Raw genomic sequence first — 72,089 nt, forward strand, 5'->3', positions numbered from 1 at the left:
ACATAGAAAATAACAAGCGTTGGCAAGGATGTGGAGAAACTGGAACCATCATCTATTGCTCTTGGGAATGGAAAACGGCACACCTCCTGTGGAAAGCTTGGCAGTTCCTCAAAAAGTTCACCCCACAGCTACGATATGACCCAGTAATCCCACTCCTGTGCAAATAAACAGAAGAATTAAAGACAGAAAATCTGTACGCCAATATTCCTTGCAGGAGTATTCACAAGAGCTAAAATACGGAAGCAACCTAAATGCCCATCAACACATGAATGGATGAACAGAATAAGAGTCTATCCACGCAACGGAATACTGATTAGCTACAAAGAGAAATAAGTCCTGATAGATGCTACACTACAGATGAACTTTTAAAATGTTATGTTGAGTGAAATTAATTCAGTCAAAAAAGGACAAATACCGTAGGATCTAACATCTAGGAAACAGGCAAATGTAGAGTGAACAAATTTATTAGTCATCAGCAGGGATGGGAAAGAGGGGAAAAGGAGGTTCACTGCAGAGAGGGCACTGAGATTCTACTACTGGTGGTGCAGTAAGGAAGAAAAAGATAGCGGCAAAAGTGGCAAAACAAATGAACTTAAACAACTTTGCTACATTATCGTTGTTCTTAAGTTGTCATCTAGGTGGTCCCAGACAGAGCAGGAGAAAAACGTAGAACAAATCTCAAATTCAAAAAAAGGGGACAGATTTAGTGGTCTAACAGAGACTGGAAGAACTCCCGAGATTATGGACCCCAGACACTCTTCTAACTCAGAACTAAAGCCACTCCCAAAGTCCACCTTTCAACCAACGATTAGACAGGCCTATTAAAAAAAGCAGTAACACACGTGACCAAAGTGCTTCTTAGTTCAATCAAGTATGCGAGACCAAATGGGCAACACCTGCCCAAAAGCAAAGACATGAAGGTAGGAAGGGACAGGACAACTGTATGAACGGATACCGAGAACCCAGGGTGGAAAGCAGAAAGGGCAGAGTGCTGATGCTCTGTGGAGATTGCAACCAATGTCACAAACAATCTGTGCGTAAATTTTTGAATGAGAAACTAATTTCCTCTGTAAACTTGCACCTAAAGAGAAATTTTAAAAAATACTTTTGCAGTGTAGAGTTGGAAAGGAACATGGATAATCAAAAAAGGGCCATAGACAAAACATATACACCCAAACAATATACACACTTAGGTAGTCCACATTTTGATAGTAAAAGCAGATATAAAACTGATACCCATTATTCCATTCCGATTCAACCTCACCCAGAGGGTTATATCTGGTACATGACAACAAAGAAAATTAAAGAAAAAAAGTAAAGAAATAAGAATGTCAAATTGGGAGCTCCCCATATTATTTTAGAGATTAAATAACAGTACATGTAAAACTCCAAAAGACGGTGTAGACGATTATGGGATTAAAGAGATTTTGCACATTCAGATTACAAAATAAATATCAAAGGTGGAAAGGTTTCATTTACAAACACTAGTACCAATAAGTTGAGCAGTGAACTTTTAAAAGACAACATGCATTTTAGTTAAAATAAACAACACCTAAAAGGAGTATAATTAAGTAGATTAAAGTTCCCAATGAAAAAGTGGTAAAACATTATAAATGACATCCAAATAGACAGCAGTAAATAAAACGGTACGATGTACCCTGATCATGATTCTCCCCAGATAAATTGTTATTTCCAATGCACTTCCATAAAATTCCAAGCAATGTCATTATTTTTTAGGACTTCACAAAAAACTGCGTTGAAAAAGTATTTCCAAGGGCAAATGCTCAACATTACCCAATACGTTCTAAGGAAAAAGGCACTGGGGTCTGTCCCAACACGTCATATGTAATGTTAAGACTTCTATTCATTTCCTTTATTGATAAAGTTATATTAGATTTATAAATATTTATGTTGTCTTATATTTATAGTAGATTTCAAATGACAGCTTGAGAAGACAAAGTATTATGACACGTGCAAAGACCTGGAGTTAAAAAACCAAAAGGGAAGAACATGCTCGACATTTCTGAAGCTGAAAGAACTGAAGAAAAAATTCAAGTCTCAAGTTGCAATACTGAAAGATTCTATGGGCAAAAAATTGAACAATGAAGGAATCATCAAAAGAAGATGGAAGAAACACACACGGTCACTGTACCAAAACAAACTGGTCAACATTCAGTCATTTCAGATGGTACCCGATACTCAAGAACCGATGGTAATAAATGGATAAATAAATTATGGTATATTCACACAATGGAATAAAAAAACTACACATCAATAAGGAAAAATGATGAATCCGTGAAACATTTCATAACATGGAGGAATCTGGAAGGTATTATGCTGAGTGAACTGAGCTGCAAAAGGACAAATATTGTATAATACCACTAGTATAAGAACTCAAGAAATAGTTTAAACAGGGAAGAAAATATTCTTTGATAGTTATGAGGTCGGGAGGGAGGAAGAGAGGGAGGGAGAGAGATATTTACTAATTAGTCGATAAGAACTATTTTAGGTGAAGGGAAAGACAACACACTACAGGCGAGGTCAGCACAACTGGACTAAACCAGAAGCGAAGAAGTTTCCTGAATAAACAGAACGCTTCAAAGGCCAGCATAGCAGGGGCAGGGATTTGGGGGGACATCTAAGTCAACTGGCATAATAAAATCTATTCAGAAAACATTCTGCACCCCACTTTGGAGAGTGGCGTCTGGGGTCTTAAATGCTAGCAAGTGGCCATCTAAGATGCATCAATTGGTCTCAACCCACCTGGGGCAAAGGAGAATGAAGAAAACCAAAGACACAAGGAAATTATGAGCCCAAGAGACAGAAAGGGCCACATAAACCAGAGACTACATCAGCTTGAGACCGGAAGAACTAGATGGTGCCCGGCTACAACCGATGACTGCGCCGACAGGGAACACAACAGAGAGCCCCTGAGGGAGCAGGAGACCAGTAGGATGCAGACCCCACATTCTTTTAAAAAGACCAGACTTAATGGTCTGACTGAGACTACAAGTACCCCGGTGGTCATGGTCCCCAGACCTTGCGTTAGCCCAAGGCAGGATCCATTACCAAAGCCAACACTTCAGACACGGATTGGACTGGTCAATGGGACAGAAAATGATACCGGTGAAGAATGAGCTTCTTGGATCAAGTAGACACACAAGACTATGTTGGCATCTCCTGTCTGGAGGGGAGATGAGAGGGCAGAGAGGGTCACAAGCTGGCCGAATGGACACAAAAAGAGAGAATAGAGAGAAGGAGTGTGCTGTCTCACTGGGGGGGCGGGGGGTGGGGGGAATTAGGAGTATATAGCAAAGTATATATAATTTTTTATATGAGAGATTGACTTGATTTGTAAACTTTCACTGAAAGCACAATTAAAAAAAAAACTGATGGTAATGAAGGATGAAGACCAAGCTACACTGAAGACACTGGTGAAAAACAAGGCTCTAGAAATTGACGCAATACCAATTCAGATGTTTCACCAAGCAGATGCAGCACTACAAGTGCTCACTGTCGATGCCAAGAAATTTGGAAGACAGCTATCTGGCCAACTGACTGAAGAGATCCGTATTTATGACTATTCTAAAGAAAGGTGATCAAACAGAATGTGGAAATCATCAAACAATATCATTAACATCACATGCAAGTAAAATTTTGCTAAGGATCACTCAGAACAGTTGTAGCAGTACGTCAACAAGGATCAGCCAGAAATTTAAGCTGGATTCAGAAGAGGACATGGAATGAGGGATATCACAGCTGATGTCTTCAAACAGAGAACACCACAAAGACCTTTTCCTGTGTTTCACTGACTATGCGATACCTGCGTATACACCAAGAAGTAGTCCTTCAGACAGAACAAGGGGATACTGCACAGCTTAAAGTCAGGGAAGGTGTGTGTCTGGGTTGTATCCTTTCACCAAACCTATTCCATCTGTATGCTCGGCAAATCATCAGAGAAGCTACACTATATGAGAAAGAATTCAGCATCTGGATTGGGGAAAGACTTGTTAACAACCTGCATTATGCAGATGACACAACCTAGCTTACTGAAAGGGAAGAGAACTTGAAGAACTTATTCATGACAATCAAAGACTACAACATTCAGTATGGATTATAAGTCACTCAAGAACCCAGAGTAATAACGAAGTTACACTAAGCACAAAAGAGGTAAAGCTAAACAACACAGAGTTTATGGATTAAGACTTGTGTGACAAAGCTATAATATTACCAATAATATTGGTAGTAGTCATAAACTTTTAAATAGAGTTACCAACAATCTCCAGGAAAGAGAAGATGAGAACATCCTCAAGATTTAAGCAAGCTCCAGAGTAACTTTTAAATAAGTGAAATTAAGCATTCCTCTGTGTCTGAGAAGTTTATATTCAGTTGAAAATTTTTCACTAGAAACACAACTAGGAACTTAGAATTTTCATCTAGCGTCATCTGTAAATCCGAGAACATGAATATACAAATCTCATAGGATCAGAGAACCCTTTAATTTTAGATCCTGATTTAAAGCTATGGAGAACATCTACAATTACACAGGTTTCAACACTAGCTCTAGGTGGGAGGACAAGGACCGACACTGGGGAGCCATGCTTTCCACACACCTGAAAGCTCGAGGTAAAAAAAAAATTCCCAAATGGAGGAAAAACAGGTCTGTGGAGCCCACACAGGACACAGCTGGATGCACCGTTCCAAGTTTCATAACTTTGTTGACATCAGGAGGGCACTACCATGATCCAGGACCCGGTAAACAGTCAGGGCCTTCCCCTACAAACTATCCACCCCCTTTTCTAACCCATATCACAGTGTGAACAGGGAGCTGTGGTTTTAGAACACCACAAGAAATGCTCCACTGCCTAGGAGTCAAGAACATTGTTCAGAGAGATGGGACAAGGATGGCTCTGGAGGGCGGGGATCAGTCTGCACGTCCAGAGCTGCTCTGTCTCTAGATTCTGCTCAGGAGACTGTTATTCAACACAGAGCACCAAGGCCCACGGTGGGGATGGTAATGCCCCACGGTGCCAGCTCTGAGAGTCACATAAGGAAGGTGAACCCAGGCATCTAAATCCTGACAAGCCACCTGTGTATAGGGGAAGGGCCCAGTGACAGTGGGGGAGGGCCTCAGGGTGCCTCCTAGGCCTCAGTCCCTTGGCCTCCTCTGCTACCTTTTTTCTTCACTGAGGAACCACATCCCCGCACCACACACTTGCTCCCCCAACAATTCAGATCCAGCCTCACCCACTTTGCTAAGGACAAGCCAGTTCTCCGTAGAACTCACCATTTCCTTTTCCAACTTCTAGAATTCTAAGGGAATGTCGTCTCTCAGCCTAAGAAGTTCCTTCAGGAAGATGGATAAGAGTGGAAGCAGAGCACTGGGCAGTCTGGAGGCAGATGAATAATGCTTGGCCCACACACCAGCCAGAGCAGTTGAAATCCTTCCCTGTGATTAACGCATGTGCAAGATGGTCACCCTAGGTCCTCAGCTGCCTGGACTGGACTAGTTCTCTCTGCACCACACCTGAGACCTGAAATGGAAGACGGATAGGGAGGAAACAGTGTGGAGGAAGCAGGGAGTCACAGGCCTTTGGCCTCCTCCCATGCTCAGGGCAATGCTCCACCCTGAGGGCCTTTACACTGAAGGCAGAACAGGCTCCAGCCCCCACAGCACACACCTGCATTCTTCAGACAGCTCCATGGGCCTCTCCTTTCTGCAACACCACAGATGGAGGAATTTACCTCTCCCGGAGCATGAGGAGCAACCAGGCCTGGCCAGGCTGCAAAACTTGAACCTGATTTCCTCCAGGGAGTTAGGGGTACAATATTGAAGTTGTGGGCTCACCTGTGTAACTCCATCCCTTACAGATCAACACACGCAGTTACCGCGTATCAATGTGAATTGTCAGGAAGAAAACAGTTTTCAGCTTTGGCCAATGAACGTATCAAAGTTCAGTCATCATTAACCATGTGGAGCTAAATCTCTGGAGATTTGCTCTTTTTATAAGGAGTGACATACATATGCATGAACAGCGAGGGGAGGATCTTTAGTTTGGTGGTGCGTGCGCAGTCCGCATAATTTTAGTGAGTGGGCTGTTGTGCACGGCTCGAAAAATACTGCACACAGCCCTAAAAAAATGGCCGTGGCGCTCTATTATCACCCCAGGAAGGTCATATAGCGGGTCAATTTGAAATCTGTGCACCTGCGCCTCAGCCTCCTGCCACGAGAGGAGAAGGAACCTGGGGATTCAACCGAACATGGTGAAGTGCTGTAAAGGTTGTAACAAAAACGCAGCCAGAGTAGACTTTTCTGAAAAACAACTATTATAGGATGGTTAATAACCCTTAATAACCGTTTCAGGACTGCCTGCTTCAGTGTCCTCAAAGAAAAAGGTTTAATAGAACTTCAAAGTTCTCACAATGGTTTTCAGATGGTAAATTGTTCCTATCTTCCCATTGGATGTCGCAGCAAATCCAAATCCATTTGACTCGCCCGTAATAATAATAAACACATTGCCGTTGAGTCGATTAGTGACCCTATAGGACAGAGTAGAACTGCCCCATAGAGTTTCCAAGGAGCGCCTGGTAGATTTGAACTGTCCACCTTTTGGTTAGTAGATGTGGCTCTTAACCACTACGCCATCAGAGTTTCCATAATAATAATCACAGATATTACTTACTGAGCACTTATTCTCCCTCAGGGGTTCTGTTAAACATTTTATACGTATAACTTGCCTCACTGCCCTTTAGGGAAAGTTACCAAGATGAAGAACACGTAATATGTCCCCTTTTCTGTAATCTTGGTCAAAATTATAAAAACAAAACACTCGAGCACACCAAACCCAAGAAGTCATTAATTCCAAATTGGATCGATGGTTCATTTTGCCCAACAGCATTTTCAACAACACATGTGTACAAGACTAAATGGGCACACCAACACGGAGGCCCGGGACCCTGCATGTCTCCCCGCTCCCTGAGCACCACAGGTGTGCGCGGCTCCCACCACCTCACCTGTCCACGCACCGACACACACAGGGAGCGACCCCGGCGCCCGGGAGGCCCGGCACCCTGCATGTCTCCCCGCTCCCTGAGCACCACAGGTCTGCGCGGCTCCCACCAACTCACCTGTCCACGCAGCGACACAAGCAGTTCCCACCTCCGCGGCCTCCACGAAGCAGCTGCGGCCGCGGGGCCGGGGGGGCGCAGGAAACAAGCGGACAAGCGGCGGCGGCTCCCCGGCTCCAGGGAGGCCCGAGGCTCTGGGAGCGCATAGACCAGGAGGCCGCGGGGACGTGGAGCGGCGCCCTAAGACCCGGGACACGACCTGCGCTCTCCGCGCAGCGGAGCGATACACACACCGACCACGGCTACCGACCGTGGACGCACACTTCCGCTTCCGGGGATGCTGGTGCCGCAGAGAAGGGCTTCCATACGGGAACCCACAACGATCCAACTCGGGACGGCTGGGTTTAGTAGTTCCCTGCTGTACCAGGGATCTGTCCCGAGTCGTCCTTATTTCCTCTTTATTTTAGCCCGAAAGAGCAGTTTTAGACATTTTTTTCTCCCAAATTACCCATTAAAATTGATACCTCAGACATACTCTGTATCGGTTTTTGTAATCATTGTTTTTCGAAGGCCTCAATTGATTGTAATATCCAGGAAATTTTAAGCTCCTAAACCCTATTTCTGCTGCACCATTTCATTGCGTCAGGATAATTATGGCCTTATTTACTCTTCAGTTACACCAGTGGCTCCTAAACTTGATTGCACACACACATCACATGTGAATTTTGCAAAAATGCAGATTCTGATTACGCACGTCTGCGGTAGGACCCTAAAACTATCAAGTAGTGTTCGCGATGCTGAGCCACACTTTGAATCAAGAGACATTGGATGGTGATTATATTTATTACCACTATTTCATTTATGGAGGAGATATAACCGAACGAGGGATGTTGTTGCGTTCTATTAGCCAGCTGAAATAAGATGGACGCCACACCACCAGTTACAAGAGAAACAAAATGGAAATTTAATGTCTGCCCAGACAAGGAGCAAAGCAGGATTCCACAAACATGAGGCCATGTGCTCCCTCTCTGACGGGGTTGGGGATGCTTTTAATTCCGATGGCCTCTGGGGGTTGGTTTTGGTGCCCAGAACTCTCCGCCCTTAGCTCTCCCATGTCCACATCTGGAGGTCCAGATGTTGAATCATGTCGTGAAGTCCATGTCCAAGGACAAACTGAGGACACAGGTCTTCAGGTCCTGCGCATGCCCAAAGTACCGGCACCAAGTACAAATTGTGCTTAGAGCCGTGCAGTGTGCTCCAGCCAAAACGAAATGATAAGCCCTGGCTTGGCGGCTGCTAGCCGGGAGGGGAACCGCGACGGAATGGGGGGAAATCCCCACGGAGGCCTCAGAGGCATTTTCCTAACGGCACTGGAATACACGGTGCACAAATGTCTTCTTGGTGTGTGATCTGATGTCCACCCCGACACCAGTTAGTGTGTGAGCCTGTGCGTGTGTGTAAGCGACCAGTGGTACACCAGGCCAAAGGGTCTGGCCCAGATTGGACTGCATATAAAAAGAGAACAGAGGGGCATAGGGGGAGCAGACTACAGGTAACCTCATCAGGCCATTGAGGAACAGAGCCCTCACACCACAACACGACTGCCACGTCCGTGGCTGCCCACCCAGAACGCTCACTTCCACTTCCGGTTTCCGGGATGTTCACTGCTCAGGAGGTGCCTTCCCTACCAGAACCTAAAGCACTCTAAGTCGGGGCCTGTGGTTGAGTGGCTCCCCCTGATGTTTGGGATCTAGCCATGGCTGTCCTTTATTTCCTCTACAGAGAAAAGCCTGGGTTGTCTTAAGTGCGAATGTAACCTGAAATGCGGAATTCAGGAATCAAATGAACTTAGAGAGGTAAGTTATCTACCTTTAAGGACATTTCTTAGACATTACATATGACACTTTTAGTTAGAGGTCATTGAAGAGAACTCAGTCACACGGTCCCATCTGGTAGTAAGGACTACTGGGATATAAAATGGTGGTCCTAGGCGACCAGATTTAGAACGGAAACTCAGGAATTCTATGATGAAAGTCCAAGGTGACAACAAATATTGAGGGAGATGAACATCTGTTACAGAAGTAGACAATACTATGTTTTGGAGGTCCAAGTAGCAGAACTTGAAGACTGATTTCATGGGCAGTGACTGAGGTAAACAGAAGTAACACGCCTGATTTCCACCTTTCTGACATAACCAACAGGGTAAATGGTAATGCCTTTCTAGAAATGGAGAAAAGAAAGGAGGGGAAGTTTGAGTAAAAGACGAAGGAATAATTAGTTACTGTGACCTTGTCCACACAGCCCTGAAAAAGGGAAGCAGTTTTTCCATTTTACTGTGCACACATCCAGAGATGTTTTATGACCTGAGGCATGTATAAAAGAGGCTGAAAGAGTAGGATCTAAAGTTCTTCAAGGTTAATTAAAGAAAAAAAAAATCTCTCGGCCATAGAATACATGTGTTAATCACCCCCCAAAGGGGGTCTGTGGGTGTTGCACAATGCTCTGTCAAACGCGGAAAGAAAAACACACTAACATTAAGAAGGCCAGAATTAAGTACTCATAGGAGCCAGAGGATCCTACAGCACACTTGGATACAGGGCCACACATGTGATTACACCCAGGGACAAAGCAACAACATGTTGGAACTGTATAAGAGGGCATTAAGTATGGCAGGTAAGAGGATCTAAGCGTTGGAGTTGACATGTGCTAGGAATTTATTGATCGGTTTAAAAGTTTCTACTGCTTTAGTGTGGGAAAAGCCCAGAACCAGAGAAAAAGTAGCAAGCTACAAGTTGTTTACAGCTTACCCAGGAAATGTCAGTGAACCTGGACAAAAAGTAGCAAACGTTTGAAGCCCACTGGCAGTCACTGGTGATAGACAGCAGGGCCACAGGAGCCTGTCCTCGGGACGCCAAGAGGAGCCTGTCCTGAGGGAGCTGAGAGGAGGCCTGTCTCCAGGAAACTACCAATAGAGAGACACTTATGTTGGAATAAGCTGGGACATGAGATGGGCCACAGCATCAGGCTTCTCATCAGGGAACTCTCATGCAGTGGATGTACACTGTAAAACGAAGCAGTCACCAAACCCTGCTAGGAATTTTATTGGACTTGGGGAGAGCAGAGTTTCAGCCCCTGGGAATAGGATCCTTGACAAGGGAGCCTCAAACTCCACCTACTGGGATGCTGCTTTGGGTTTCATATCAAAGAACACTAGAAACTAAATATATTAGAAGCAATTTGGAATTTCAGGGCTCACTTTGGGAAAATGAGTTCCCACCTGCAACTTCTTCCACATTGGGAAAATAAGTTCCCATTTGTTTTATCTTTTCTTTCCTCTTTGAGGAATTCGGGTTTTCTCACAGGGTCTGATATCTACCCATCTGATATTAGGACCTGGTTTTCTGGAGAAATGAGTCACTCTTACCAAGGAATTGATGTACACGTTTTAAGGCCCTGGGTTCTTTATTTGCTTTCAATTCTGTTATGTTGTTTAAGAGTATAGGCCTGGCTTTTCACCTGGACTCAACAGACGGGTTAGTTTATGTAGTTTTTGTCCCATTTTGTTCTGAGAGCTTGACTCTGATGGAGTATTTGTAACCATAGTGAACTTTTAGTCCATTCGGTCCCGTGTAGTTAATTCAATTCTTTGCAATTCAGGATCAGCAGCAGATGTAAATCAATCATTTTCTATGCATGAGCTCTGGAAATCTTGATTCAGTCTAGTGGTATCCACATTCAAACTATCACCTTTTTTTATACGTCGGATATAGGGAATTACAAAAGTAATGCAAAGTTAAATAAAACCACTATAAAAAAATTATCACAAAATGCCTCTAACAATGATTAACTTTATTTTCAAAGTGCTTTGGATATAATAGATAGAAATCTTGATGTATAATAATGCACGCCTTCTACATTTATTTGGCAACCACGACCTCCCCCAACAAGGTATTTTTGTAAGCGTGCTATGCCAACTATTTTTGTACAGCAATATTTTAAAAATTTGGGATGGTGGCACTTAAAAAATACCTTGTGAGGGGAGGGCACAGTTGGCAAACCAAAGTATAAGCTGTGTATTATCTGGTTAAAAATATGGTATACCAAGAATATACCAAGATTATCAATTATACTCAATATTCATCAACTCAATGTAGTGTCACTTACTGTTCACCAAAGCCTTCCGTACCTCCATACCCCAAGAACGTTGTTTTTAAACTTCTCTTTATTGCCATAAAGGAGATGTTTTAGACGTTTTTGTCCTCTAATCGCCTATGAAAATGAATACCCCAGATATACTATTATCAGTTTATGTATAATAAACTTTAAGGGGCCAAAATTCATTGTAATATTCAGCTTAATTATGGGCCCCCCAACTCAATTCTTACTTTTACCCTTCACTACTTCAAGGTAATTCTGATCCTATTTACTCTTCCTTCAGTTAGACCAGTGGTTCTCAAACTTTCTCACAAAAACACATCACCTGTGGGTCTTGTTAAAATGCAGATTCTATTTCTGTAGGCCTGAGGTGGGGCCCCAGAAACTTTGTTTCTGAAAAGCTCCCACATGGGGCTAGTGCTGCTGTTCCATGGACCACACGTGGAACAGTGAGGTATTAGTTGGTGGTTAGAATCATTACCATTCAGTTATTTTCTAATGAAGGAGACATTTTAGTGATAGTGCTGGAATACACAGTACACGAATGTTTTCTTGATGGGTAAGCTCATGTCCACCCCGGACACCAGTAAGCAGAAGCAAGGTGAACCCCCTCACCACTCCATTGTCTCTCACACGTATGTTATCACTGTGAAAATGATGACCTTGGACGAGACTCACCCTTCGCAACAGCTGAGGTAAATAAACCTCCATACGTATACATTTCTTTCTTTTATTGTCCTTTGATTAAACTGCTTTCCATAACATATTTATAAGGGTCTCCAGTCTCGGATTAGCAGACGGCAAGGTGTGCATGGGACAGTTTTTAACCTTTCTTCCAGGATATCAGAATGTTCTGCTGTCAGGGAGGGGTATTCGCAATGCAAATAGATGACAGGCATTCATGAATTGGAAGGAGGAGGGGCTTTAAAATCATTGAAGAGACATGACAGTCACGGAGACTGCAAGGTTACCAGCTGGTAATACAAGAAGGATGTTACGAGGCGGGGCCAAGATGGCTGACTAGGTAGAAGCTACCTCGGATCCCTCTTGCAACAAAGATTCAGAAAAACAAGTGAATCGATCACATACATGACAATCTACGAACCCTGACCATCAAACACAGATCTAAAGAGTTGACCTCAGTGACAGAGACTGAGAACGAACAACCACGGGGAAGCAGAGACTGTTTTCGAAACCTGGAACCAGCGTCCCAGTCAGGAAACCTTGGCGCCGGGCTGTGGACTGGGCTCAGGGGAGCTGAACAGGGCATCCTGTGATGGCACAAACACGGGACGCTGCCCTACCCCCCAGAATTGACCTCGGGGGAAGCCCAGCCAGTGCACACAGACAGCACAGCGACGCGGCTGACAGGTGGAGAAGTCACCAGGGGGCAGCAACTGGTTTTGCAGCCAGGAGTGCGGCGTCCCAGACAGGGAACCTTGGCGCTGGGCTTTGGACTGGGAGCTGAGGAAATAACCTCGGCTTCTGAGACAGTGCAAGCACAGGACAGGGGCCTGACCCTCGGGGGCAATCTCTACCCAGCCAGCGCACAGTCGACATGCCCCTCGGGAATCTCAGATAAAACAGTCATCCCAAGCAAGATAAGTAACTTTGTCTATATTCTGGGGTGCTACTCTCTCCTATTTATCTGAACCCTCCCAACCCCTTCCCAGGCAGCTTCATAAACATTGGAATTTCCTGAGCCAGAGAGAGAACTGGGCTGCGGTTTTTTTTTTTCTTTCCTTTCCTTTCTTTTTTTCTTTTGGTCTTTTCCTAACCCATTCTCCTGGCCTGACAGAAGTAGCTACAAAAAACCCAGGGACCAAAAATTCTTCCCTAATTGGACTAAAAACACACATCCAGCTCCAGCCAAGCGTATGTGATCCACAGTCTTGGGTTTTCATCCCTACAGGGAAGAAGGTGGCTATTATAACGAAAAGACATTTCTGATAGAGATCTGACTATAATTGTTTTAGCTGATTACTGGAAAGACAAGTTTCCAAGGTCTAATATCTCTGCGTATTCAACAGAGCCCTCACTGACCCACAACAGGGAACTGAGGGCTGAAGCTCCCTCAGACCTCCTAGCCTCCAGCCTTAGGGGTTGAAGGACAGTGACACTTACCAATCTGTAGAGGTACTTGCATTGGGGGCCTAAGGTACGGCTGCAGAGCCCACCCACCAAAGTGCTTTAGGAATAGAGACACACCTACCTCACTAGCACTTGGGGGAAGCCTGTCAGCATCTTGACCCCCCTGGAGTGTGAACCCCTGCTGTTACTAGAATCTGGTGCACACAACTATCACCACTACTTCTCTAGGTGGATAGGTGACAGTCTGCACCACACACTTGGTGACACAAAATCAGATTCTACTCAAGAATACTGAATGGACTCTTAGGCTTATATATCTGATAACAGCCCAAACCAGCTGGTAAGAGGACATAAGTGATTCAAGGGCTACAACAATCAAGACAGCGCAATCTAGTAGCCCATCTACGTATATTGAAAGAAAACAAGACTCAGTTAGCAAATATAGAATAAACCACTACAATATCTTAGTGATGGCTCGAAGACGGCAGTCGATATCAAACCACATAAAGAAGCAGACCATGATTGCTTCTACAACTCCCCAAACCAAAGAAACAAAATCTTCCCCAATGAAGATACAATCCTGGAATTGCCAGATGCAGAATATAAAAAACTCATTTACAGCATGCTTCAAGACATCAGGGATGACTTCAGAAATGAAATAAGGCAATCCACAGAAAAAGCCAAGGAACACTGATAATGCAGTGGAAGTCAAAAAGATTATTCAAGAACGTAGTGGAAAAATTAATAAGTTGCAATCCATAGAGAGACTGCACTCAGAAATCCAAAAGATTAACAATAAAATTACAGAATAAGACAACGCAAGAGGAAGTCAGAGGAGTAGACTCGAGCAGTTGGAATGCAGAGTGGGAAATCTGGAGGACCAGGGAATTGACACCAATATAGCTGAAAACAAATCAGATGTCTATCCAAGATGCTCATCGAACCCCATTTAAAGATTGATCCAAAAAGAAAATCACCAAGACATATTATCATCAAACTTGCCAAAACCAAAAAGAAAGTATTAAAAGCAGCCAGGGATAAAAGAAAGGTCTCTTACAAAGGAGAATCACTAAGAATAAGTTCAGACTACTCAGCAGAAACCATGCAGTCAAGAAGGCAATGGGATGACATATACAGAGCACTGAAGGAGAAAACCTGCCAGCCAAGGATCTTATATCCAGCAAAACTCTCTGTCAAATATGAAGGTGAATTAAAACATTTACAGATAAACACAAGCTTAGAGAATTTCCAAAAACCAAACCAAGCCTACAAGAAATACTAAAGGAAATGGGTCAGAAAACCAATAATATCACCTACCAGCACAATACAAGGTCACAGAGCAGAACATCCTGATATCAACTCGAATAGGGAAATCACAAAAACAAATTAAGATTAATTTTAAAAAGAAAAAAATGCTCAAAACAGGGAATCACTGAAGTCATTACGTAAAAGATTACAATAATCAAAAAGAGGGACTAAATACAGGTGGCATAGAGCTGCCATATGGAGAGGGATACAAGGCGATATAGGACAATAGAAGTTAGGTTTTTACTTAGAAAAATACTAAGGTAACCACAAAGAGGTATAACAATTCCATAACTCAAAATAAAAACCAAGAAAAACATAACGACTCAGCAAACATAAATTCAACTACTATGAAAATGAGGAACACACAATTTACAAAGAAAAACGTCTCACCACAAAAAAGTCAGTGGAAAAATGAAATTCTCAACAACACACATAAAAAGGCATCAAAATGACAGCACTAAACACATACTTATCTATAATTACGCTGAATGTAAATACGCTAACCCCACCAATAAAAAGACAGAGAGTCTCGGACTGGATAAAGAAACACAATCCGTCTATATGCTGCCTACAAGAGACACAAACAAACTAAAACTCAAAGGATGGAAAAATATATATCAAGCAAACAATAAGCAAAAAAGAGCAGGAATAACAATATTAATTTCTGACAGAATAGACTTTAAAGTTAAATCGACCACAAAGGATAAAGAAGGACACTACATAATGATTAAACGGACAATTGACCAGGAAGATATAACCATATTAAATATTTATGCACCCAATGACAGGGCTGCAAGATACATAAAACAAACTTTAACAGAACGGAAAAGTGAGATACACACCTCTACAATTATAGTAGGAGACTTCCACACTCCCCCTTCAGAGAAGGACAGGACATCCAGTAAGAAGCTCAACAGAGACACGGAAAACCTAATTGCTACAATCAACTACCTTGATCTTATTGACTCATACAGAACACTCTACCCAACAGCTGCAAAGTATACTTTTTTTTCTAGCGCACATGGAACATTCTCTAGAACAGACCACATATTAGGTCATAAAACAAACCTTTGCAGAATCCAAAACATCGAAATATTCCAAAGCATCTTCTCAGACCATAAGGCCATATAAGTGGAAGAACACACCTTGCCCATGGATAGGAAGACTTAACATTATAAAATGTCTATTCTACCAAAAGCGATCTATACGTTTAATGCAATTCCAATAAAAATCCCAACAACATTCTTTAATGAGATGGAGAAACAAACCACCAACTTCATATGCAAGGGAAAGAGGCCCCAGATAAATAAGAATGACTGAAAAAGAAGAACAAAGTGGGAGGCCTTACTTTACCTGATTTTAGAATCTACTCTACCGCCACAGTAGTCAAAACAGCCTGGTACTGGTACAACAACAGATACACAGACCAATGGAACACAATTGAGAATCCAGACATAAATCCATCCACATATGAGCAGTTGATATTTGACAAAGGCCCCAAAACAGTTAAATGGGGGAAAGAGTGTTTTTAACAAATGGTGCTGGCATAACTGGATATCCATCTACAAAAAAAAAAAAGAAACAGGACCCATACCTCACTCCATGCACAAAAACTAACTCAAAATGGATCAAAGACCTAAATATCAAATCTAAAACGATAAAGATCATGGAAGAAAAAATAGGGACAATGTTAGGAGCCCTAATACAAGCCATATACAGTATACAAAACATTATTAAGAATTCAGAAGAAAAACGAGATAACTGGGAGCTCCTAAAAATCACACACCTATGCTCATCCAAAGACTTCACCAAAAGAGTAAAAAGACTACCTACAGACTGGGAAAAAGGTTTTAGCTATGACATTTCTGATCAGCGTCTGATCTCTAAAATCTACATGATACTGCAAAAACTCAACTGCAAAGAGACAAATAACGCTATTAAAAAATGGGCAAGACATATGAATAGACACTTCACTAAAGACATTCAGGTAGCTAACAGATACATGAGGAAATGTTCACCATCATTAGCCATTACAGAAATGCAGATCAAAACTACGATGAGATTTAATCTCACTCCAACAAGGTTGGCATCAATACAAAAAACACAAAATAATAAATGTTGGAGAGGCCGTGGAGAGACTGGAACACTTATACACTGCTGGTGGGAATGTCAAATGGTACAACCACTTTGGAAATCGTTTTGGCGCTTCCTTAATTTTTGCTTTTTAAAAGCTAGAAATAGAACTACCATACGATCCACCAATCCCACTCCTTGGAATATATCCTAGAGAAATAAGAGCCTTTACAAGAACAGAAATATGCACACCCATGTTTACTGCAGCACTGCGTACAATAGCAAAAACATGGAAACAACCGAGGTGTCCATCAACAGATGAATGGATAAATTATGGTATATTCACACAATGGAATGCTAGGCATCGAAAAAGAACAGTGAGGAATCTGTGAAACATTTCATACCATGGAGGAATCTGGAAGGCATTATGCTGAGTGAAATTAGTCAGTTGCAAAAGGACAAATATTGTATAAGACGACTATTATAAGAACTTGAGAAATAGTTTAAACTGAGAAGAAAACATTCTTTTGTGGTTATGAGAGGAGGGAGGGTGGGAGAGGGTTATTCACTAGTTAGTTGGCAGATAAGAACTACTTTAGGTGAAGGGAAAGACAACACACAGTACAGGGGAGGTTAGCATAACGGGGCTAAACCAAAAGCAGTTTCCTGAATAAACTGAATGCTTCGAAGGACAGTGTAGCAAGGGAAGAGGTTTGGGGACCATGATTTCAGGGGACATCTAAGTCAATGGGCATTAATAAAATCGATTAAGGAAACATTCTGCATCCCACTTTGAAGAGTGGCGTCTGGGGTCTTAAATGCTATTAAGCAGCCATCTAAGATGCATGAATTGGTCTCAACCCACCCGCAGCAAAGGAGAATGAAGAACACCAAGGTCTCAAGGTAATTACGAGCCCAAGAGACAAAAAGGGCCACATGAACCAGAGACTACATCATCCTGAGACGACAAGAACTAGATGGTGCCCGGCCACAACCGATGACTGCCCTGAAAGGGAACACAACAGAGAACCCCTGAGGGAGCAGGAGAGCACTGGGATGTAGACCCCAAATTCTCATAAAAACTCCAGACTTAATGGTCTGATTGAGACTGGAAGGACCTCGGTAGTCATGGCCCCCACAGCTTTTGTTAGCCCAGGACAGGAACCATTCCTGAAGCCAAATCTTCAGACATGGCTTGGACTGGACAATGTGTTAGAGAGGGATGCTGGTGAGGAGTGAGCTTCTTGGATCAGGTGGATGCTTGAGACTATGTTGGCATCTCCTCCCTAGAGCGGAGATGAGAGGGTAGAGGGGGTTAGAAGCTGGCGAAATGGACACAAAAAGAGACAGTGGAGGGAGAGAGTGGGCTGTCTCATTAGGGGGAGAGTAATTGGGAGTGTGTAGCAAGATGTATATAAGTTTTTATGTGAGAGACTGACTTGATTAGTAAACTTTCACTTAAAGCATAATAAAAAAAACCCACTCTGGATGAAATAAAATACATGTTTCTAAAATTTAAAACAAGTAAAATATTGAGAACTTGCTGGGCACATTTTAGATGAATATGGAACGACAGACAACAGTCAAGCGTTCCAGATGAACTTAACCAACAGGAGGCTGGCTCAGTTAGAAAACTATGGAAATGAGGTTCAGATGTACGGGCAGAAGTTGGAGTTCAGGATTCCCAAAAGTGGGAGCCATATCCATGTATCACAGGGACTACATGGCCTGGCCTGGCCAAGAGTCATTCAAAAGGAACTACTGAGCTCTGAACGTTCTAAGATTTCTGAGATTGGTAATAGTAACTCCAGCCACTAAAAAAAAAAAATTCCTTCGGAAGAAAAATTATATCTTCAATTGTCTCTTTAATTGAAACATCCAACATATTGACACCTGATGAGACTTTACAACAAATATATAAACAAGTCTTCCTTTTATTTCCTATATTTTAAACGTGGTTCAAAATAAAAAGAAAACCTAAAGAATACAAAGTCTATCACAGAAGAACAAATTATCAGACACACAGGGAATGAACGAGCATAGACAACAGAAACATACAAACAGATATAAAACACCAAACCTAGTCACAAATTCTGTATTTAAACATATAATTGCAAAATTAAAGGGGGTAGATAGGTTTCATATCATTCGATACACACCAGGAGATAGGTTTCATGAACTTAAAGACAGTTGTTGTTACATGCCATCGAGTCGATTCCGACTCATTGCGACCTCATGTACAACAGAACAAAACACTGTCAGGTGCTGCACCATCCTCACAATATCTGCTAAGCTTGAACTGACTACTGCAGCCTCTGTCAATCCATCTCATTGAGGGTCTTCCTCTTTTTCGCTGACCCTCTGCTTTACCAAGCGTGATGCCCTTCTCCAGGGACTGATCGCTCCGGACGACACGTCCAAAGTATGTGAGACACAGTCTCTCCACTCTTCCTTCCAGGGAGCATTCTCGTTGTGCTTCTTCCAAGACAGATTTGTTCGTTCTTTTGGCAGTCCATGGTATGTTCCATACTCTTTCCCAACACCACAATTCAAAGACCTCAATTCTTCTTCTGTCTTTTTTATTCACCGCCCAGCTTTCAAATGCAAATTAGGCAACTGAAAACACACTGGCTTGGGTCAGGTGCCCCTTAGTTCTCAGGGTGACATCTTTGCTTTTTAACACTTTCAAGAGGTCTCTTGCAGGAGATTCACCCAATGCAATGTGTCTTTTGATTTCTTCACTGCTGCTTCCATGGGTGTTGATTGTGGAACCAAATAACATGAACTTAAAGATACATACAAAAATAAACAGAATAAAGCAGAGCTATAAAAGTTGGAAAAGACTGATGGAATGGAAAGAAAAAGAGGATAAAGAACTCAGGGTAAGGAAAACAGAGATGGGTTAAAGAGGGTAAACCTTTTCCCCTATAATTCCCAGTGATCTTGTTTGTGGACACTATTTTTTTGTGAAAAAGTATCTTTTCTCCAGGTTCCTTCTGGATTTTTAAAAATCAATTCAATGCTTTCAATTTTATCTCACACCCTTTGTACCTCTGATTCCAGGAGTGAAGTCAGCATTAGTCTCAATGCCTAGTACTATTTCAGGGTTGATCTTCTTCCACTCTCATGTAAAATCCCTTGTTTCTTTTACTGTCTTTTATCTATACCAGCTTCTCTCCATCTTTACCTGTTGTATGCCCACCTCCCAGTCATTTACTGGACTGACTCATGACTTTCCAATCTGGCTCATCCTATTAGAAATGAAGATCCTCTCCTGCAGGAACTCAAGTCCTGCTTCCCTTGCCCAGTGGGGATGCGGTGTCACCGTGTTGCTTGTTCTTACTGTTTGGAACTGGGCACAGGCCGAAGTCCCCTGTAAGGTCAGGTAAGGAATCGTGCAGGGGTGGGGTCTATGTTCTGTACATCCCTCCCGCACTACCCTATGGAGGGGAGTCACATGTGCAGTGCCTAGGAGGGCAGCCTCCTACCCTCCCCAAGTCAGAGGTGAGAGAAGCATATCAAAAGAGAACCCAACGAAGTAGCAGAGGTTCGTAATAACATAGGGTTACAACGTTGTAATGTGCATCAGAACGTCATTACTGTTGTTACTGTACTATTATGTTAACAATCTTTTATTCTAACCAGAAGTGTTTCTTTAAAACTTTTTAAGCACAGAAAGGTACGTCATATGGTATATTCTAAGGAAAACAGTCGACTAAACGATGTTACATATTTACAATTATACCTAACTGTTCCAACATGAAAATTCAACTTAAACACAGTTAGGAAAGGAACTCCTTCATAATCTGTGGACTGCGTATCCTATTACGAACATTTAAAAATATGATAAAATCGGGGAGAAGGAAAAGCTGTTTCCTTCAGAATTCCAATTAATAGATATAGTATTTTGGGACATTGGAACAAAAAACATCATCTGGCAAACACCACAGTAATAATGATATGTAATTATCTTTGAATACTAAAATTAGTAGGCCAAAATACAACGAAAAACAGAGTATCTGAACAGACCCAAAGTACCACTATATGAGTTATTAATTATAATAGATAAAATAGCTTACTTTACAATAGGAAAAAATGGAAAGAACATTTCAAATATGACAAAACAGTCTGAACCAAATACAAGATGAGCATATTTAAATGCTTGCAAAATAACAGCGACAATAACGTTAAATAATATAAAGCCAATTATTTTCTGCAGACTCATTTGTAATAGCAACGACTTTCAGAAAGGTGAAGTTCAGCTTGGACTAAGAAAGTAACAAACACCGATGAGGACAGTCCCACAATTACAATGAAACTATCATTTCTCCCAAAGGCATAAATTACTCTTAATGATCCGTTCTTTTAAGTTAGTATTGATTTCTTACTTACCAAGAAACTTTCGTCTTTAATTGCTGACTTTCAGAACTTTATCAAAATCATAACAGTAAGGACAAAACATCCCACTTTTGACATAAGAATAATCAACTCTCTGTGAGTTCTTATATGTAAAGTGGGGTCTGAGGAACAACTAAAGGCTTTCCACATTGCTTATGTTTATAGAGCCTTTCTCCATGGTGAATTCTGACATGCTTAGTGAGGTTCGAGTTCTGAAAAAACGCTTTCCCACACTCCTTACACTCATAAGGCCTCTCTCCACTGTGAGTTCTTATATGGGAGGTGAGGCTGGAGGAGTGAATAAAGGCTTTCCCACATTCCGTACATTCATAAGAGTTCTGTCCACTGTGAGTTCTTTTATGTGAAACGAGCTGGGAGGAACGAATAAAGGCTTTCCTACATTCCTTACATTCATAATGTTTGTCTCCACTGTGAGTTCTTTTATGTTTATTAAGGGATGAGTGTCAAGTAAAGGCTTTCCCACATTCCATACATTCATAAGGTTTCTCTCCACTGTGAGTTCTTTTATGTGAATTGAGTTTGGAGGAAAGAAAGACTTTCCCACATTCTGTACATGAATAAGGTTTCTCTCCACTGTGAGTCCTTTTATGTGAAGTGAGGAAGGAGGAATGAATAAAGGCTTTCCCACATTCCGTACATTCATAAGGCCTCACTCCGTTGTGAGTTCTTTTATGCTTATAGAGGGTTGCATAACAAAGCTTTCCCAAAATGCGTACATTTGTAAGGTTTCTGTCCACTGTGAGTTCTCTTATGTGAAGTGAGGTGGGAGGAATGAACAAAGGCTCTCCCACAATGCGTATATTCGTAAGGTTTCTCTCCACTGTGAGTTCTCTTATGTGAAGTGAGATTGGAGCAATGAACAAAGGCTTTCCCACAGTCCTTACATTTGTAACACCTCTCTCCACTGTGAGTTCTTTTCTGTACATTGAGGACTGAGGAATAACGACTTTCCCACATTACGTACATTCATAAGGCCTCATTCCATGGTGACTATTTTTATGCCTCGTGAGGGCTGAGGAAAAACGAAAGGCTTTCCCACATTGCGTACATTCATAAGGTTTCTCTCCACTGTGAGTTCTTTTATGTTTAGTGAGGCCAGAGGAACGAATAAAGGCTTTCCCACATTCCTTACATTCATGAGGCCTCTCTCCACTGTGAGCTCTTGTATGTGAAGCGAGCTGGGAGGAAAAAATAAAGGCTTTCCCGCATTCCTTACATTCATAAGGTTTCTCTCCACTGTGAGTTCTTTTATGTTTATTAAGGAATGAGCGACAAGTAAAGGCTTTCCCACATTCTGTACATTCATAAGGTTTCTCTCCACTGTGAGTTCTTTTATGCGCAGTGAGGTAGGAGGAACAACTAAAGGCTTTCCCACATTGCATACATTCATAAGGTTTCTCTCCACTGTGAGTTCTTTTATGTTTAGTGAGGTCGGAGGGATGAATAAAGGCTTTCCCACATTCCTTACATTCATGAGGCCTCTCTCCACTGTGAGCTCTTGTATGTGAAGCAAGCCGGAAGGAAAAAATAAAGGCTTTCCCACATTCCTTACATTCATAAGGTTTCTCTCCACTGTGAGTTCTTTTATGTTTATTAAGGATTGAGCGACGAGTAAAGGCTTTCCCACATTCCGTACATTCATAAGGTTTCTCTCCACTGTGATTTCTCTTATGTAAAGTGAGGCTGGAGGAACGTAGAAAGGCTTTCCCACATTCCTTACATTCATAAGGTTTCTCTCCACTGTGAGCTCTTTTATGTTTACGAAGGAATGGGCGACAACTAAAGGCTTTCCCACATTCCGTACATTCATAAGGTTTCTCTCCACTGTGAGTTCTTTTATGCGCAGTGAGGTAGGAGGAACAACTAAAGGCTTTCCCACATTCCGTACATTCATAAGGTTTCTCTCCACTGTGAGTTCTTTTATGCGCAGTGAGGTAGGAGGAACAACTAAAGGCTTTCCCACATTGCATACATTCATAAGGTTTCTCTCCACTGTGAGTTCTTTTATGTTTAGTGAGGTCGGAGGGATGAATAAAGGCTTTCCCACATTCCTTACATTCATGAGGCCTCTCTCCACTGTGAGCTCTTGTATGTGAAGCGAGCTGGAAGGAAAAAATAAAGGCTTTCCCACATTCCTTACATTCATAAGGTTTCTCTCCACTGTGAGTTCTTTTATGTTTATTAAGGGATGAGCGACGAGTAAAGGCTTTCCCACATTCCGTACATTCATAAGGTTTCTCTCCACTGTGAGTTATTTTATGTGAAGTGAGGCTGGAGGAACGAAGAAAGGCTTTCCCACATTCCTTACATTCATGAGGTTTCTCTCCACTGTGAGCTCTTTTATGTTCATGAAGCGATAAGCGACAAGTAAAGGCTTTCCCACATTCCGTACATTCATAAGGTTTCTCTCCACTCTGAGTTCTTTTATGTTTACTGAGGTTGGAGGAACTACTAAAGGCTTTCCCACATTCCTTGCATTCATAAGGTTTCTCTCCACTGTGAGTTCTTTTATGTGAAGTGAGGTCGGAGGAACGAATAAAGGCTTTCCCACATTCCTTACATTCATGAGGCCTCTCTCCACTGTGAGCTCTTGTATGTGAAGTGAGATGGGAGCAATGAATAAAGGCTTTCCCACATTCTTCACATTCATAAGGCTTATCTCTGTCAGGACATTTTTTAGGTAAAATGAGGGATGAAGGACTATAGATTTCACAATATTCTTTACATGCATGTTCATGACCACTCACACATGCCCAAAGTGATGACAAACTACAGAAACCTTTCCCACATTTGTTACATTCACAACATTTCTCACCAGTGAGTGTTGGCACAGGACTCTTAAGGGTTGGCATACAAATTAAGTCCTTCCCAAGTACCTTACATTTATCGGGTTTCTTTCCATGAGGAACTCTCAAAGGAGTAGTTAGGTGAGAGGAACAGCTGCAGGATTCTCCACATTCCTTACACTGAGAGGAACTGCATCTGGTGGAAGATCTGAAATGATGGTTATATGGTGAGTGATCCATGAAGATCTTAACACACTCAGAGTATTCAAAAGAGTTTACTTCTGGAGGGTTTCTTTGGAGCACAGTAAGATCTGGAATCCAGCTGAAGATTTTCCAAGACTGAGTGCCCTCATTACTTTCATGGAGGTTCTCTACTGTATGACTGCTGTTAAAAACTAGGGCGCATGGTGTTGGAAATAAATGTGTTCCCATTTCACCGTTACCAAACATAGTGAAGGTGCTTGGTTTTTGCCTGACTTATCTCAGGTTTCCTAGGTTAAATCATCTAGCAGAGACACGACCATTACTGTCACTGAATTTCTAAAATATGAGGCTTTCTGATAATTGTGTCCAAACAAAATATGTTTCAAATACCCTGTATCTCACTCATCTATTTGAATATGCTATATTATGAAAACTCCCAAAATGCATACTTTCCCATTTATGTTCATATACATAGACACCTGTATGTGTACACCTTCTCCTCATTTATCAACATGACTAGGTTCAAAACACCAGGTTGTTATGCAATTTTGGCATTATGTGAAAATGGAAGATGACGTTAGATGAGAAAATAAAGGATGACAACATCATTATGTAATTGCCAAATTACATCATTACCTAGCTAACAGACCAGTGAGAATCGTGGCCCAGTCACTCTGACACATAATCTTAACCATCACAGCCAGCAATACTTATGCCTTGCATCTCAGCATTCATTACTGCCAAATGTCCATCTTCAATGCTCAAAATATTCGGATAGTAGACTTTTTACCATTGTCAAATATGCAAAATGCTGGGTAAAGAGACAGTCAAAACTGAGGAGAATCTGTACATATTAGTACATTTCAAGATTTCAAAATGGTTTGTAACAGTTTAGGAATTGTCTACATAAACAAAGGCAGCATATACTTTGCACAGAAACAAAATCAGTTGCCTGTTCAATTTTCACATGAGTAGGAGAAAAACAGCAGTGCCCCACTCCAAGATGGCAGCCAGGTGTGTCACTCTGAATGTGTATCACGTTCCAATGTCCCGCCAATAATCCACTCTCCCACATGGATCCCAAAAGTCTCAGGGGCCTGATGCAGGAAATTGGATTATTGGCAAGACCGTGGAGAGTGACACATATTCAAAGTAGCGCAAATAGCCTCCATCCTTAAGCAGGGCACTGCTGATTGTTTCCTACTCCAGTCAAAATCTAACAGGGAATACATCTGGTTTCTACGCAATGCATACGCTGCCCCTCGTTTATGCTGGCAAGTACTGAACATTCACAAACCGGCTGAAAGTGCTAATGCACCTGCGTAAACATCTGTCTATACCTTAATGTCAGGACACTTTTGGTCTTTCTCCTGAGGCACTGTTTTCTCTTGTTTGAATGACACTCACCTCAAATGTCTCCCCTGGTTTTCAGAGTGACCTATATTGCCATGCCACATGCAGATTTCTCCTAACATGGACATCCGGGGATTATTCTTAATGTATCGCATCATTGTACATTCACTGGATATGGATAACTTTTCTCCACCGATAAGGTTTTGGGAGACTAACCCAAATATTCAAGTTGAGGTTCACAATATGAAAGAAAAAAGAAAGGAGTCAGTGGGGAAAAAGGCTGCCATGAGCAAAGAAAGACTTAGCCACATTTCACTGTTGGAGCATGTTCGCAATGGTTAAAGAACAATTTACTAGGGAATAATTCCATGAGGATTCAGAGTGATGGTGACATAAATAGGTGCAGTTACGAGAGCTGAAAAGAAAAATATTGGACACAATGCGCAATGTAACATTAAAGAAGAACAGTCTCTCTGTGACCATAGTTCTGACAGGACTGCTAAAGTCAGAAAAGTAAGTTCGGGTATCTGTGAAGTAGTGTCCACAACCCAAAAGAGAATTTTTCTGGCTGACTAATTGAAATGTAATTCCATTCATACAGGGCTGGTCTTTCCAAAAATTCTTGCTTTCCTGGTGCTTCCTGACACACGGGCCCTGGATGGGGCCTATCCTCACTGTACTCAGATCTTTCCTTTTTTCTCTGAGAAATCAAATGGGTATAGCTCACATGGTGCTAATGGAGAAATGCACATCATAAGGGAAGACAGTGAAGAGCAATGAGCATTTCCTCGACACTGAGACAATACTTTCCTCTTCAGGATCTCTGATGATAGACGGGTCTGACTTTATATACAGCAAAATAATCATCTTGAACTTGTAATAAATACTGTAAAACTCTCTACAAGGTCCCAAACCACCTACATCTCAATGTCCCATAGTGACCCTGAAGCCAATGCTTACACTTACACCACTTAGAAAGCCTCAGGGCTTTTAATCACAGGAGAAATGAAAACTCACGTTAGTACATAAAGAGCTTTACAGGGAATTCAGGATATGTCGGGTCCATAGACCAAGGGACCACACTTGATTTAGTTAACAATTTATTCCCATTCCTCAGCCCAAATTCTAGAGTGAAGTCAATGAGTCAAATATTTTTATTTGCTAAAGAAAGAAATAAAAAAAGAAAAGATGCCCTTCTTACCTACTGAGGTCAGGTTTCTGAAGGTTTCCATCATCACATCTCTGTAGAGTTTCCTCTCAGCAACATCCAGCAACGCCCACTCTTCGTGGCTAAAGACCACAGCCACGTCCTCAATGACCACTGAGTCCTAAAACATTCCATACGTCATGGATCAGCAAGGTACCATGTACTCCAATGTGTTCAAGAATGAAGGGTATGGCTCACAGCCATGGGGAACTAAGAATTCCAAGGGATTTGACACAAAGCTCTGCATTGTACCAAGGTTTATCTTTGGGTAGTCATCAGTCTCTTCCCTTCACTAACTACATTCACTTCCTCACTGATTGCATCCTGTCTCATATACTTTCAAGAAACAGAAATAATCTCTCCACAGTTTGACTGCAGCCCACTGCAGTCTCGTTCCTCTTTATGGTCTAAAACAGAAAACATAGCAGAACTTAGAGAAATACTCTCATGCAGACCATCACTTCCTTGTGATAAAACAATTACACTTCCTTCCGTAAGACCCACCAGAACATGCAACAAAACATAAAGCAAAGGGTGAAGGCAGGGTTAAAAGTATTAACAAGTGGGAAACAGCGCAGAATGGCGGTTTTTCATTTTGCCCTTCACACCCATGGGACCACTAAGGCCTGAACAAACAAACTGGCAAACCAAGACCCTGAGCTGCTCATATGTTCTTGAACTCTAGGAGATCAGGTGACAGGTTCACCTATAGAAAAAAGAATGATTTTGGAGAATTATGAATTTTTACATGTCAGTCACCTAGTTTTCAAAAACTCAGGTGTTCTGTCTGTCATCTGTCCTTTTTAGAAACAGGAAAAGGTAATAGAAGAGATCAAATGAGACAGAAAACAGAAGAATTCAGATCGCCACACAATTCTCAAATGTTGACACCTGATGTAACTGTACATCAATTACTAGTGACTGCTCCCCTCAACAAATTCATACATTCCAACATAAATAGAGTCTAATGTTATAAGTTGTTGTCAGGGGCCACTGAGTCATTTCCAACTCCTAGCAACCCTACGTACAAAAGGACAAAACGCTGCCTGGTCCTGTGTCATCCCCACAATCATCGTTATGCTTGATCGCATTGTTACAGCAGCTCTGTCAATCCATCTCGTTCAGGGTCTTCCTCTTTTTTGCTCACCCTCTACTTCACCAAGCAGGATGTTCTTCTTCAGGGACTGATTCTATAATTCAAATTTATGCACCAACCACTAAGGTGAAGAAATTGAAGATTTTTATCGATTTCTGTATTCTCAACTTGATCAAACGTGCAGTCAGGATGCATTGATAATTACTGGTTGACTGGAATGAGAAAGTTGGAAACAAAGAAGAATCCGTAGTTGGAAAATATGGCCTTGGTGACAGAAACAATGCCGGAGGTTGCATGATTGAATTTTGCAAGACACTGTGTCATTAGCAAAAGAAAAGGCAAATAGATAAATGGAACAGAAGAGAGAGCTCAGAAATAGACACAAATAGAGTCTTCTGATCTTTGAATGAGTACCAAAAGCAATTGAAAGGAGGAAGACTAGCCTTTTCAATAAATGTGCTAGAACACTTGTACATCCTCTAGTAAAACAAGGGAATCCACATGGAGATCTTACACCTTTTACAAACATCAACTCAAAATGGATCAAAAACCTAAATGCCAATGTAAAACTATAAAACTCCAAGAAGACAACATAAAACAAAACCTAGGTGATCTCCAGGTTTGGGGACGATTTTTTAGACACAACATAAAGTACTATCCATGATGGAAACACATAAATTGGACTTGGTTAAAATCAAAAAATGTTTTATTACCTACGTATTTACAACAAAATGGTTTTTTGAAAAGGAAAAACTTCTGCTCTACAAAACACAGTGTTAAGAGAATGAAGACACGCCAAAACCTAGCACATAATCTTTCCCAAACACATATATGATAAAGGATTGATATTCAAAAAAGGATCCTGAGTAGGGCAAACAGTTCATGCTCAGTTGCTAATGTAAAAGTTTACAGTTCAAACCTACCCACCGGAACCATGATATAAAGTCATGGTGATCTACTTCTGTAAAAATTACAGGCAAGAAAGTCCTGCCCTGTAATCCACAAAGTGGACATTACTTGGAATTGATTCAATGGCAAAGGGTTTGGTTTTCCTTTTTTTTTTAATTCAAAATATATAAAGAACTCTTAAAACTTAACAAGAACCACCCCCAAAAAGAAAACAAATTAGAAAATGAGCAAAAGATCTGAACAAATAGCTGCCAAACAGGTGTATGAAAAGATGTTCAACATCATGTATCAGTAACAAACTGCAACCTACAACAAAAAAATACCACTACATATTGATTAGAATGGCTAAACTCCCCATCAGTGACAACACGAGGATGGGGGGCAACAGGAACTCTAAGTCACTGCTGGTTCGAATGCAAAACGGTACACCCAGTTTGGCAGTTTCTTACAAAACTGAATATCCCCTTACCACATGATCCAGCAATTTCACTCCTTCATACTTATCCAAAGGAGCTGAAAACTTTGGCCAGAGAAAAATCTGCAACGAATATTTCTAACAGTTTCATTCATACTTGCCAAAAGCTGGAGGCAATCAAGAGGCCCTTCAGTGGGTGAATAAATAGATAAGCAAAGTGTGGTGCAACTACACCCCAGAATATTACTCAGCAAGAAAATGAAGTGAGCTATCAAAACTCATGTAAAGATTTGGTGAGCAGCGTTTAGCATCTTAAAGGCTTTTCGGTGGCAATCTAAAAAATACAACTATCGGTCTCTTCCAGTCAGCAGCAAAGGAGAGGGGAAAAAACAAAAGACCCAAGGGAACAATAAGTCCAAAGGGCTAATGGACCTCATGAACCACAGACCACATGCCTCGGAGACCAGAGAGCTAGATGGTGCCGGGCTACTCCTACGGACAGTTCTGACTGGGATTACAACAGAGTGGGAGAAAAATGTAGAACAAATGGTCAAATTCACAAAAAAGACCTGACTTACTGGTCCGACAGAGACTGGAGGAACCTGAGACTATGGCCCCCAAACACCCTTTTCACTCACACTTGAAGCCATTCTCAAAGTTTACCTTTCAGCCAAAGATCAGGCAGGCTTATAAGATGAACAATAACACACATGAGGAACATGCTTCTTAAATCCATCAAACATATGAGATCAAATAGACAACCCCTGCCCAGAAACAAAGACAAGAAGGTGGGAGGGGACAGAAAAGCTGGAAGAATGGACACGGTGACCCTGGTGTGGAAAAGGAAAGGGAGAGAATGCTGACACAATGTGGGATTGCAGCCAACACCATGAAAAAAATCTGTGTATACATTTTTGAATAAGAAACTAATTTGGTCTGTAAACTTTCAGCTAAATCACAAGAAAAAAAAAATCCTGTGAAAACACAGCAGAACCTTAAACGAATATTGCTCAGTAAAAGAGACTACTCTGAAAAAACTACATACTGTAACATTCCAACTCTGTAAGATTTTAGAAAAGGGAAAAGGATACAGACAGTAAAAAGACAAGCAGCTGCCAGGTTAAAGGGTAGAGGGGAAGAGATGCATAAAAGTGGAGCATAAGGGACTTTTAAGGAAGAGAAAATATTCCACATGATATCAGAACGGTGGATCCATTGATATTACGCATTTGTGAAATCCTATATAGCGTACAATACAAAGAGGGTACCCTAATGTAAACTATGTTTTTTGCTGATTATACGGTACCCATGTTGCTTCAGCAATTGTAACAAATTTCGCATACTAATACTAGACGCTGTAATACGGAAAACTGAAGTGGAGGGACAGGAGGAAGTAGAGGTACATGGGAACTTTGTATTTTCCACTTGATTCTTCTGTTAATCTAAATCGGCTCTAAAAAAGAAAATCTATTTATTAGAAAACAAAAATGAGTAACAGAAAATTAGATAAGCTAAAATTTGTCAGACGTTCTTCTCTGTAATTGGGATATATAACTGGAAAACTCAAGACCTCCCTATTCTAAAGGTTAGAGACTCAGCCATCAACAATAGGACGTTACATCACACGAACATGTAAAGGTGATGAGTCCAGTGGAAAAATGAAAGGTAGAGCAGGATCCAGAGTACCGGCAGCCCTGACAATGCAAGCAGCGGCACTAAGGAGGCGGTTCAGACTGGGCTTCACTGAAAAGAAAACACCTGAGCTAAGACTCAAGGGATAGGAAGCAACGATCCAAGAAATCTGAGAAGACACTGTTCCAGAGAGAAAGAACAGCCAGAGCACAGGCCAGAAGGTGGGAAGGTATCTGTATGTTTTAAGACCGAAACGCCACCAAGTTTGGAGCAGAATGAGAGTAATGTTAGAGGAAACGGGACAACGGACTGAGGTCAAGGGACCTATCACATTCTAGGGAACCTGTTGGCAACTGAAAAGACTAGGGCTTTTTAATCTGATGGAAATGCAGAGTGATTTAACAATCCTGAGTGGAAGAGGAAACCAATAGAACAGCTTATAAAGAACTGGTGTGTAGGGGACTAATATAATAAAAAGATATGCTATAATGTTACGGGCATGAACAGATAAGAAATGATGATGCCTGAGACTGCAGCTGTGGCTGGAAAAATGGCAAGTGCAAGGGATGGCCCTAGACTTCCAACGTAGACGTAAGAGAATTTCCTGACGCACTGAACATTGAAGTGTAGAAGAAATAGAGGACAAAGATGAGTCCAAGATTTTTTCCTTTGAAAACCAGAAGGATGGTGTCATGGACTGAACTGTGTCCCTCCCTGACCCCCAAGAAAAATATACGCATCGCTCAGCCTAACCCTGTACCTATATGGTAAAGCTCAACACTGTCAGTCAGAACAAGGCCAGGAGCCGACTATGGAACACATCAACAACTGCTCATATGCGAGCCAAGATGTAGCTGAAAAATATCAGGACGACTCCACGAGAGCCAAAGTATGACCTTGAGTAAATCCCACCCCAATTTAGAGACCATCTCAAGAATATAGTCAATGCACTGAGCATTAAAGACCACAGACCAGACGAGCTGTGAATGACATGAAGAACATCATACACGAAGAAAGCAAGAGATCATTGAAAAGATAGAAAAGACCAAAACGGATGTCAGAAGAGACTCTGAAACTTACTCTTGAACAAACAATAGTTAAAGCAAATGGAAGAAATGATGAAAGAAAAGAGCGCAACAGAAGATTTCAGTGGGCAGCTCCAGAAGACAAAGTATTACAACGAATGTCCAAAGACCTGGAGTTAGAAAACGAAAAGGGAAGGGCATGCTTGACAGTTCTCAAGCTGAAAGAACTGAAGAAAAAATTCAAGCCGCGAGCTGCAATACTGAAGGACCCTACAGGGAAAATATCGAATCATGCAGGAAGCATCAAAAGAAGACAAAAGGAATACACAGTAAGTGTACCAAAAAGAACTGGTCAACATTCAATCATTTCAGGAGGTAGCATAGGATCAAGAACCAATGGTACCGAAGGAAGAAGTCCAAGCTGCACCGAAAGAACTGGCGAAATACAGCCATCCAGAAATTGATGGAATACCCATTGAGGTGTTTCAACCAACAGATGCAGCGCTGGAAGCACTCACTCGTCTATGCCAAGAAGTTTGGAAGATCGTTACCTGACTAAGCAACTGGAAGAGATCCCTATTCAGGCCTATTCCAAAGACAGGTGATAAAACAGAATGTGGAAATTATCGAACAACATCCTTAATACCACATGCAAGAAAATTTTCCTGAAGATCATTCAAAAGCAGTTGCAGCAGTACTTCAACAGGGAACTGCCAGAAATTTAAGCCAGATTCAGAAGAGGACATGGAACAAGAGATATCACAGCTGCTGTCTGAAAGCAGAGAATACCAGAAAGATGTTTACCTGTGTTTCACTGACTATGCAAAAGCATTCGACTATATGGAACATAAAAATGATGGATAACATTACGAAGAATGGGAATTCCAGAACACTTAACTGTGCTCCTGTGGAAACCGCACACAGACCAAGAGGCAGTCGTTCAGACAGAACAAGGGAATACCGCATGTTTTAAAGTCAGGAAAGGTGTGTGTCAGGTGTGTTCTATCTTTTCACCATACTTACCCAAACTGTACGCTGAGCAAATAACCAGAGAATCTGGACGATATGAAACAGAACACAGCATCAGGATTAGAGGAAGACTGAAAAACCACCTGGGCAATGCAGATAACACAATCTTGCTTACTGAAACTGAGAAGAGAAGTTGAAGCATTTTCTGATGAAGATCAGACTATAACCTTCAGAACAGATTACAAGTCACTGAAGAACCCAGACACAGTAATAACAGAAAGCTCAAAAGAGGCAAAACTAAACAACACAGAGTTTACGGATTCAGACCTGGGTGGTGAAGCCATAATACTGGGAATAATATCAGTAATGGTCATAAACTTATAAAAATAGATGATAACAATCTATAGGCAGGAAATGAGAACTTTCCGAAGATTTAAGTAAGCTTTAGAGAAACTTTTACTAAGTTAAAAATAAGCATTCCTCTGTGTTTAAGAAGTTTATATCCATTAAATTGAAAAATTCTCAGTAGAAACACAACTAGTGGTCTAGAAATTTTCATCCACTGGAAACTGTAAATCCAAGAATTTAAACACACACATCTCTTCTGCTTAGAGAATACTTTATTTTAGATTCTAATTTAAGACTAGGGAGAACATCAACAATCATAGGGATTACACACAGCTCGAGTCACAGGTGGGAGGACGAGGACCAAGACTGCGGAGTCATGCTTTCCACATACCTGAAAGCCTCAAGGCAAAAGCCTTCCCCAGTGGGGGTAAAAATGGGCTTGGAGAACGCAGACAGGATCCAGCTGGACTCACTGTCCCCAGCTTCATGCCTTTTTGTGACATCAGGAGAGCACCACCAACACCCAGGACCCCATAAACAGTCAAGGCCTTCCCTACGAACTCTCCTCTCCTTTTCTAATCCATAAAACAGTGTCACAGCTGCAGGTGTAGTTTCAGAACGGCACTGAAAATGTTCCAGTGCCTGGGGGGAGTCAAGAACATTGGTCAGAGAGACAGGACATGGATGGCTCTGGATGGCGGGGCCCAGCCTCCACAGCCAGAGATGCTCCATCTTCAGGCTCTGGTCAGGAGACTTTGTCATTCAACACAGAGCACAAAGTCCCGGGGTGAAGATGTTAACACCCCAGGGTGGCAGCTCTGAGAGTCACATAAGGAAGGTGACTGCAGGCATCTAAATCCTGAAAAGCCACATGTGTATAGGGGAAGGGCCCAGTGACAGAGAAGCAGGGCCTCAGGGTGCCTCCTGGGCCTCAGTCCCTCAGCCTCCTCTGCTACCTTTTCTCTTCATTGAGGAACCACAGCCCCGCAGCACACAGCTGTTCCCCCAACAATTCAGATCCAGCCTCACCCACTTATGCTAAGGATAACCCAGTTCTGCACAGAACTCACCATTTCCTTCTCCAGTTTCTGGAAGTCTAAGGGAATGTCGTCTCTGAGCCCAAGAAGCCACTTCCAGGAAGAGGGACAGGACTGGAAGCAGAGGCCTGGGCAATTTGGAGGCAGATGAATAATGCTTGGTCCACACACCAGTCTGAGCACTTGAAATCCTTCCCTGTGATTGAGGAATGTGCAAGATAGTCACCTGAGGTCCCCAGCTGCCTGGACTGGACTAGTTCTCCCTGCATCACACCTGAGGCCTGAAATGGAAGAAGGATAGGGAGGAAACAGTGTGGAGGAAGCAGGGAGTCACAGGCCTTTGGCCTGCTCCCAGGCTCAGGGCAATGCTTCACCCTGAGGGCCTTTACACTGAAGGCAGAACAGGCTCCAGCCCCCCAAACACACACCTGCATTCTTCAGGCAGCTCCATGGGCCTCTCCTTTCTGCAACAAGATCACAGATGGAGGAATTTACCTCTCCCAGAGCATGAGGAGCAACCAGGCCTGGCCAGGCTGCAAAACTTGAACCTGATTTCCTCCAGGGAGTTAGGGCTCCAATATTGAAGTTGTGAGTTCACCTATCTACCTCTGTCCCTTACAGATCAACACAGGCACCGTCATTTGGAATCAATGTGAGTGAAATGTCAGGATAAAGTTTTCAGCTGTGGTCAATGAACTTATCTAAGTTCATTCATTATTAATTATGTGCAGTTAACACTCTTTTATTATGCTTTGAAATCTTTTTTTCGTTTACAGCACTCTAACATGTAATAGGTAGTTTTCCCGTTGCTTTGCAATGAACATTTCTTTCTTCCCCTTGAGTTTTTTCCCCCCTCTCCTTCATTCTCAAACCATGACACCACCAGTCCCTAAACATCTGAGAAATCAGGGAAGGTTGCTAAATATTTGTCTTTCAACCTTATACTAAATCAATCAGCAAATCAGAAAATCACTGACTTTTCTCTATGGAGCCCTCCCCTGTCTCTGTTCCCATTGCTTTCCACCTTGCTCCCCGCCCAGCTGACTGCTATTCTTTCGTTTCTTGGTCTCAGAGTCAACGTTCTCTCTCTCACATGATCTTTATGCCAGTGTCTCCCCTTTAAGCATGATCCTTCCTTTTATTATTTCCTCTCACAGCACTAATTTTAATTCACATCCTTATTCCTAGCCTTATACCCAGCACAAACTATAAGATTGTTTAGTTTGTAGACTCTTGCATGTCACGCCAGAACTGCTGAATCAAAACCCACATTTTAGCAAAATCTCTAGAGTTACCCACACTGTTTTAATTATCTAGTGCTCCTATAACAGAAACACTACAAGCGGATGGCTGTAACAAACAAATTGATTTTCTCACAGTCTAGAAGGCTAGGAGACCAAATTCACAGCACCACCTTCAGGGGAAGGCTTTCTCTCTATCAGTACGGGGAACGTTCTTATCATCCATCTTCCCCTACTCTAGGAGCTTTTCAGTGCGGGGACCCCAGATCCAAAGGACATGCTGTGCTCCTGATGCTTCTTTCTTGGTTGCATGAGGTCTCTCTGTCTCTCTGCTGGCTTCTTTTACATCCATAGAGAGACTGACTCAAGATACAACCTAATCTTGTAGATTGAGTTCTGCCTAGTTAACATAACTGCCTCTGAACAAAAAAACAAACCCAGTGCCCTCAAGTCGATTAAAACCATATAGGACAGAGTAGAACTGCCCCGTAGAGTTTCCAAGGAGTGCCTGGCGGATTCGAACTGCCAACCCTTTCATTAGCAGCTGTAGCAGTTAACCACTAAGCCACCAGGGTTTCCTAATTGCCTCTAATTCTCCTTTATTAACATAAAAAAGGTAAGACTTACAACACATAGGAAAACCACTTCAGATGACAAAATGGTGGCCAATCACAGAATACTGGGAATCAGGGCTTAGACAAGTTGGCACACATTTCTGGGGGCCACAATTCAATCCATAACACACATAGACATTCAAGTCACTAACTGATCTATAGCCTGTAAGTCAAGGATGAGCAGTCCAACATCGGACGCCCTGTGAACCATCTACATCTACATTACATCACCACACTATCTTCCTGATGGAAACCCTGGTGTCACAGCAGTTAAGAGCTATCGCTGCTAACCAGAAGGTGGGCAGTTTGAATCCACCAGGCATACCTTGGAAACCCTGTGGGCAGTTATAATCTGTCTTAGAGGGTCACTAGGAGTCGAAATGGACTTGACGGCAATGGTTTGTTTTTTTTTTTCATCTTCCTGATCCACAACCCATCTTCATGTCTAGGCCTCCTCTGTCTTCCCTAACTTGTTCATAACAAGCTCCTGCCTGAGTCACTCAATCATGGTTGTCACTTCCAAATCCTATTTGTAGCACAGGAACTGCTGAGTGCCAGTCAGTGGCTCCGCCTTTGCCTACAAAGAGCCCAAAGTAGTCAGCTGGCTTCGAAACAGCCTGCTGTCACTTTCTTTACTCCGATGTCCAACCACCTTGTTTTCTCTGCTTCAATCATCTCCGACTTTCATCAACGAATGGATACTGGGTTCTCTATTGCCTCAGGAATTTCAACACTCATTTTTCCCAGCTGAAATACTCTTTCCACCCCCACCCATAAAACATGCTATGAGCCCTACACAATCACGCATGTAGCCAAATAAAACTAATTTTTTGAATCTTCACTTCAATAATTTTCCTTTTCATGGTGTCAAACCGCTCAGCTTAGGTCCTTTTAATACAAGTACCGTATGTCCCTGGTTTTTCACTACCTATTTGGAAACCCTGGTGGCACAGTGGTTAAGTGTTACGACTGCTAACCAAAAGAGTGACAGTTCAAATCCACCAGGTGCTCCTTGGAAACTCTGTTGGACAGTTGTACCCTGTTCCATAGGGTTGCTACGAGTTGGAATTGACTTGACAGCAATGGCTTTTTCTTTCTTTTTCTTTTTATGGCTTATCACACTGACTCACAGAAATTATCACCGGTTGTATATACTTATGAGCAACACTATCCAGGAGAACTTGCTGTGAAGACAACCATGTTCTGTTTCTGCACAGTCTAACGTGGTAGCCTCCAGCCCACGTGGCTACTTAGCACTGAACATATGACTAATACGATTAAGGAACTGAACATCGTCTTTTAGTTGTAATTTGTTTTAATTGAAATAGCAACCTCTGGCTACGAACCACAGCTCTCGTGGACTCACCTCATTTCCACAGCCACACCAATTCCCTCCCGCTCTTCCTCCCCTGCCCCTGAAACCCTTGCCTTTTTCTCAGAAACTGCATGAATAAAGAAAGGCCACTTGACATAACCTGGTACATAAAAGCAATAACCTCCCTGACTCAAAGGAGTCAGTCCTTTGGAGACACTTAGTCTCCCAGCTGACTCCTTTCGCTTGACTCAGGCAAAAGAAATCTTGCTGAAAATAAAGTTTGTCTTTAAAGTGTATTCTTACTCGAGGAAAAAACAAGGACCTTTTCCGTGAAATTGAAAACTAGTACCAACAAGGCACGTGTAGGGAAGCTTCCCGCGTTCTTAGGACCACCTACCCAGAACAAAAAGGCCATTAAAAGACCGGAAAGGAACCGAAGGGCTGCACAACAAAACTGAGGCCAAACACTGAGAAGCCCGAGGTCCGGTACCCGCATCCGGCTCAGACATCTGCCCCCGTCCCGCTGTTCGTGTGCATAGGATTCCCCACAAACTTCCTGAATACGTATAACTTCCTTATTCCGTCACCCCATAAACGTGCAGCGCACCCCTCAAGCAGGGAGCCTGACCTGAGGAAATGTCTCCGGGCTCCCCGCCTGCCGACTAACAATAAACGTTGCGTTAGATTTCCCAAACGCCGGAATCTTGCTCACCGGCTCTCCCTGCTCTCCCTGCCCCCGTCACCGCCCCCATTCTGCCAGCTCACAGGAGGTCACATCTGGCCGCACCTGGACCGTAAAGACACACAAAAGAGAACCGGGGGGCGGCGGTGGGGGTGGGGCACGGACACGCAGGGAGCGACCCCGGCGCCCCAGAGGCCCGGGACCCTGCATGTCTCCCCGCTCCCTGAGCAGCACAGGTCTGAGCGGCGCCCTCCACCTCACCTGTCCAAGCACCGAAACACACAGGGAGCGAACACCGCCACCGGGGAGGACCGGGACCCTGCATGTCTCCCCGCTCCCTGAGCAGCACAGGTCTGCGTGACTCCCATGGTGCCCACCACCTCACCTGTCTACGTACGGAAACACACAGGGAGCGACCCCGGCGCCCGGGATTTCCGGGACCCTACTTGTCTCCCCTTCCCCTCCCCCTTTGTCTTGCTAACACTACGCTTGTTTTGAGCAGGAAGTCGCAGCAGGTAGTGGCTGGGTCCACTGACTAGCCCTAGTTACACCTTGAAGCATACTCAGATCGAAATCACATCCTTCACCTGACCCTACCCCCACCCCATTATAGGCAGGGGAGGGCTAAAGGCAGAAAATTCCAGGTACCAAACCCAACTCCTCAGGCCACTGGAAACAAAAAGCTCCCCAGCTTCCCTAGTCAGCCAGCACCTGGCCATAAGGTCACTAGGCCCCAAACACTCCTTGTATGTGCAGACAATAAACCTGCCACTTTCTGTTTCCCGTGCAATCACTCTCCATCTTATTTCAATCGCCTAATAAGACAGGACAAGAACCTGAGTGGTTAGCTTACAGTTCAATTCCCAGTACCCAATCTACCACAGACTACACACCCAGGGTGTGTGATACCTATAAATCATTCGTCGCCTGCATTAAGACTGTTCAGCAACGTCACATTTTATATTGGACCAACTAGGCCTGGCTGTACAGTTTCTCACACAATCGTGATGAAAATTTCTGCCTTAATGCCCAAGAAATTCCTCGAAAGGTGCCTGTATTAAATGTTTTCCTCCTGAAACTGGGATAAACCTGCTCCTAAATGTACATACTATTTCCAAGTCATGTTTGTTGAGTGTTCATCAGTCCTAAATACATATACCCATCAAAGGAGGAGGTTATATTCCTCACCACAATCTTCATTTCCCCAGGACCACTAATACTCAACAAAAGTCCTGCCTGATGAAGCACAGAAAAGAAAGAGGAGCCGTTTCGGGCAGGGAGACTGTGATCACTATGCCCCTTGAAGTAAGAACAGATTTGCATTTGAGTTCAGACACTGCCACTTAGCAGATATTTGTCTACGGGCAAGGTATTAACTTTCTCCGAGATTATTCGACTTCTGTAAAACGTTACAAATCGTCGCTCCCTGGCAGTGCTGTTTGGAGGCTCAAAGGAGGTGCCTTAGACAAAGTTCTTCACCCCGTGCCCAGCGCTCCGGAAACACCTCAGTAAACGGTAAACACACAGACGGGCCGGCGGTGACTGAGGGCTGAGGAGCTGCTCGAGGTGACCCCGCACCTGTGTCTGCACCCCACGTAGGGACACGCCATTCAGACGCCCGGAGCGACCCGAGCACCCAGGAGGCCCGGGACCCTGCATGTCGCCCCGCTCCCTGAGCACAAGTGTGCGCGGCTCCCATGGCGCCCAGCACCTCACCTCTCCACGCACCGACACACACAGGGAGCGACCCCGGCGCCCGGGAGGCCCTGCACCCTGCATGTCTCCCCGCCCCCTGAGCACCACAGGTGTGCGCGGCTCCCACCACCTCACCTGTCCACGCACCGACACACGCAGGTCCCACCTCCGAGGCCTCCAGGAAGCAGCTGCTGCCACACACACCTCACACCGGAGAGCGAGGGTCATCACCTTGGCCGCCCTCTTCCGCTTCCGGTTTTTGGGACTGTCGGTGCGTACGTCAGTGCTTCCGTGCGGGAACCCAAAGCGCTCCAAATAGGGACCGTGGGGTTCAGTGGTTCCCCTTGGTATCTGGGATGTGACCAGGGTTGTCTTTATTTCCTCTACGGAGAAAAGGCTGGGTTTTCTTAAATGTGTACCTGAGCTGTAAGGTGGATTTCAGTAATCAGAGATACCCTTGGGGGAACAGAGGATGTCAGTATTTGCATATTTGGCCATTTGAAAAAGTCTTCCCATATTCTGTATGAGACAGGGAAGAAAAAGGGCCTGTGCCCCTAGGCAAGGTACCCTGCAACACCTGCAACTTGCAAGCTACTTACAAAAATTATGTGCTTGGCTAATGACGCAAAATGTGCGATAAGGAAAGAAGGAGCAATATACTTCCTTGTAAAATGTTTTTCAGAAGCACTGACCGGATCAGGTCCCTGGAGCAGGCATAGACATCCACAAGGTGACCGACGGATGACTTCTGCCTGATGCAAGTACTCGCGACAGGAATCGAACCAGCACCATGGGAGGGACTGTGCAGGTGCGACACCGCATAATAAGTCCTGCCACCCAGTCCCAGGATGGTTCCATCTTAGATTCCACATGGGCATGAAGTCTAATTTAGAATGCACCGCCATTCTGAGAAGTACCGGCCCCTTGAAAGAAACCTGCTAAATAAATATTCGTCACTCTATTATCCTCGCCAAACCCATATAGGCCCCAGAAAAAATCCTTTGTTCGGAGGAACAGAGGCTAGTGTTGCCCAGTCCCTCTCTGTCCCCTGCTCTTGAGCTTTTGTTCCTGTGGAACCTCTGAGCCTCTCCTGGTCATCCTTGGTGAGTTTTAGGCAAGAACCGAGGCAGGGCGTACACCCAAGAGAGGAGCCTTGACCTGCAACACGTAGAGAATTACTTCCATTGCTCCTCATAAATGTTTCCCAATCTTTAGGATTGGTGAAGTCTCTAGTTTGGCTTCTATTTCATGGTTTGTTGTCTCTTGCGTATCCAGTATCTTTCCTTAGGAGCAGCATACAGACTGTGCACACCCAGTCTGACCTCTCTAAGTGCTGAGGAACCTGGGGGGAGGAGTTTTCCAGGGTGAGAGGCAGGGAGGTACCAGTCATAGGTAAAAGGTGAAGTATCTTTGAAAATGACAATTACAAACTGTATACTTTTGTCTCATATACACACATAATAAAGTGCACGATGTATATTAATCTTAGTGTATGTCTTAGTTATCTAATTCTGCTATAACAGAAATACCACACGTGGATGGTGTCTTAGTCACCTAGTGCTGCCGTAACAGAAATACCACAAGTGGATGGTGTCTAGGTCACCTAGTGCTGCTGTAACAGAAATACCACAGTGGATGGTGTCTCAGTCACCTAGTGCTGCTGTAACAGAAATACCACAGTGGATGGTGTCTCAGTCACCTAGTGCTGCTGTAACAGAAATACCACAGTGGATGGTGTCTCAGTCACCTAGCGCTGCCATAACAGAAATACCACAGTGGATGGTGTCTCAGTCACCTAGCGCTGCCGTAACAGAAATACCACAGTGGATGGTGTCTCAGTCACCTAGTGCTGCTATAACAGAAGTACCACAGTGGATGGTGTCTCAGTCACCTAGTGCTGCTATAACAGAAATACAACACGTGGATGATGTCTTAGTCACCTAGTGCTCCTATAACAGAAGTACCACAGTGCATGGTGTCTTAGTCACCTACTGCTGCTACAACAGAAATACCACAGTGGATGGTGTCTTAGTCACCTAGTGCTGCTGTAACCGAAATACCACAAGTGGATGGTGTCTCAGTCACCTAGTGCTGCTATAACAGAAATACCGCAGTGGATGGTGTCTCACTCACCTAGTGCTGCTGTAACAGAAATACCACAGCGGATGGTGTCTCAGTCACCTAGTGCTGCTATAACAGAAATACCACAGTGGATGGTGTCTCAGTCACCTAGTGCTGCTGTAACAGAAATACCACAGTGGATGGTGTCTCACTCACCTAGTGCTGCTGTAACAGAAATACCACAAGTGGGTGGCTTTAACAAAGAGAAGTTTATTCTCTCATAGTCTGGAAGGCTAAAAGTCCGAATTAAGGGCACCAGCTCCAGGCGAAGGCTTTTACTCCCTGTCAGCTCTGCAGGAAAGTCCTTGTCATCAGTCTTCCCTTAGTCTGGGAGCATCTCAGCACAGAAACCTCAGGTCCAAAAGACATGCTCTGCTCCTGGCACTGCTTTCTTGGTGGTATGAGGTCCCCAACTCTCTGCCTGCTTCCTTCCCTTTTATCTCTTCAGGGATAAAAAGTGGTGCAGGCCACACCCCAGGGAAATTCCCTTTATATCAGATCAGGGAGGTGACCTGAGTAAGAGTAGTGTTACATCCCACACTAATCCTCTTTAACATAAAACTACAATCACAAAATGGGGGACAACCACAGAATACTGGGAATCATGGCCTAACCAAGTGGACACATATTTTAGGGGGGACACAATTCAATCCATGACAGTGTACAATGCGATGGATTTCTACATCTGGGTATACACTCGTGTAACCTCCTCTGAGGTGGAGGTAGGGAAATTTTCCAACACACAGAAGATTTCCGCCTGCTCTCTTCCCTGTTGATATTCACCCTAGAAGTAACCAAATGGGCGGCTCATGTCTGGAGGCACAATGAGAAGGCAGGAAGGGACAGTAGTTGGTCGTATGGACACAGGAAATCCGTTGTGGAAAGGACCCCAGACGCTACTCACCAAACTACAATGTTCTGTGTTTATTCAAGAAGCTGAATGGCTGGATATAACATGATATATATTCCTATTTTTCTTCCTATCCCTTCTACTCATCATACTTTATTCAATTGATTTGAACACCAAAAACAATGACATTCTATAACTTCAGCTCTCCATTTAAAAATATCTGCATTGGCCTTTCTACCAACTCATTGGAAAGACAAATCACATTGTCTACAAATGACACAAATTATCTATTGCTGTGGCTTTTTTCTTTCCTGAGAGTCATTCGTGAACAACCTGGTGTTGAAGCCGTCAACTCATAGGTTCTTCTCAAGCAGACTAGTGAACTGAAGCCAGCCAGACACAGGGTTGTTGTGGCGTTGGTGAAGAATACTGAATATACCATGGGCTGCCAAGAGAATGAACAAATCTGTCTTAGAAGAAGTACAACCAGAGTGGTCTTTAGAAGCAAGGATGGCGAGACTGTGTCTTACATACTTTGGACATGTTGTCAGGAGGGATCAGTCCCTGGAGAAGGACATCATGCTTGGCAGAGTACAGGGTCAGCGGAAAAGAAGAAGACCCTCAACGAGGTGGATTGACGCAGTGGCTGCAACAATGAGCTCAAGAATAACAACGATTGCAAGGATGGCTCAGGACCAGGCCGTGTTTTGTTGTTTTGCACACGGTTGCTATGAGTCGGAACCGACTCGATGGCACCTAACCACAACAAGACACAAGATTGGAAGAACAGAAAGGTTTATTCACAGTTTGCAAACTGGGAGACTGGCAGGGTCTCGTGACCTAATGCTGCCAGCTCCCTGGTCCAGGGCAGACTTGCTGGTTTTATAGGGAGTGACATACATATGCAAGAACAGCAAGGGGAAGATCTTTAGTTTTGTGATGTGTGCACAGTCCCCATAATTTTACTGAGTGGGTTTTTGTGCACAGCTCTAAAAGTACTGCACACAGCCCTAAAAAAAAATGGCCATGGTGCACTACTATCACCCCAGGAAGGTCATATAGCGGGTCAATTTGAAATCTGTGCACCTGCGCCTCAGCCTCCTGCCACGAGAGGACAAGGAACCTGGGGATTCAACCGATCATGGTGAAGTACTGTAAAAGTTGTAAGAAAAATGTAGCAAGAGTAGACTTTTCTAAAAAACAACTATTATAGCATGGTTAATAACCCTTAATAACATTTTCAGGACTGTCTGCTTCAGTGTCCTCAAAGAAAAAGTTTTAACAAAACTCCAAGGTTCTCACAATGGTTTTCAGATGGTAAATTGTTCCTACCTTCCCATTAGATGTCGCAGCAAATCCAAATCCATTTGACTCGCCCATAATAATAATAAACCCATTGCTGTTGAGTCGATTAGTGACCCTACAGGACAGAGCAGAACTGCCCCATAGAGTTTCCAAGGAGCGCCTGGTAGAGTTGAACTGCCCACCTTTTGGTTAGCAGATGTTGCTCTTAACCACTATGCCATCAGGGTTTCCATAAAAATAATAGTAGATACTACTTACTGAGCACTTATTCTCCCTCAGGTGTTGTGTTAAACATTTTAGATGCATAAGTTGCCTCACTGCCCTTTAAGGAAAGCTATCAAGATGACAAATACATAATATGTCTCCTTTTCTGTAATCTTGGTCAAAATTATAAAAACAAAACCCTCAAGCACACCAAACCCAAGAAGTGATAAATTCCGAATTGGATCAATGGTCCATTTTGCCCAACAGCATTTTCAACAACAAGTGTGTATGCGACTAAATGGTCGCACCAGCCCAGGGGCAAGGACAAGAAGGCAGGAGGAGACAGGAGAGCTGGACAAACAGAAATGGGAAACCCAAGATGGAGAAGGGAAGAGTGTTGACATGTCGCTGGGTTGGCAAACAATGTCACAAAACCATATGTGTGGTAATTGTTTAATAAGAAACTAATTTGTTCTGTAAACCTTCATCTAAAGCACAATAAATACACATATACAGTCTGCCGACCTCTTGGTTAGCAGCCGTAGCTGTTAACCACTACGCCACCAGGGTTTCCATAAATATATATATATATATGTATATATATATATATACATATATATATATATACACACACACACTCACACGTACTCCCATACCCATTGTCGTTGAGTCAGTTCGGACTCATAGTGACCCTATGGAACAGAGTAGAGCTGCCCGATAGGGTTTCCAAGGAGTATCTAGTGGATTCCAACTGCCAACCTTTTCGTTAGCAGCCAAATTCTTAACAACTATGTCACCAGGCTTTCCATATATATATATATGTATGTATTGTGGACCATGGGATGAATGTCTTAATTTTGACTGAAAGGTGGTTTCTTGCTGTCGGGGATAGTCTGACAAGTGCGACAGAAGAAAAGTGAGACTCATAGGAGAAAGCGAGAAAACAAATAGAGTTTAGTACTCACAGGTACCAGAGAGGAAACTACCACATGCCTGGACACAAGGCCACACAGGGGATCTCACCTAGGAACAAAGCAACGACACTTTGGGACTGTAGGAGAGCTTTTACGTATGGAATGGCAACAGGGTGTAGGTCTTGGAGTTAACATGCACAGAGGACTTACTGGTCAGTTAAAAGGTTTCTAGGGCTTTAGTGTGAGCAACGCTCAGAACCAGAAAAAAAAGTATCAAACCACAAGTTGTTTACAGCTCACCCAGAAAATGTCCATCAATCTGGACAAAATGAAAAATGCTGGGGGGCCCAGTGGCAGATTAGTGGTCACAGAAGGCAGTGCCAACAAGAGCCTGTCTTCAGAGGGCCCAGGGGAGTATGTCCTCAGGGAGCCCAGGAGAACCTGTCCTGAGGGAGCCGAGGATAGCTTGTCCTGAAGGGGATTATGGGAGCCTGCCTGAGGGGACTGAGGGGGGCTTGTCCTCAGGGGACCCAGGGGAGCCTGTCCTCAGGGGGCCTAGGGGAGCCATCCTGCCAGGGCTGAGGGAAGCCTGTCCTGCCAGGGCTGAGGGGAGCCTGTCCTGCCAGGGCCCAGGGGAACCTGTTCTGTCAGGGCCCCAGGGAGCCTCTCCTCAGGGGGCTAAGGGGAGCCTATCCTTGAAGTAGAGAAAATACATTTTCTCCAGTGTTTTAATAGTAAAGTAGAGAAAATATATTTTCTAGTTTGTTTTAGTATAGCTGTATAAGCTGTGATTAATCTCTAAAAAAAAAAAAAAAAAACTCTAGTCTTTAGAAAATGGCACAGGCTCTGTTCAAGATATGGCCCAGCAGCCTGTTCCACTCTTAATCATAACAGACACCCTAATACCTTACAACGTGTTTTCTCCTCTTCAAAATGGGTGATTGAGAGCTTGAGGTGACTAACGCCGTAATGATGCTCTAAGTAACCGCTAAACATTTTTATATTGCACTAGTGCACGGATCTCTTCCAAAGGGGTGCGGAGCTCTCTCAGTGCCTGTGGCCTTGGTCTCTCTTCTCTTCTTTGTTCTCTTGAGAAATGGCCTTTAGCCTGCAAAAGGGCAGAAAGGCTGCCTGGCATTTTTAATCTACAACTTTCTTTCTTGCTCACTATCTCAGCCAAGTGGACTTAGCAGAACAGTTCCACTAGCTGAGAGATTCTTATGCGAGTTTTTTTCTAGCCTGTTACAAACATACTGATTAGAGTCCGGATGTCTGATATGCATAGCTTTAGTTTAATAAAGGGTTTCTTATAGTTGTTTTGTGATGTATAAGGCCATCTGTGGGCTCTGTGCTTAAAAACATTAGGTAACCCTGACCTTCCCCCTACAAAACCCTCTGGCTAGCTCTTTAGAATTAGAATTCCAGAGAAATTTAACCCCCTCTGTCCCTTGAATACCAGTGTTCAGTAAAGCCCTCTTGCCTTTTACCTCCTCCTGTCTCAGTCCTGGCTTTGTGGCAGGCGGCTGGAATCCGAGATTTGTGGTAACATCCCCAGGGGGCTGAGGGGAGCCTGTCCTAGGGGGCGAGGGAAGCCTGCTCTGAGGGGCTGAGGGGAGACTGTCCTAAGAGGGCTGAGGGGAGTCTGTCCTTAGGGGGCTGAGGGGAGCCTGTCCTGAGGGGTTCCAGGGGAGCCTGTCCTCAGGGGCCTTAGGGGAGCCTGTCCTCAGAGGTCCGAGGGGAGCCTATCCTCATCCTCATCGGGTTGAGAGGACCCTGTGCTGTGGGGGCTGAGGGGACCCTGGTCTGAGGGGAACGAGGGGAGCCTGTTCTGATGGGATGGAGGGTAGCCTGTCCTGAGGGGGCTGAGGGGAGTCTGTTCTCAGGAGGCCATGGGGAGCCTGTTCTGATGCTAAGGAGGTGAGCCCTCTTGAGGGGACACAGGGGAGCCTGGCCTTAAGGGTCAAGGGGTCCCTGCCCTGAGGGGATGAGTGGAACCCGTTCTGAGGGAGCTGAGAGGAGCCCATCCTGAGGGGGCTGCAGGGACTGTGTCCTGAGGGGGGCCAAGGAGAGCCCGTCCTGAAGGGCGAAAGGGAGCCTGTCCTCAGGGGGCTGAGAGGAGCTGTGCATGGCTGAGAGAAGCTGAGAGAGCTGTCATGCACTGAAGAACAGAGATTTCGCCTACATATTTCCCATACTGCTCCTGAGTTACTTCCTGTTACTTCCTTAATAAGCCACTTAAGTGTATGCACAGCTTGTGAGGTCTGTGAGCTTTTTTTTTTAAGAGTAAGCACAGCTTGTGAGGTCTGTGAGGCTTTGCATCCCATTGCCAAACCTAAACAGGGGGAGGGAACAGTACTGAGGGGAGGCAGAGCACCTCTGTCAGGGATGGAGTGGTACAGCAGCTTGGAGAATATGGGAATCTGCAATGTATTTGACCTCTACCTCACATAAATTGGCTTGGTGCTGATTATGGTCATTGAAATTATTTTTACAATATTAAAATATTATTTTTACTCTTTTCAATATTCATTCATGATCTTATTAAGTTTATATCTTGAATAATACCCCGAGGCTGAAAGTGCACCAGTAATTCTACTATAGTCAGGAATTTTGTAATGAAAAAACTCACTGGGATTAAAAGCTGGCACTCATCGTAAGGCTGTGGGACCTGCTTTTAATGACGGACATGAACACAAAAGCACAAGCAGCAAAAGACAAAATAGATAAATGGGACCTTGTAAAAATTATTTTGTTCTTCAGATGACTTTATCAACTTAATGAAAAGACAACCTAAAGATTGGGAGAGAAATTTTCAAGGACCATATATCTCACAGGAGACCTGGTCGCACAGTGGTTAAGAGCTACAGCTACTAACCAAAGGGTGAGCAGTTCAAATCCACCAGCTGCTCCTTGGAAACCCTATGGGGCAGTTCTACTCTGTCCTACAGGGTCACTGAGTCGGAATCAACTCCATGGCAACAGGCTGTTGTCGTGGGTGTATTGGTTTGTTATTCTGTGGTGGCTTGCATGTCGCTGTGATGCTGGACGCTATGTCTCTGGGTATTTCAAATACCAGCAGGGCCACCCATAGTGAATTGGTTTTAGCAGAGCTTCCAGACTATGACAGGCTGGGAAGAAAGGCCTGCAGAGGCATTTTGAAAATTAGCCAATGAAAACCCTATGAATCAGAAAAGAATGTTGACTAACAAGACTCAAACATATCCATAGATAAATCGTGATGACGCACGGCCCATCAAGGTTTCATTCCATTACAAGTAAGGTCCCCAGGAGTCAGAGACAGCTCAATGGCAACTGACAACAGGTTAATTATTGGTAATAATTTAGAAGAGAAGATACTAGTTTGAAAAAAAAAAAAAAAAACCTTTTGCCATCGAGATGATTCCAACTCATAGCAACACTGTAGGACAGAGTAGAACTGCCCCATAGGGTTTCCAAGGAGCAGCTTTGAACTGCTGACCTTTCGGTTAGCAGCCAAACTCTTAACCGTTGTGCCACCAAGGCTCCTAGTTGTCAAAAGGAGGTTGTCATGGATTGGACTGTGTCCCCCAAAAATATGTGTCAACTTGGTTAGGCTGTGATTCCCAGTATTGTGTGGTTGTCCACCACTTTGTGATTGTGATTGTGACTTTCCTATATGTTGTAAATCTTAATCTTGCCTGTGGTTAATCTTGCCTATGGGCAGAGGGGACCTCCTGCCAGCCACTCAATTCCCAGATGCCAGCTCTCCCCTCTAGCTGCAGTGACCTCTCAAGGGACTCCCTTTTGGGCAGCATCACTGCCATCAAACCAAACCAAACCCAACCCACGGCCGTCGAGTTGATTCCGACTCATAGCGACCCTAAGGACAGAGTAGAACTGCCCCCATAGAGTTTCCAAGGCGGATTCGAACTGCCGACCTCTTGGGTAGCAGCCTTAGCACTTAACCACTAGGCCACCAGGGTTTCCTCACTGACAACCCTGGCAGCAAAGCCCACCCCACATGTTGGCCGCCAGAGCGCCTGGGACGACACAAAGGTGGCCGCCACGTGGCGCCCGACAAACCGCACAACCTGGACCGACGTGGACCGTAGAGGACGCCCGGTCGGTCGGCGTCTCAGGCCACGAGCACCGGCCCACAGCAGTCAGGGGTGACACGCTGGTCTAGGACGCCTCTGTCCTGGGCGGGGGACACAGACAGCACTTCTGGAAGGTGCCCCTGATGACCAGGACCCACGTGAGGCTGTGGGGGCGTCCTCCACGGCCCTCCCTGGACATCACCATCAGTCTCCCCATCTGGAGGAGGACTTAAACGTTTTTGGAAATCAAGGGTGGTTACCAAGCCCCACGGGAGATGGCCCTGCAGGGGTGTCCCTAGCCACTCTGGAGGGAGACCTAGAAACACTTTCAGGAGACACATCAGCTAATGGGGTCCACGTGTGATTGTGGCTAGGACCAGAGCCCCCTCCTGGGCCTCTCGGGATGACTCCCCCCCAAAACCAAACCCGATTCCGACTATATATAGTCACATGTATGGAAACCTAGGTAGCATTCGGGTTGAGAGCTATGGCTGCTAATCCAAAGGTCAGCAGTTCGAATCCACCAGGCGCTCCATGGAAATCGCATGAGGCAGTTCTACTGTGTCCTATAGGGTCGCTATGAGTAGGAATCGACTCCATGGCAATGGGTTTATAGTCACATGTATATATGTGGTTTTATATATATATATGTATGGCCACATGTTGTTGTTGTTAGCTGCCCTCCGGTCCGTTGTGACCCATAGAGACCCTACCTACAACAGAACAAAACATTGCTGTTCCTGAACCATGCCCACGATCATTGTTATGCTTCTGCCCATTGTTGGAGCCACATATATATATGTATACGGTCACACATAGAGAGAGTTGGAATCAACTCCACAACAGGTTTGGTTTATTTTTTTTTTTAAGTCATTCGGAGAGGCCCGGGGGTGCGGGGAATGGTCTGGTCTCAGCCGTGGTCACATGCGGACCCCATTAGCTAATGTGACCCTATACATATATATGGAGCCCTGGTGGCACAGTGCTTAAGAGCTTGCCGGCTAACCAAAATGTCAGCAGTTTGAATCCACTAGGCACTCCTTGATAACCCTATGGGATGGTTCTACTCTGTCCCATAGGGTCAGTATGAGTCAGAACCAACTCGACAGCACTCAAGAACAACAAAATATATATATGATCCTATATAGCATCATGGAGCCCTGGTGATGTAGTGGTTAAGAACTCGCTATGATCCTATATAAACAAGCAAAAAAACCAAACCCACTACCATCAAGTTGCTTCCAACTCATAGCAACCCCACAGGACAGAGTAGTATTTCCAAGGAGTGGCTGGTGGATTTGAACTGCTGACCTTTTGGTTAGCAGCCAAAGGCTTCACCACTGTGCCACCAGGGCTCCTACTGGTATTTTCATCTAGGGAGAGACAGAAAATTTTGTAAGTGTCACATCTAGAAACTGGGCCCCACGGGGGCAGTGGCAGGACTGGAGAGCCCTCCTAAGGTGTTCTACTCAGCCCAGGCCTGTGGCCTTCTCCAGAGGGGGACTAGAAAACTTTTTCAAGAGGCACATGTGACAACCGATACAAACACAAATGTGGCTGAGCCCAGCACCTGACCAGACCCCACCAAGCAGGGGGCTTAGGCACCTTCTCTGGGAGCACCTCCAGACACAGGGCCCAAAGCAGGACCGTGGCCTCCATGGCTGGCCAGGCTAGGCCTGGCCTTCACAGGGGAACTTAGAAGTGTCTTCCGGAAGTCCGTCCAATGCCCAGGCCCTAAGCGGCTCATTCGGTGCACCTGGGGCATCTTTCCAGGCCTCCCTGGTTGGCCCGGGTCTGCTCCCCCTAAGGTGGGAGGGGGCCTTAGAAAACATTGAGAGCCACATCCTCAATCTGGTCCCACACAGGGCCATGGGCAGGCTAGGGGGTTCCTCCACGATCATTCCTCTCTGGCTTGGACCAGTCCCAGGCTAGTGAGAAGGACTCAGAAAACTTTTCTGTTAGGAGTCTTAAAATCTGCCACCCAAGCAGGACCAACACCAGGCCTGGTTCCCCCATACCCAGCTTCCCTCCTGGCCTGGTCTGTGTCCCCTCTCAGAGTGAAAGAATACAGTGACCAGGGCCCAAGAGGGACTTGGCTGAGGACTGCTCACACTCCTCAAGCCACACTGGCCCACCCAGTCTGGTCCAAACCACTGGAGGAGATTAGAAACATTTTTGGTGGGTGCCTTCTAAGACCAGACCACCTGCCCTAGGCCTCCCTGGCTGGCTCTGGCCTGTCCATACCAGTGAAGGGGGACTTACAAATACTTTAGGGGCTCCTCCTATGACTAGATCCAATGAGGGACACGGCCTCCTTCCACCTCCTCCATGGCTACTACGCAGTTCTCCCATCCGGAAGGAGACTTGGAAATATTTTCAAGAGCTGCACCCATCAAACAGGTCCAACATAGCACCAAGGCTAGGCCGGGGCTACCTACTTAGGCTGCCCTGTTCTACTCCGACTGGTCCTGGCCTCTGGACGGGGCTTAGCAAACTTTCGGGGGGAGGCCTTTTAACAACTATGGAATCAAGGCCCTGCCTGGTGATGCCCTCCTGGGGCCTCTCTGACCAACGCTGGCCTCCACCACCAGAAGGTGACTTAGAAATGTTTTTGGGAGATGCTTATTGAGGCTAAGCCCCTTCTGGGGCCATGACCTGGGCAGGACACACTCCCCAGACATTGCTGGCTGGTTCAGGCTGGTTCTCTCCTTTGGACAGAGAGAAAAATTGGCGGGGAGGCACAGTCTGACATGGTTTCACCACGGCCAGGCCTTTCTTGCCGGCCCAGGCTTATGCTCCCCGCTGAAACAGTTTTGGGAGGTTCGTCCTACAAGTGGGTCCACATGGGCTGTGGCCGGAACCAGGGCACCTTCTCCTGGGCTCCTCGTCTGGCCTGGGCTGGTCCCAGACTAGGATTTGGACTTGTCAACATTTTTCAGGGACACCTGCCATACCCAGGCCCTATGTGGGACCACAGAATGGTGTGGGCAGCCTCCCTGAACCTCCCAAGCTGGCCCATGCTGGCCCCTGCCACGGGAGTGAGACTTAGAAACATTTTCAGGAGTGTTTGTTGGGCCAGGCTGCATGCTGGACAATGAACAGGCTCACGGCACTGACCTTGAGCCTTCACAGCTGCCTCTGCTGGTCTCGGCCACTACAGAAGGACATAAACTTTTCAGAGGTGCTCCCAATGCCCAGGGCTCACAAGGGATAGCATCTGGGTCCCTGGCACCCTCCACAGGCTTCCTCGTCCAGCCCAGGATGGTTCCCCCCCCTCCGATTTCGGGGGAACTTGAATACCTTGTAAACAGGCACATGTGCAACAACCAGGCCCAAAGTGAGGGTCAAGCATGACTCAGTCCAATCCTGCCACCAGAGGTTCTTAGGAGACAGGACCCCCACACTGCTGTATTCTTTAGCTGGCCTCCTCCCCCACAGTGTTGTATTGAAAAGCCCTTTCCTTTGCACCTCCCCCCACCACCCCCCAGCTTTGCATTTGAATCCTGCTTTTGCTTGGAGGTTGTATGTAAACCCCATTGCACCTGCCTAGTACTAGTACCACTATAAATGTTGCTGACATAATATGTATGTATGAACTCCCTACTTGTAAACCCCTTTAAAAGTAGCCTACCTCTGTCTGGGGTCTTAAGCGCTAGCGAGTGGCCATCTAAGATGCAGCAATTGGTGTCAACCCACCTGGACCAAAGGAGAATGAAAAACACCAAAGACGCAAAATAAGTATGAGCCCAAGAGTCAGAATTGGCTACAGAAATCAAAGACTACTATCAGCCTGAGACCCAAACTAGATGCTGCCCAGCTACAACCAATGGCTGCCCTGACAGGGAACACAACAGAGAACCCCTGAGGGAGCAGGAGAGCACTGGGATGCAGACCCCAAATTCTAGTAAAAAGACCAGACTTAATGGTCTGACTGAGACCAGAGGGACCCGAGAGGTCATGGTCCCCAGACCTTCTGTTAGCCCAAGACAAGAACCATTCTCGAAGCCAACTCTTCAGACAGGGATTGGGTTGGACTGACTACAAGACAGAAAATGATACTGGTGAGGAGTGGGCTTCTTGGATCAAGACTCATGAGACTATCTGGGCAGCTTCTATCTGGAGGGGAGATGAGAAGTCCGAGGAGGACAGAAGCTGGCTGAATGGGCACGGAAACCCAGGGTGGAGAGACGGAGTGTGCTGTCTCATTAGGGCGAGAGCAACTAGAAGTATATAGCCAGGTGTATACAAGGTTTTGTATGGGAGACTGACTTGATTTATAAACTTTCACTTAAAGTACAATTAAAAAAAAAAAGTAGCCTGCCTGCCTGCCCTTGGCCAGTAGCCTTGGCAACAGTAAGCACCATTTCCTTGTGCAAAAAAATAAAGGTGTCTTTTCCTTCTCTCACCTCAGTCTCTTGTTTATTGGCCAATAGGAGTCATGCCAAGTAAGAACCTGAGTTTCCACCCAGTAATCCGGGTCAAACAAGGGGCGGTTGACAGGCTGGGGCCTCTTTTGCCCAGACTTCCCTGGTCAGCTCCGCAGCTCTCCTCCTCTGCATGGAGGCTTTGCAAGGCATTTGGGAGGTGCATCAAGCCACCGGGCTGCGCATGGGACCCGGACTAGGCTGGGGAACCCTCCTTGGGCCTCTGGGCGTCCTGGATGGTCCCTCTCTTTAGAGAGCCTAGAAAAAAAAATTTAAGAGCACATTTGTTAACCAGGCCCCACCAGGCGCTGCAATCAGGCTCAGGGTCCCCTCCCCAGGCGTTCCGGGCTGGCCCAGGATCCTGCCTTGATTCCCACTCTGGGAGGGGATTTAGAAACCTTTTTTCTGGAGGCACATGTGACATTCGGGGCCACGTGGGTGTCCGGCGCCGTGTCTACCCCGCCCCGTTTAGCCCGGCCCAGCCCAAAACGCCGGAATGCAACTTAAAAGCCTCCGCAGGCAGAGCCGCCAACCCGAGCTTCCAATTGGTTCAAACCGGCTCAGTCCTGGCTGACAAAGGGAAACAGGAAGAGACCCAACGTTTTACCATTTGGCACATTCGGCATGGTATGGGGAATGGGAAAAATCACAGATCGAAGCCCTGGAATGGGAGACATGGAAGAGACGTCTTGAGCCCTTTCAGGAGCCTGATGCGTGAGATTGGGTTATTGGCAGGTTTGAGCGACACACATTCAAAGCAGCACTGTTAGCCGCCATCTTTGAGCGGGGCGCCGCCATCTATGAACAGGGCAACTTGGCTTGGGACTGTGCTCAAAATCCAGGGCAAGCGATGTGGTTGCTATGCAATGGATGCGCTGCCCTTGTTGTCCAAGAGAGAAGTTAAGTTTCTAGAAGGGTTTTGACCTGTAATTTTTCCCATTCCAGCTATCTTTCCAGTTCACCCTAATTTAGAAAAATTCAGATTTCTTCCAGGGACACTTCCTCGGGCCTGACCGAACCGGGCAAAACCGCTTTGAAGCCCTGCGACCAACAACTGGGTCCATAGGGGATCGTGGACGGGAAGGCCGAATCACCCTCCACAGTTATTCCTGGTTGACCAAGTCCAACCCCCTTCAGTGGTCAAACCCAAACCAAACCCAGGCCCAGGCCTGTGTCTCTTCGCCCCCCCGCCTCAGCGCCTCCTAGAGTCCCCAGCCCTCAGCGTGTTGGCGCGCTCCTGGTGGCCCGGAAGTGGTGAGGGTCCCTGGAGCGAGTCTTCCTGAGGGCACACACGTGTGAACCTACAGGCTTGAACACGTGCGTGCACATTCACCCATCAGGTGCTCTTAAGACACGTCTTGAGTGCAAAACAATAGCCAAGTGTGAAAATGAATACAAAACCAAATAATTACCAACCTTGAAAGAATCTCGGGGATGCAAGAATAAACTTGAAATGGTACTAAACCTTCAAAAATAATTTTGGTTTTATTACTGAAAACCTTCGTGGAAAAATTGTGACTTTATTTAAAAAACAAAAAAACCAACTAAGCCTGTTGCCAGCAAGTCAATACCGACTCATGGTGACCCCATGTGTTAAAAGAGTAGAACTGTTCCATATGGTTTTCTTGGACATTATAGTACAGGAGGAGCCCTTGTGCCACAGTGGTGAAGCACTCGGCTGCTCACCAAAAGATTGGCAGTTCGAATCCACCAGCTGCTCCTTGGAAACCCTATGGGGACAGTTCTACTCTGTCCTGTAGGGTTCCTATGAGTCAGAATCGAATCCACAGCAATGGTTTTTCGTATAATGCAGGAATAATCTTTTCTCCCCTCCGCCCCTTTTTTAATCGTACTTTAGATGAAGCTTTACAGAGCAAACCAGTTTCTGATTAAACAATTAACACATAGATTGTTTTGTGACATTGGTTGCCAACCCCACGGCATATCGTTCCCAATTACCAGCTTTCCTTTTCCCTCCTGCCTTCCACCCCTGCCCCTAGGCTGGTGTGCCCCTTTAGTCGCATTTTTTTTTATGGGCCTTTCCAATCTTTGGCTGAAGGGTGAATCTCAGGAGTGACTTCATTACTGAACTAAAAGGGTGTCTGGGGGCCATACTCTCAGGGTTTCTCCAGTCTCTGTCAGGCCAGTAAGTCTGGTCTTTTTTTGTGAGTTAGGATTTTGTTCTACATTTTTCTCCAGCTCTGTCCACGACTGTGTATTGTGACCCCTGTCAGAGCAGTCGGTCGTGGTAGCCGGGCACCGTCGAGTTGTACTGGACTCAGACTCAGACTGCTGGAGGCTGTGGTAGTTCTGGTCCATTAGTCCTTTGAACTAATCTTTCCCTTGTATCTTTAGTGTTCTACATTCTTTCCTGCTCCCCAAGGGGGTGAGACCAGTGGATTTTCCTAGATGGCCGCTCACAGGCTTTTAAGACCTCAGACGCTACTCACCAAAGTAGAATGTGGAACATTTTCTTTATAAAGTATGTTATGCCAAGTGAGCCAGATGCTCCGTGAGGAATAATAACTTTTTTAGGAAGAATTATTTGTGCCAAATGTCACAGTTTTTATGGTGAATGGAGGCTCATCTTCAACAGAGGAAGGTAGAGACACAAGAAGCTTTCTTCTGCTGGTGCTGAAACCCCCGTGCCCAGTACACAGTAGGTGCTCAATAAATATTTGAGGAAATAAAGGGATGCACGTGGGACTATGCCCCTTTACCTGGGTACACACCCATCTACATACCGGCACACACAGGTGTAGGCACATTTACACACCCAGACACAGACACCATGTTGACTCAGCCTGCAATCACTCAGTTCTTCCATATGCCAGGACTGCAGACACAGTCAAGTACCAGAGAGGCTAGCCCTTGCCCTCATGGAATTCCCAGTCAAGATGGGAAGAGAGACATTAAGCAAATAGTTGATTGGTTAAAATTGGCTTGGATGTGGCATCGGGTATGAACGGAGCCTGGGCTTTGGAGAAGCCATACTGGAGGAGGAGACACTGTGACCTCAATACTCCCCGGCATGTTTTCTCCTTTTTCAAAATGGGCGACTGAGAGCTTGACATAACTAACGCCATGATGACCCTGTAAGTTCTTCTTGCTCTGACTGCCCCCTCCTTCACATACCTGTTAATGACTTTGTTTTGACCTAATGTTGATGACTTTGTTCTTTGTTTGCTCTGATGCAAACAACTTTGTTTTGTTCTGTCCAACCACCTGTGACTTACAAGCCCCCACAGGAAAATCAGATCCCAGGTATCTGATATGTATATCTTTAGTCGGATAAAGAGCCTTTTGTCACTATCCTGTAATGAATAACTCCTCCAGCCAGGCCATCCGTGGACTACAAAGACACTTCTAAGCCTTATAAGATTCTATATAAGCCCTAATGTATAATTGCTCTTGGGGACTCCATGGAGACAGTCTGTGTTGCTGCCGGGTCCCCGTTGATGTATAAAGAGTACAACTCCTTAATAAACTTTCTCACTCTTTCTGACTTGGAGTACATTTCATTGGCTCGAATGATCCAGGGTACGGACCCTAATTGGGTAACAACACTGCAGCTCATGTCTTGATGGAGAAGCAGGACTTTTCCAGCCAGAAGAAGGTAATAATGAACAACCACTAACACCTGCAAGGAGCCAGGCAATGTTCTGCTAATGTATGCATATGAACCCAGTCAACTCTCATACCAGCCCTGCAAGGTGGGGACCACCATCACAACCATTTCACAGATGAGAAATCTAAGGCGCTGAGCATTTCAGAGCACGGCCGAAGGTCACAGAAACGGTCAGTGGCAGGGCCAGGAACTGCAGCCAGAGCGTCCATTTCCAGAGTTTGCAAGAGTCTGCAAAGAAGCAGTTGTTAGCAGGAGAAAAATCAAGAGGGTGGCATCTTGGTAGCCAAATGCATAGTATGTGCAGGAGGAAGTGAACCAGGGTGTTGAAGGCTCCTCAGGGCCCAGGATATGGAGACCTGATGCCGTCAAGTTGATTCTGACTCATAGCGACTCCATAGGACAGTAGAAATGCCCCATAGGGTTTCCAACGAGCCATGGTTCGATTCGAACAGCCAACCTTTTGGTTAGCAGCCAAGCTCTTAACCACTGTGGCACCAGGGCTCCGGATATGGAGGAGGACTGAGAAATGTCTGCTGGAAGGCCCTCAGCAACATGGTTTAGAGTGTTTTTGGTGAAATAGCAGTGCAGGAACTGAGTGGGTAGGTGAGGACGTGGAGGTCGGGTAGGTAGAGGACTCTGAGGATGTGGTTGACAGGAAGGGGGACCATAGATGGGAGAGATGACACAAGGTTCTGTGCTGACAGGCCCCCAGTCGCAGGCCGTTTGCAGAGGTTGCCCCAACAACTCCTGGTATCTAAAATAATGGCCACACCCCCATAGATGTCCTCATTCCCAGAAACTGTGAATACCCAAGGTTCCATGGCAAAACGGAAGTAAACCTGCAGATGGAATTAAATTTGCTAATCAGCTGACTTTAAAACAGGGAGATTATCCTGGATTATCCGGCTGGACCCAATATCATCACCAAAAACCAAAACCTGTGGCGATTGAGTTGTTTCTGGCTCACAACAGCTCTATAGGACAGAGTAAAACTGTCCCATAGAGCTTCCAAGGAGCGGCTGGTGGATTCCAACTGCCGACCTTTTGGTTAGCAGCTGAGCTCTTAACCACTGTACCACCAGGGCTCCAAAATGTCGTCACAGGTGTCTTAGTCATCTAGCGCTGCTGTAACCGACATACCAGTGGATGGCTTTAACAAAGAGAGGTTTATTCTCCCACAGTAAAGTAGGCTAAAAGTCCAAATTCAGGGTGTCAGCTCCAGGGGAAGGCTTCCTCTCACTGTCAGATCTGAAGGAAGGTCTTTCTCGTCAATCTTCCCCTGGTCGAGGAGCTTCTTAGGCGCAGGGACCCCGGGTCCCAAGGACACGCTCTACTCCCACTACTGCTTTCTTGGTGGTTCGAGGTCCCCAACTCTCTGCATGCTTCCCTTTCCTTTTATCTCTTGTAAGAAAGCACACACACACAGACACACACAAAACCCCGTGTGGCACACTTTTGCTCTGACACACATGGGGTCGCCATGAGTCTGAGACAACAAGGCACAGGTTTTGACCTCATTATTCCACGCCAGCTTCCCTGGTAGGCTCGATAATTAATTTATGCGGCATTGCTGCCACCTACTGGCCATTCATTGAATTTCTGACGGTGGCTTTTTTTTTTTTAAGTGAAAGTTTACAAATCAAGTCAGTCTCTCATATAAACATTTATATACACCTTGCTCTATACTCCCAGTTGCTCTCCCCCTAACGAGACAGCACGCTCCTTCCCTGCAGTCTCTATTTTCATGTCCACTCAGGCAGCTTCTGACCTCCTCTGCCCTCTCATCTCCCCCCTAGATAGGAGCTGCCCACATAGTCTCATGTGTCTACTTGATCCAAGAAGCTCACTCTTCATCAGTATCATTTTCTATCCCGTTGTCCAGTCCAAGCCCTGTCTGAAGAGTTGGCTTTGGGAAAGGTTCCTGTCTTGGGCTAACAGAAGGTCTGAGGACCATAACCCCCTGGGTCCTTCTACTGTGGCTTCTTTTTCAGGGAAGCTCAGGTGAATGCAAAAAGTTTCAGCTCGACTACAAACCTAAATGTTCGAGCCCACCCAGTAGTGCCACAGAAGAAAGGCCTGGCAAACTGGTTCCATTAAGATTACATCCAAGAAAACCCTATAGAGCAGCTCTGGTCTGTCACACATTGGGTCGCCATGAGTTGGAATCCGTTGGGTGGCTACGGGTTATTTTGGTTCAGAATCCAGGCCGAAAGAGACTGTTGATTTCCCAAATTACTATACTTGTGGCAGAGCCCTGGTAGCGCAGTGTGCAAGATCCCGGCTCCTACCTAAAAGGTTCAATCTCCCAGGCGCTCCTTGGAAACCCTATGGGGCAGTTCTACCCTGACCTACGAAGTCGCTATGAGTCGGAATCGACTCCATGGCCACCGGTTTTTGTTTTTATACCTGTGGAAGAATGGGATACTGGGTCTCTTTATTCCAACTTTTGTGTACATAATGATGGCAGTGCCAATGGCCAGGGGACTGTTTCCAGAAATAAAGTCGGATGTCTAACTAAATGAATGTGCTAAGAAAAAAATTTTCAGTTTAGTATCTTCTAAGCCAAGTGTTTTGTCTTGCAGTACGCTGGGCAAAGAAACACTGTGGTTCATGAAAATATTACGGTTGACACTTCTTTTCCTTTTATGATACGGGTGGTTGTTTTTACTGTTGTTCACAGGGCAACTCGTTTTATTTGTAATCTTTTTTTTTTTTAATAACAGTATGTTGTGTTTTCAGTGGAGATTTACACGGCAGTTTAGGTTCCCCGTTCAACAGTTTCTACACAAGTCGTTCAGTGATAACCGATACATTCTTCACAACGTGTGAACCTTCTCACTGTTTTCATTCTGGCTGTTCTGTTTCCATTAGTCTAGTTTCTCTGCCCCCTTAGAGTCTCATCATTGTTTTAAAGTCATTGTTGACTGTCTGGTCTCATGTAGATGACTTGATTGTATTGAAAAAAAAAAAAAACCCTAAATAATACAAAGTACTTAATAATTCTATTGTTGAGAGACATTTTATAACTTTGACTAATACGAGTAATCTGCAGAAAAGAAAAGAGCAGTTGCTAGAAAAGGACATCATAGTTAGTAAAGAGGGGAACCCTCAACCATGGACTCAGACACGCCAACGATCGTGAAGAGGACTCAGGACTGACCAACATTTTCTTCTGTTGTACATGGGGTTGCCATGAATCAGAGCCAACTCAACTGCAAATAATGATGATAACCCACCCAAACCCAAATTCATCAGCCCAATGCCATCAAACTGATTCCAACTCATAGGGACCCTATAGGACAGAGCAGAACTGCCCCACAGGGTTTCCTAGGCTGTACATCTTTACTGGAGCAGACCACCATGTCTTTCTCCTGCACAGTGGCTGCTGGGATCGATCCGCCAACCTTTCAGTTAGTAGTTGAGTGCTTAATCACTGCACCACTAGGGCTCCTTACAATGACAACAGGATACACTCAAAAGAATACTGAATATACCATGGACTGACAGAGGAATGAACAAATCAGTCTTAGGAGAAATACAACCAGAATGCCCCTCAGAAGTAAGGATGGCAAGACTTTGGTTCCCTTACTTTGGACACGTCATCAGGAAAGACCAATCACTAGAAAAGGACATCATGGTTGGTAAAGTACGGGCTCGGTGAAAACGAGGGAGACCACGCGTGAGACGGATTGACACAGTGACCTCGACAATGGACTCTGGCATACCAACGGTCATGAAGGTGGTGCAGGACCGGGCAGTGTCTCATTCTGTTGTACTTGGTCGCCATGTGTTGTGGCTGATGCGATGACAACTGGTTTTGGGTTTACTGTTGTCTCAGTTACCTAGTGCTGCTATAACAGAAATACCACAAGTGGATGCCTTCAACAAATGGAAGTTTATTCTCTCACAGTTGAGGAGGCTACAAGTCCAAATTCAGGGCACCAGCTCTAAGAGAAGGTTTTCTCTCTGTGTCAGCTCTGGGGGAAGGTCCTTGTCCTCAGTCTTCCTCTAGTCTAAGAGCTTCTCTGCACAGGGACCCCAAGTCTAAAGGACATGCTTTGTTCACTCCCCGGCTTCACTCCCGTGCTTAGCTTTTTTGGTGGTTTGAGGTCCCTCTCCTCTCTGCTAACTTCTGCCTTTTATATCTCAAAAGAGATTGACTCAAGATACAACCTAATCTTGTAGACCCAGTCCTGCCTCATGAACATAACTGCCTCTAATCCTGCCTCATTAGCATCATAGAGGTTAGGATTTACAACACACAGGAAAATCACCTCAGATAACAAAATGGAGGAGAGCCACACAATACTGGCAATCATAGGCAAGTTGACACACATTTTTGGGGGGGGTACACAATCGATTCCGTAACACTGGTTCGGCCCTATAGGGCTGCTGAAAACTCTTCTCAGCTTCTCAGCCTTTAGTTGCCGCAACACCAAGTAAGCTGCCAAGTTTCAGGCTCAACTCTTCCGCTTGTCCTTGAGATATTGACTTTCAAGTTTCTGCCTCCTTGGTGACTCCAGTGCATCACGATATATATACGTATACATTATTTTTTGTCCAGCCTTTTCATTTGTTCTTGGCAACAGAGTCTACAAGAAGCAGTTTAGCCAACTGCAGTAAATGGAAAATCCTTCTTCCCTTGTTGAGATGATTGTGACACTCGTATTTTTAGCCAGTACCACCTCCTGCTGTGATCACGTTTGCAACTTTATAGCCAGTAATGCAAAGTAGTGCTTCCTTTTCATTTTTTTTTTTTTATATGTATCACTGGGTCCTTTATTTCGTTCCACATCCATTGTGGTTTCATATCCCTACATAATTTGGGGTCATTACGTCCTCTCTCAGATTACATACTTCCAGACAGAGACTACTGCTTTTCAGCTTCTCTCCGTATTTCAGCCTCTGTCTCCGCTGAGCCAAGAATCTCCTTCTACAGGATTTTCAAGGTCTCAGTCTCTTCTTTCTAGACGACCCGAACTTCAGGCAGCCTCTCAGGAAGTGAATCCGTGAAGAGCTTATTATCTGGGGGTAAACAAAAATGCAGGTTGAGGAAGTCAGATTGTATACAAGCTCATCCACGCTGTGCGGGTGACGACCCCATTTATGCTAGTGACGACCCCATTTGTGCAGAGTAGAGCTGTGCTCCATCGAGTTTTCAAAGTGGTGGCCTTTCAGTGGCAGATTGCCAGGCCTTTCGTCTGAGGTCCTCTGGGTGTGTTATGAACCATCAACCTTTCAGCTTGTAGTTGTGCGCTTAACCTTGTGTGCCAGCTAGGGACTCCTACGCACATTCATAGGCCTTCCAAAAATGATTGTAAAGTCTGACTTTGCGCCGTAAAAACACATTGCCGTTGAGCCCGCTCCAACTCATGGTGACCCCACGTGTGGCAGAGTGGGACTGTGCTCCACAGGGTTTTCACTGACTGGGTATTCAGGAGCAGATCAGCAGGCCTTTCTTCTGAGGCACGTCTGGGTGGACTCGAACCTCCAGCCTTTTGGTTAGCAGCCGGGCATGTTAGCTATTTGTACCACACATAAAACCCACACCAAACCCACTGCCGTCGAGTCGATTCCGACCCATAGCGACCCTATAGACACCTCTCGGGGAGCTCAAACCACCAACCTTCCCACTAGTAGTCAAGAACTTAACCGTGCGTGCCACCCACGGACTTGTATGCGCATTCATATACCTTCCAGTAGAGGGTCCCAGACAGAGCAGGGGAAAAACGAAGAACAAAATTCAAATTTACACATAAACCCAAAAAAAGAGCAGACTGACTGGTCTGACAGAGACTGTAGGGGCTCCTGACACGATGGCCCCCGGACGCCCTGCTAACTCAGAACTGAAGCACTGCTGAAGTCCACCTTTCAGGCAAAGACTAGACAGATCTATAAAACAAACAGTAACACCGGGTGGCACGAATGCTTTGCGCTCAGCTACTAACCTAAAGGTTGGCAGTTTGAACCCACCCTGCACTGCCACAGAAGAAAGGCCTGGCAAGCGGCTCCTATAGATTACAGCCAAGAAAAGTGCCCTGTGGAGCAGTTCTCCTCTGTCACAAGGGGTCATGCGTGGGAACTGCCCCCATAGCAGTGGTGTTTGTTTTGCATCCAGCACGGTGGCTAGTTTTCTACCTCCCTCGGGAGAACTAAAGGAGTCTTGGTGGCACGGTGGTTAAAGCGCTCCGCTGCTAACCAAAAGGTCTGTGGTTCAACTCCCCCCGCTGCTGCACAGGAGAAAGACGGTGGCAGTCCACTTCCATTACAGCCTTGGAAACCCCATGGGGCAGTTCTCAGGTTGCTGTGACTTAGAATCGAGTTGTTGGCAACGGATTTGGTTTGGTTTGGTTTTAGAACTGAGAAAAGAGTCAGTAGGGTTGTTTTCCTGGGGTTTCATTCTCTTGTGAAACCCCATTGAGGAAGGCTTGGGGGTTTGTTCTTCACATGGCTAGTGGGGAAAGGGAAAGTAGGAAGGGCATTCCTTTCCCCCTTCCCAGTGTCGTGGTGACCCCCAGGACACCTGCTCCTGTTCCACTGGGAGAATCAGCCTCATAGCCGTACTTACGACTACGAGGAGGCTGAGAAGTAGACTCAAGTGTGTGCCCAGGAAGGGGCAAACACAGGTGTTAGTGAGCCTGTCGCTCTCTGACGTGTTGTTGTTGTTAGTTCCAGCCGAGTGCATTCTGACTCACGGCCACCCCATGTTTTCCGGACTAGAACTGTGCTCCACAGTTTTTTCTTGGCTGTGATCTTTATGGAAGCTGATTGCCAGGACTTCCTTCCATGGTGCTGCTGGGTGGGTTTGAACCACCGACCTTTGGGGTAGCAGCCGAACGTAAACCGTTTGCACAAGACCTACTTAGCTTCAGGCTTCCTTTGCATCGTGGAGGCAGAAATCAATAGATGGGGTGTTTTCCGTTGAACTGCTTTTCTTGGCATGAAGGTTGCGACTGACCTGACTTTATTTAAACTGCCTTTGCTCTCTTATCTTTGTAACAGGTGATAGGTCGCCCTGAAATGGAGACTTCCGCTGGAGTAGCGCGCGGCCCGGTTTCACCAGCCTTCCCCCAGTTCTCAGATGTCACAGAGGCTGAAATGCCCTTGGTATATCTCCGTGATGCTCCTTAAACACATCTCTCTCCCTCCTTCCTTGTTTTCTCAGCTTGTCTATGCCCGATAACTACCGAGGAAAGCGTTGCATCCTACGTTCTTTCTGACTAGTCTTTCCTCAGAGAGTAGCGTGTTATCGTTCATTCACTTCTTACTATCCACGAGGATAAGGTTACTGGTTGTCCATCCAAAGAGTCCCCGGGTGGTACAAACGGTCAACACGCTTGGCTGCTAGCAAAAAGGCCGGAGGTTCAAGTCCACTAGGAGGCGCCTCGGAAGAAAGGCCTGGCGACCTACTTCTGAACTATGAGCCACTGGAAACCCTGTGGAGCACAGTTGTACTCTTAACTCCCGTAAGGTCGCCATCAGTCAGGGCTGACTCCAGGGCAGCTCGTTTGGATTTTTTGGTTTTTATCTATTCAAACTTTTTTTTTCTTCATATTATCCTTGTATTCCATGTCGGTCATCTGGCCATTTGCTCCTTATTTTAGGAAGTAGAAAGGAAAAAGATATAATGTCAATATGCCATGTTTATCTCACTAAATTCTTTTGTTTTTTTAATCGTGGGTCGGATTTTTCACCAATATCTAGAATCTGTATTTAAGGATGAGGAAGTTTAAGTAAAAAAAAAAAATCACCCCCAATGAATCTGGGCTTTCATTGCTGCACGTTGTCTGATGACAGACTCTACAGATACCTTTACTCTCAGTGACAACCAGTTAAAACAAAAACAAAACAGTTGCCGTGGCGTTGACACCAACTGATGGTGGCCCCCACGTGTGTCGGGGGGTAGAGCTGGGCTCCACAGGGTTTTCGGTGGCTGATTTCTCAGAAGTAGATAACTAGGCCTTTCTTCAGAGGCACCCCTGGGTGGACTCGAACCTCGGACCTCTCTGTTACCAGCCGAGCACCTTCACTGTTTGTACCACCAAAGCCACTCCTCTAGATGCACGGTAACTTCTGTCTTACGGAGAAGAATCTACCCATTTAAGCTCTACTAACAAAGGCTTTCACTGCCTTTTCTGTTTCAGAAGTTGCTGTGTGTAGAGCCTCTTTTTCCTTTGAACATCCAAAGTGTTCTGCGAAAATGATTTATATCAGACACCCCTCCCCCCAAAAAAACCTGCGGCGAAGTGAACTCTGCCTCATGGCGCCCCCATGTGTGTCAGAGTAAAAACTACACTCCATAGGGTTTTCAGTGGCTCCATTTTCAGAAGCAGATAGCCACCCCTTTCTTCCGAGGCACCTCTGGGCAGAATTAAACCTCTGACCTTTTGGTTAGCATCTGAGCACACTGACTCTTTGCATCCCCACGGGCTAGCTTTGATAAACTTCCTAAGAACTCTCAGCATCTCATCTCGCATAAGACATGGTGTGTGTGGCTCAGGGGAAGCTAGGAGTTGTGCAGCAAAGCTCTTTTGATCTCCCCAGAGAAGACTAGGTAGCACAGCTGGTTAATTTGGGGGAAAAATATCTCTCTGTCTTTTGGGCTGGTGATCCCTGGGGAGTGCAAACGATTAACACACTTAGCTGCTTACTGAAAGTTTGGAGGTTCGAGTCTGTCCAGAGGCACCTTGGAAGAAAGGCCTGGCAATCTAGTAACTTTGGAGGTTCGAGTCTGCCCAGAGGCGCCTTGGAAGAAAAGCCTGGCAGTCTACTTCTACAAGAGCACATTTATTAAAAAACCCTGTAGGGTGCAGTTCCAGTCTGACACACATGGGGTACTTTGAGTAGGAGTCAACTCAAGGACCAATCTGTTCTTCACGTTGGAAAGGACACGTCACCATGCTGCAGACCCTGGACTCCTAGAAATTTCACTAAGGTGGCAGACCTATGGATTTTTAGGGGGTGTCTTAATTATCTAGTGCGACTATAACAGAAATACCACAAGGGGATGGCTTTAACAAGCAGTTTATTCTCTCACAGTCTGGGAGGCTGGAAGTCTGAATCCAGGGCGCCCGCTCCAGGGGAAGACTTTGTCAGCTCTAGGGGAAGGTCTTTGTCCTCAACCTTCCCCTGATCTAGGAGCTTCTCAGCGCATGACCCCCGGGTCCAAAGGATGCGCTCCACTCCTGGCCTTTCTTTCTTGGTGGTATGAGATCCCTCTCCTTTCTGCTACCTTCTCTCTTTTATATCTTAAAAGAGAGTGACTCAAGTCACAACCTAACCCTGTAGGTGGTGTCCTCCCTCATTAACATAACTGCCTCTAATCCGCTTCATTACAGTCACAGAAGTTAGGATTTACAACACATGCGAAATTACAGCAGAAGACAAAAAGGAGGACAACCACGCAACACAGGGAATCACAGCCTAGCCAAGTTGACACACATTTATAGGGGACACAATTCAATCCATAACAAGGTCTTTATGTCCTACCCACTGGTCAACATTTGTCTTACCAAGGTGTCTAGAAGTGTTGCTACTTCCTGATCAAACCCATCCAAGTCAGCGTAACACCACTGATGTCATAGTGGACCAGTGTGTTGTCTTGTGAAGTAAAATAGTGTTCAATCTCTGCAGAGGAAGCCGTGACAGAGTCCTGGAGAGTTTCTATATCCCTGAGAAGGCAGAGGGAAGGTGTTTTGGTCCTGCCCCCTAAAAGCAAACATCTTCTTTGGGGATTTACTAGTACAGATAGTAAAAACATTTACCAGGGAAATACCTGCATACCAGGTGCTAAGGACTGTACTGCTTTGTTCCAGCAATGAAAAGACATCTGGGACAGCAGATATATTGGCGTGACTACCTGGTTACGTAAATAACAACCCACTGTCCTTCACCAAGATCCATTTAGCCTTTGTATACAGACGTAACTGAGCAATTCATACTTTACTAAAAAAGAAATTGGGGTTAAGATTACACCTCTAGTGAGTGCCTGAATAGGATTCGAACCAGTGTGTCCGACTCCAAAGCCTAGGTTCACATTCACTGCACCATCACACCTTAATAGCTCTGTAAACCCGTCAAGCCACCATCCTCAAGTCTGGACCCGCAGGTTCATTGGTGGCATAGTCTCACTTTTCCTTAAACAATTTTTTAAAATTTAAAAAATTCCGCCCTCCCCATAATATGTCCATTTACGTATGTACCACGAAAAAGACCCCGTCCTTCCACTGCAATATTTAAAAGATGTCTAGTGGAAGTTCAAATACTCACTCACTCTCTGGATGACAGTTTCCTAATGGAACAATTCCAAATGGATCTTCCAGGGATGGGCCTGGGTGGTCCTGCTGGTGCCTGACCTTGTGGACTGCGAATCCCATCCGGTGTGTGTGTGGCGGAAGGGGGCGGGGGGGGGTGGCTGCATAGGAAAAGGAGCACTGCAACCCTCACCCTCAGCTTGGGGAACGCAACAAGTAAATGTTTTTCCTTCCCCTTTTTAAAAAATTAAGGTTGTTTAACAATTCCCTTGAGTGATACTACAATCTCTCTGGGTCAATGTGAATATCGGGCTGAACGATTGCCAACCTGGGATTGCTGGGGAAAATGATAAGGAACTGAAAAAAGGCTGAAGGCTGGGGCACCGAGATCTGGAAAGAGTGGAGAGATTTGAGACGCAGGAAAAAAAATCAGCCCCATGTCATCACCGTTCATGGACTAAAGAGTCCCTGGGTGGTGCAAGAGGCTAAGCACGTGGGTACTAACCGAAAGGCTAGCAGTTTAATTACACCCCGAGGTGCCTTGGAAGGAAGGCCTGGTCATCTACTTCCAAAAGATTACAACCATGAATTTTAAAAAAAACAACTAAGGGAAACCCTGGTGGCATAGTGGTTAAGAGCTATGGCTGCTAACCAAAAGGTCAGCAGTTCGAATCCACCAAGCGCTCCTTGGAAACCCTGTGGGGGCAGTTCTACTCTGTCCTACACGGTCGATATGAGTCGGAATCAACTCTACGGTAACGGGTGTGTGTGTAACCAACAAAGAGGATGGATAGTAATACCCCCACCAGAGAGGGAGGAGCCCTGGTGGCATTGTGGTTAACAGCTATGGCTGCTAACCAAAAGGCTGGCAGTTTGAATCCACCAGCCACGTTTTGGAAACCGTATGGGGTAGTTCTGTCTTATAGGGTTGCTATGAGTTGGAATCAACAGGAACACGGTTGGTGTACTACAGAGTCAAAGATATTAAGAATCACAATGCTTCCGTGTCTGCCCAAGTGCAAACACCTAACATGTATTAGATATGAGATGCAGATCCAGGTTTGTGTGATTACCAAAGTCGTGTCTTCAGTATCATATGGGAAGTCTTCTAACATTTCGTTTAACAATTCCTCACTTTGGTTGTACTTCGCACTTTATCTTTTGTGAAGAGCCGGCTTATTGCTTTTTGCTCCTTTTCTCCTGGGGTGTTCAGTCTTTAAGGTGTCTTGATACTGTAAAGATAGCACTCCTTTTGTCTTATATGGATAAGTTTATTTTTGCTCTTCTAGTAGTTTTTCTGGGAATGTAAGCAGGATTGGAATGCTGCAGGATTGGAACCTTTCTCTTCATCGCAGACTCTCAGAGACTACCTAACCTTATGTATTTGACTCCATGTCCATTACATTGCTCTCTGTTTACTGAGCCGTTTTCAGAATTCTTTAAATCAACGGTAGAAAATGACCACAGCAAAACAAGCCCAAGTTTGCAGGTCCACGCAAGGCTTCCCGACTGGAATATCTGGACACCATTTCTACAATCTTTAGGGGAAAGACAATCCGTCGTTGTCAGCTTCTGATGTGTCCAATCCTGACCTAATCTGTGTGGCTGGAGGTGGGAAGAGCATGGCACTCACAGAGCCTCGGGAAGCCACGGTGTGCTGGGTGTGTGTGAGCACTACACTCAGCATGAGTGGCCTTCAGAGAAAGGGAACCTGCGCTCATATATCCAAAAAGATGTCTCCTGGAACACAGAAACTCAAATAATAACCAAATGGAAAGAGAGGACCCAACTCAACCTAATTAATAGTACAAGAGGTCCAGTTAGTGCGTGAGGGACAACCTGTGTTCTTGAAGTCTCAGTAGCTGCAAGGCCACCTTGTTCTTCACCATCTCGTATCTCCGTCTTAAACACATTCTCACCACACTGCCTGCCTTCCGGCCTTGAACATCTTAAACAAACCCCTTTCTCGGGGACTTTGCTCTGTCTGCACCCTCTGTGGCACACACTTCCCAGGTATCTTCATGTCTCCTGCACACTCATCCTTGAGGCCTCTGTTTACACGTTGCCTTGTCTACTGATCTTGCCTGAACATCCAGCAAAAAATAGCAACCCCTGTTCAATCTCGACTTTTCACCTGTTTTCTTTTCCTCCAGAATACTTGTCAACAATCTGATGTTACAATACTATGTTGTTATTTGATTGCACACCGCCTCCACCATTAGATTCTAAGGACTTCTGCTTTTCAGCACTGTATACCCATTGTCTACACAGTGCCTGGCACATAGTTAGCGCTCAACATATATTCCTCAGATGAATTTCTCTTAGAGACCATAGAACACATGAGTGCTTCCGGCAATGGCTGGGTGGGGGTGCAAGAATTTCCTACTCAGAAATGACACTAGGTATTCCCTAGAGAGGAGCAGACCCATAAACAAAATAGAGGATACCATCTACCATCATCCATCTACCTCAGAACAGAAACTCTTCTATTACTGCTAGGTTCGTAATGTCTGCGTGAAAATCAGTCCTTTTTTTCCTTAAACTTTTCCTCGTACTCAATATGAACGCATGGAGCCAAAATATGATGTGTGAACTTCCAATTTCCTTCTTTTGGGATTTTCAGAGGAACCAGAATTGCAACCCTTCCTGTCCGGGCCTTCCTGTCCATGTAGGTGGTCACCTTCATGCGGGACCTGACCATCAACCCAGGCATCATCTCAGACTCCCGTCTCCAGCTGCACGTACTGTCCCTCTCCAGGCTCTCCTCTGCGGACATCGGTTACACCTCCACCACCACCTTAAAGAAGCTACTGAACATCCAGACACAGCAGAGTCCTCGGTTATGACGGCTGCCTCAGATGGGCTTTTTATGCTGTTTGTAGGGCTAGACAACTTCCTTCTGTCCACGACGGTTTATGTCTGGTTCTGTCGCCTCAAGAAATGCCGCATGCTCCCTCTCACTCTGGGCTCTCACCTCCATCACGGGAACAGCCTGGGTTGCCTGTTGGAGGAAGAGATACCTCATGGAACAGAGCCCAGTCATCCCATCCAGGGCCATCCTAGATCACCCAGCATCCAGCCAAGCCCAAGTTCGTGAGAGAACCCAGCCTGGAGATGCAGCTGCCTCCTGGACCCTCAGCTAATGTAGGTGTATGTGGGAGCCAACCAAGACCAGAAACCCGTTTTCACCTGCCCACATGTGCCTCAGAAGACCTCGTAAGAAAATGCCTAGAATAAGAACTGCCAGACTGCCCAAAAGACCTAAGATGTCATAGCATAGAAAACCGTATGGAACACGTTTCTACTCTGACAGACATGGGGTCCCCATAAGTTGGCACTGACTTGATGAGCGACTACTTTTCTTGGCAACTTGCTTTGGGTAATAATAAAAACTAGCATGTGCCAGGTCCCAGCCTAGGACTCCAGGGGCCTGAATGTCTCCTCTTACTCTGAGCACCCGATTCTGCCATGTGAATAGCCTAGGCTGCTCCAATTATGCATGGGTGGAGAGTGCCGCCTCCATTTAAATCCTTGCACCACAAGATATTGTGGTAGCCCTAAATGGCTATTACCAGGAATGTTAGTAAGAGAATTAATCCTCAGGCGACTGGAACCCTGAGCACAAAACAACAAATAACAAAGTTACACAGAATGACCCTAACCCCCACCAAAAAATCCAAAAAACAAAAAAATGAAACCCATTGACGTTGAGTTGATTCTGACTCATAGCAACCCCATAGATGAGAATTACCTACGACACAGTAATTCCACTCCACTAGGTATAGACTCAAAAGAATGGAAAACAGGGACTCAAACATTCTATGAATATTCATAGAAATATTATTCACAGTAGACAAAAGGTGAAAACCACCCAAGTACCCATCAAACCAGTAATGAACAAAATGTGATATATACACACAATGGAGTATTATTATTTAACCCTCAAGAGAAAGGAAATTCTGGTACATGCTATAACATGAACCTTGAAGACATTCTGAGTAAAATATGCCAGACACCAAAGTAAAATACCCCAGGCAAATATTCTATGATTTTGTTTATATGAAATGTCAAGAACAGACAAATACAAAGAGACCAAAGTTTATAAGCAGTTACCAGGGGTTGGAGAGAGGTGAAATGAGGCATTACTGCTTCATGCGTACAAAGCATGTCTGGGTGACGAAAAATTTTTTGATATAGATAAGGGTGACGGTTGAACAACACTGTGAATGTACTTACTGCATTTCCACAATTAGGATGGTTACGATGGCAAAGTTTACATTACATATATTTTATCACGATTTTTTTAGTTCAGTTATAAAAACCAAAAATTAGACCAAATGATGTCTAGTCAGTTCACACAAAACAAAACATAAGGGCCTTTGACAGCTTATGCTCTCTTATTAACAAAACTTAAAACGAAAATTGGATACCACATTTTTGTTGACTGCTTTCAAACAGACTTCATTTTCAGACAGGTTTATGTTTATAGAAAAATTGTGTATAGAGTCCCCGTGCACCCCACCGACACCCAGCGTTTCTAATGTCGTTAACATCTTGCATTCCTCTGGTGTGGGACACATGGGTTACAATGAACAAATTAATATTAATACATTATAAAATTAGCTAAAGTCCACAGATTATATCACATTTCACTCTTTGTGTTGTAGTCGTA

This window comes from Loxodonta africana, chromosome X, assembly GCF_030014295.1.
Source record: "Loxodonta africana isolate mLoxAfr1 chromosome X, mLoxAfr1.hap2, whole genome shotgun sequence".
NCBI classification, from domain to species: domain Eukaryota; kingdom Metazoa; phylum Chordata; class Mammalia; order Proboscidea; family Elephantidae; genus Loxodonta; species Loxodonta africana.